The sequence below is a fragment of the Onychostoma macrolepis genome, chromosome 07, assembly GCF_012432095.1.
Source record: "Onychostoma macrolepis isolate SWU-2019 chromosome 07, ASM1243209v1, whole genome shotgun sequence".
Lineage (NCBI taxonomy): Eukaryota > Metazoa > Chordata > Actinopteri > Cypriniformes > Cyprinidae > Onychostoma > Onychostoma macrolepis.
This window is the reverse complement of record NC_081161.1, coordinates 38313195-38384042: the sequence shown is the minus strand read 5'-3', so window position 1 is coordinate 38384042 and position 70848 is coordinate 38313195. Positions and strand designations below refer to the sequence as shown.

General features: G+C 34.6%; 7 protein-coding genes and 1 pseudogene across 13 annotated transcripts in view; 4 read left to right on the top strand and 4 right to left on the bottom strand.

The window, feature by feature from the left end:
* Positions 1–20463: 20463 nt before the first annotated feature.
* Positions 20464–22414, top strand: LOC131543868 (uncharacterized; annotated as a pseudogene).
* Positions 22415–25749: 3335 nt separating this feature from the next.
* On the top strand, positions 25750–31598 carry LOC131544169 (uncharacterized). 2 transcript variants are annotated; one of them, XM_058782220.1, is made up of 7 exons: positions 25750–25816; positions 26159–26251; positions 26351–26698; positions 26796–27149; positions 27233–27343; positions 27434–27468; positions 31528–31598. In XM_058782220.1, exons 2-7 carry the CDS (start codon positions 26209–26211, stop codon positions 31534–31536), a joined length of 900 nt encoding a protein of 299 aa, XP_058638203.1. In that variant the 5' UTR covers positions 25750–25816; positions 26159–26208; the 3' UTR covers positions 31537–31598. The 2 variants fall into 2 exon arrangements, with proteins under 2 accessions (XP_058638203.1, XP_058638202.1); XM_058782219.1 differs by lacking the exon at positions 31528–31598 and adding an exon at positions 27594–31110.
* Positions 27256–33823, top strand: LOC131544168 (uncharacterized). Of its 4 annotated transcripts, XM_058782217.1 has the most exons (7): positions 27256–27343; positions 27434–27468; positions 31528–31603; positions 31771–32118; positions 32216–32575; positions 32661–32765; positions 32869–33823. In XM_058782217.1, exons 3-7 carry the CDS (start codon positions 31561–31563, stop codon positions 32961–32963), a joined length of 951 nt encoding a protein of 316 aa, XP_058638200.1. In that variant the 5' UTR covers positions 27256–27343; positions 27434–27468; positions 31528–31560; the 3' UTR covers positions 32964–33823. The 4 variants fall into 4 exon arrangements, with proteins under 4 accessions (XP_058638200.1, XP_058638198.1, XP_058638199.1 ...); XM_058782215.1 differs by lacking the exons at positions 27256–27343; positions 27434–27468 and having other exon boundaries at positions 31581–32118; positions 32873–32903; positions 33096–33823; XM_058782216.1 differs by lacking the exons at positions 27256–27343; positions 27434–27468 and having other exon boundaries at positions 31581–32118; positions 32869–32903; positions 33096–33823.
* Positions 33824–43617: 9794 nt separating this feature from the next.
* Positions 43618–47039, top strand: LOC131544166 (uncharacterized). The gene is made up of 8 exons (XM_058782213.1): positions 43618–43634; positions 43733–43814; positions 43930–44280; positions 44374–44715; positions 44783–44890; positions 44979–45001; positions 45202–45306; positions 46493–47039. Exons 1-8 carry the CDS (start codon positions 43632–43634, stop codon positions 46733–46735), a joined length of 1257 nt encoding a protein of 418 aa, XP_058638196.1. The 5' UTR covers positions 43618–43631; the 3' UTR covers positions 46736–47039.
* An 8754-nt stretch (positions 47040–55793) lies between these two features.
* On the bottom strand, positions 55794–58306 carry LOC131544423 (prostaglandin F2 receptor negative regulator-like). Of its 2 annotated transcripts, none has more exons than XM_058782604.1 (6): positions 57614–58306; positions 57164–57514; positions 56723–57073; positions 56425–56538; positions 56272–56342; positions 55794–56165 (listed from the first exon to the last, which is right to left on the bottom strand). In XM_058782604.1, the coding sequence occupies exons 1-6, from the start codon at positions 57657–57659 to the stop codon at positions 56085–56087; spliced, it is 1014 nt and encodes a 337-aa protein (XP_058638587.1). In that variant the 5' UTR covers positions 57660–58306; the 3' UTR covers positions 55794–56084. The 2 variants fall into 2 exon arrangements, with proteins under 2 accessions (XP_058638587.1, XP_058638588.1); XM_058782605.1 differs by having other exon boundaries at positions 56723–57067.
* A 111-nt stretch (positions 58307–58417) lies between these two features.
* On the bottom strand, positions 58418–61234 carry LOC131544407 (uncharacterized). Its single transcript, XM_058782578.1, is given in 8 exon segments — positions 58418–59522; positions 59631–59691; positions 59833–59944; positions 60302–60337; positions 60340–60362; positions 60364–60649; positions 60740–61090; positions 61189–61234. Coding segments are annotated over 8 exon segments (1032 nt in total). The 3' UTR covers positions 58418–59405.
* A 1389-nt stretch (positions 61235–62623) lies between these two features.
* Positions 62624–64841, bottom strand: LOC131544321 (uncharacterized). 2 transcript variants are annotated; one of them, XM_058782454.1, is made up of 6 exons: positions 64776–64841; positions 64324–64677; positions 63883–64233; positions 63412–63519; positions 63203–63267; positions 62624–63094 (listed from the first exon to the last, which is right to left on the bottom strand). In XM_058782454.1, exons 1-6 carry the CDS (start codon positions 64819–64821, stop codon positions 62978–62980), a joined length of 1041 nt encoding a protein of 346 aa, XP_058638437.1. In that variant the 5' UTR covers positions 64822–64841; the 3' UTR covers positions 62624–62977. The 2 variants fall into 2 exon arrangements, with proteins under 2 accessions (XP_058638437.1, XP_058638438.1); XM_058782455.1 differs by having other exon boundaries at positions 64324–64674.
* Positions 64842–69308: 4467 nt separating this feature from the next.
* The window catches only part of LOC131543867 (uncharacterized), a 1824-nt gene continuing 284 nt past the window's right edge, over positions 69309–70848 (bottom strand). The window contains exons 2-5 of the mRNA XM_058781682.1: positions 70463–70829; positions 70054–70161; positions 69796–69848; positions 69309–69662 (exon numbers count right to left, since the gene is read on the bottom strand). Coding sequence (XP_058637665.1) covers positions 69534–69662; positions 69796–69848; positions 70054–70161; positions 70463–70829 — 657 coding nt within the window. The 3' untranslated portion in view covers positions 69309–69533. The remainder of the gene's footprint in view (positions 69663–69795; positions 69849–70053; positions 70162–70462; positions 70830–70848) is intronic.

Sequence of the window (70848 nt, the reverse complement as noted above, 5' to 3'; positions counted from 1 at the left end):
TCAGTCATAATGGTTTCATAGTTTGAAAATCTGCGTGTTTGGCTGAACTCATAAACTGAGCCGCTTCAGACAAGCGTTCCAGCGCTTCAATGGACAAAACCACACACTGATGTAAAAATACGGTTTTGGCGAGTTACCTCATAAACACAGTCTTAAATCAGTTATAAAATCCCAAATGACCGTAAAGAGTTGGGAGAAAATTAGATATGTGTCACATCTGCGTCATGTGCATCAGGTGTTATTAAAGAAACAGCTCTGCTTTCAATGTGAAACCTGCTGCAGTCTGTGATTGATGTAAAGAAAAAGAGAAATCACTTGAATGCTCTAGTCGCTGATTAACTTTTGTAGCTTGAATAAAGAATAATTAATATAGCTTATGCATACAATTTATAGTTTATGTGAAGATTGTTTTAAGTTCACTTATAAAAAGTTATATTTTTCAAAGCCTATTAAATGTTAAAAATAACATAACATTTCAATACTGTAATATTAAATGGCTTTTAATTGAATGGCAGACAGCACTAATATTAACCTTTTATAGATGTTACTGTTGGTAATATTATTTAATTTTACTGCTGAATATGCATTTAAATTTAATTTCTAATTTTATAGGCCCCCAGAAAAACATCGGGACGGCCCCCCACCCCCTTGGCCCCCTTCAAATGTTCAATTCGATAATCCGGCCCTCAAATGAAGTTAATTGAATAGGCCTGGTCTAGTAGGCTTTGTTTTCAAGTGCGAAACTCATGGCATTCGCTGTTCTTCTGCTGGCGGTTATCAAACAGCGTTGCGTTACTGCGGGCGCCCCCTTCTGTATTGAGGGTGAATTGCCTGTATTCATCGTAAGGCCTCATGCACCGAACCGAGATGTCCGTACCCTGACGGTTCGGGACGAATACATGCACCGTGCCACCCCTACTCATTATAGATGCATTATCAGAGTAACCCTATTCGTTGTCACATCCTCTGCTTATACACTGTTTGTGCTAGAGCCTGTGGTTTGTGCTAAAACTGACCTTAAAAATGGATGAATGAATAAAAAAGATATTCTGGGCTACACAAAGTGCAAACTAACTACTGCAAATTAGCATTTGAATATGCTGCAAATTTAATTTTTTGGGCGAACTATTCCTTTAAGAAAGAAAATGTGACAAAATGTGAAATGTAACAAATATAATAATATGTCTCTGTCCATGGTGCTGAAAAAATGTTTCTTACAAGGTGCGTTGCAACAGAACACCTCCACCTGCCTTTGATCAGATAAATAAATTTTGTCCTGATTTGTAAATGATCACAAGTCTTCTTTTTTTATATAATAATAATATACAATAGCATTTGTGAAATTGTTGCACTACACTGTAGGCCTTTTATTTAATGCCACCAGTCTAAAACATGAGGTCAAACATTACTTGAATTGCAGTTTAGTTAGTCACTATCACACTTTAATCATAAGTGGCTAAATGGAAAGTTTCAACCGCAGTGGTGCGAGCACTGATCTCATTTTTTCCATTCTCGATCTTACAGTTTTTTTCTTTTTTGTTTGATGGCCTGGGCTCATAGTCCAAAACCACAAGTGTATAAAGTGTCATGCCGCTGCGTCTACCAACATCAGACAACAGAGAAAAAAAGTTTCTTACAGCACTCCAACAATTTTCATTGTCATTTTATATTGATAATAATTATGCACGCACCTAATGATTTTCATATTAATTTAGTGCTTTGTACATTTGTCACAATTTAAAATGTGGATTAAAATAAAAAGATTATTAAACATGAAAAATTATTGATATTTGTAAAACATAGTTTTCAACTTAACCTGTTAAATTAATTTATAAATAGTCATTTTTATATTTTTCATAAAAGCAGGTGCAATTGTACTTTTTTTGTGTGTTTTGTGACAAAAATATAAACACTGTTATATGGTTCATATGTAATGAAGTCATACTTTATATCTCAATATTGTGAATGGAAACAACAGACACACACCTGAAATAAACAACATATTGTATTTCTGCTCAGGTATCACACTTAAGCATAATATACCAATTACAGACTCAAGCTAATGACCAAAGAGTTTTTTTTTTTTTTTTCAAAATAAAAATTAATTTAATTGAACCCTTTTAATTTTCTATAATTTAATTTACTATAAAAGAATCAATCATATTCAGTAGTGATGTGTAGATTTGCATATAACAGTTATTGCTAATGTAGTGGTAAATAATAAAATGAAACAACATTAGTAAGTGTGTGTTAGTCTGCTGAAATTCACCTCACTGGGGCTTGTTCTACACTGAACTGCTACTTCCTGTCACTCCCTACAGGAAATGATTCTTTGTTTCCAACCCCCGCCACTGTATATGATGAGAGGCTGCTTTTGTTCAAACATGGCCATGCGGTTTGAAGTGTGGTCTGTCTACAATCGCTATGCTCCCATATCTCTAAAAAAACAAATAAGGTACATGCACCTTATTTAATGATTTACTAAAACATGATGTATTGACAGGCTTCATTTTGTTATTTAGCTAATAGCATACATATATATTTTACTTACAGCTATTGCACTCCTCATTATGGATTTCCTATTTATGTTGAATAAACATTATGTAAAACATAAAAATATATATATATATATATATTTTTGCCAATTTGCTGTTTATGTAGACCAACCACAACATTTCAAACGTTCATAAAAATTAATCATGATGCTTTGGCAGAAATGTCTCAACCTATCCACTGACATTTACCTTTAGTGAATGTTGTAAGACTTTCACAAGATTCATCAATGTAAGCGAGGCAATCTGAGTCTGCCATTAAGCTTCTACATTTGGATTCAATGTGATATAAAAATACACTGAATAGCAATTAACTAGTTTATTTATTTATTTACTTACTAGCAAATTATATTATTTGGGCTTTTTTGGACTGATTTAAGAAGATAATAAATAATGTACAACCATTTTGATGCATTTAATGGTATTTTTTCTCTTTGCAAAAAAAAAAAAGAATTCAAGGTCTATAAGAAGTGGGTTTATTAGCATTTTAAAATATTTTATAACATTGCAATATGATTTATTTTAGACAACCCTCTGTTTCTATACAGTGCATTTTATAGTCTGCTTTAATATAGTTTAGGGCAAGCCACACCCCCTTCAAATTAATAAAGCTGAATTTGATTCTTCTCAGTTGAGTCGATTTGTTTGGAACGTAAACATGAATTTGTCTGCAACACATCCTCTGATGCTTTTTTTAATAGGTAAATATACTTTTATGATGTTTGCTATATAGAATTTGAGACAATGAAACAGAATGACCATGTTTGCAATGATTGTAACGTTCACATAGTTCCTTCACAGTTTTAATGGGACAGTTCATCCATCGTCCTTTTGACTTCCACAGAAGATATTAAATATATAGGGAAATATATCATAGAAATTACTTTATTTTTAGTTATTTCAGACATGCAGTGTAAATGCAAAATGCAGCTTCCATTTGAATTTGAATCTATGTCTTTTTTTACTTTTTTCTTATGACATCATATTTCATTACTTTCAGGTGTCATCTTTGTAAAACGAGCATCTTTAACTTTCATGAAAACGGTGAAGAGGGGAACTAATGTCTCTCTTCTGTGTTCAAACATCTTGAAAGAGCCCAGTTATATAGCCTGGTTCAAGCACACAAACGATTCTCTGCCACTTTGCATTGCCACTCAATATGTGGGTGAAAAACCAGTGGACTCCATATATTTGAATGGCTTTAAGAAGAATCATGCAGAGATGTCAGTGAACAAAACATTTTCTTCCCTGAGGATTGTAAATGTGGACGTCTCCGACTCTGGAATTTTTTACTGTGGAAGTTTTTTGACAAACCACATGATGTTTCACAACAAAACAGAGTTAGTGGTGGTAAATGGTAATATTTATGTTTTTATTTGATCTGTTTAGATCATTTATTTATTCCAGCATTATTTTTATTTAGTATTATTGCTATTCACTTACTACTAACTATTTTGTATTCTTTTTTTCTTCTTTTTTTTAATCTTCATAGAGACTAGTCAGTCCAAAGTGGATACAACAAATGCGGACCGTGGTATGTGCCATGCATTTTAAACTAAATTCATCCCTTCTTAGTTAGTGGTGGTAAATGGTAATAGTTCAATCTTCACTCAGTCAGTATCTTTTATTAATTCCAAAATTTTTCATATTCAGCGTTCATTACATTTTTATTTCTAGCTTACAATGATCTTGTTCTCTTTGTTTTTTTCCCCCTTCTCTCTCTCTCTTTTTTTATTTTTATTTTTTGAATGGTTTTAACAGGGCCGACTGAAGAAACTTTGAGATTCTGTCATATCTATTATACACTGACACTGATTCTGAGTGGCTTTGTTTTGCTTCTCACTGTATTTGTGATTGTAGTCTCAATCAGACTGACGGCAAGAAACAAGCAGAAGGGCATGTTAACAAATTTATATACGCACCCTAAAATACACAATAAACCTTTAACCATTAGATCTAAACAAAACAAATTCTGCTCTGGGATGCTAATTAATGATTGATTTTCTTGTTTTTCTTAGATGCCCAGTCTCAGGGTCACAATGAAGAGACACCCCGTCACTTTCAAAAGGTACTAAAAAAAGAAGGTTAATAATTTTAAAATGTGTGTGTGTGTGTGTGTGTGTGTGTGCGCGCGTTTTTGTGACAAATGAGGACATTATATAATGGCATGGGTATGACATAGGTATTACAAGGAAAAGGTGACTCATGATGACTTTGCCCCATGTCCCCATTTTTCAAAACGCTTATAAATCATACAGAGTGAGGTTTTTTTTTTTTTTTTTTTATGAGAAAAATGCAAAGTTTCCTGTAAGGGGTAGGGTTAGGTGTAGGATTGGTGTAGGGCAATAGCAAATACAGTTTGTACAGTATAAAAACCATAACGCCTATGGGATGTCCCCACTTTTCACACAAAAAAACCTGTGTGTGTGTGTATGTATATATATTTATATATATATTTACCTCCAGGATCAAGATCCAGACATGCACTGGAAGTTGAACAGGAGACCAGTAAGAAGTATGAGTGATGTGGAGACACATATTGTTTATGCTGCCTTAAGATGATCTACAGATTATTACCAGATTCTTTTTTGTGGCGCACTAAAGACTGGTTAATGAATGATGAATGATGCAATACTGTATGCAAATATTTAATCAATCAATCGATTGATCAATCAATTAATCAATCAATCAGTCAGTCAGTTAATCAATCGATCGTTTCTGTTTTTGTTTTTTTTATATATATATTGTTACTGCTTCTAAAAGTAAAATACTGCATATTGTGTTTTTTTTTTTTTTTCATCGATAGCTTAAGGTAATTTATATCTAGAGAGGATGTACTTGAATGACATACTGTATAAATCACAACAGGTTTTATTAAGGTCTACCTGATGGCTTTAAATGTACCCTTTCATGGTCAGATGCTGCTACAGTTACAGCTTCTGTGCCATCTTTGCAGTGTAAAGACAGCATTAAATAAGCAAAATCTCAAGCTCTACCAGTGTCTGTGGACTGCAATTTTCATGCCATATGACTGATAGACTTAAATTCAAGACTGGGCTCTGGTTGGATCATTCCAGAAAATTAAACTCCAAACCAGTCATACAAGAAAAACAATCTTCACCCTCAAAGTAAATATGTGAGGTCTCTTCATTCTCCTCAATGTTGTATTAGGTGTCCATGTGCTCATGGCAAAAACAAACATACAAACAAACAAACAAACAAAAACATAACATTATGCTGTCATTATGTTGGCTTGTATTTGGTTTATGCATCTTAAATTGTACAGTGCTAGACATTCTCTGAGAAGTGAATCTGGGAGGAGTGGAATATATTGTTGAATTTCTGCCAGTAAAGACACATACTAGGTCTTATGTGTGTCAGTATGGAAAGACATCCCTGCAGGTGCTGATATGCTGTGTGATTCCAGTAAATTATTTTCTAATTGTATGGGAACTGATATGCATAGGACTTTTGTCTGCTCAAAAAAAAAAAAAAAAAAAAAAACTGACCTATGCCAGAGTTTAAACCTTAGTTAGTGTTGCATATTTATGTATATTGCATATTTATGATATGGTTACTTAATAATTATCTGACAATCTGCAAATTTAAAAGCAATATAGACCATTTATTTACTGGATAGTTTCAGGGTAGAGTCCAAAAACTCTTGTTAACTCTTAATCTCACTACTGGGATAAATAGTGATGGGGATTTTGATTCATTCAAATGAGTCGAGTCTTTTGAATCTGTTCACCAAAAATCTTTTAAATGTGTTCACAAAATATTTCAAACTACATTTACACCAGTAGGCAGCGACAAATGAGCATCTGTTGTGAAAAAGTCACTGAATCATTAAATCGATTTGTTAAAAAGTTCACGTCACAAAACAAATCCATGGCTTATTAGAATTCACTGACTCGTTCAGTATTAGTTTAGTGAGTCAAACCAATGATACTCTCCTCCCTCTTTTATGCAGTGGTGTTAAAAAATCAAACACTGACACTTTGAACTTTTCACTGGTTGTTTCAGAAAAAGGGGCAGAACAAAATTTCCTTAATAGAGTCTCTTCACAGACCAGTACGACAAAAACATGAGAAACACAATTCTAAATCATGTAAACTGTCAATTAGATCGACAGTGTGTTCAATGTGATTTGTTGTAGCATAATAAATAAAAGTTTTGTATGGTTTAAGAATTTTGTATTATGCACTTTTTATATTAAATACTATTAGAATTATTCAATAATATCACAAAAGAAAGTATCAATAATGGTTTGAAGGAAGCACAGTCACACCTCCCTTAGAGTTGACCTGACCTAGTTTTGGAAGATTCAAGGATTTAACAAAAGATTGAACACTATCTAAAAACACACTGCATATAGCCGTGCAGGAGTGCCATTAAAGTAGGCTTATGCACTCTAAATTGCCAATAATTTCAAAATGAGCATATTGGCTGATTAGTAGAAGTGTATGGACTGCGACAGTGTGAACTGGCTCATGTAAGCTAATTCCAAGGGATAATAACAGTAGGATGCTAATTTATCAGTTGGAGAAATAAAGCTTTTTTTATTCAAAATTATTTACTTTGCAAACTTTGACACACCAAGGACATCTGCTGGTCAAGCACATGTGATTGCAAATGGACAGGCTCAATGCACTGAATCATATAAATTTGTATAAAAGGGCAATCTACAATATCTTTAAATACACATTTCCAAATCTTTGAACATGCAACATATATTAATATGATTATAATTATTTCATACATTTTTGTAGTTTCAAACAGTTTGTGATCATACTAACCCAAAATTTGATGTATTTTGATGTCCACTTCTGTTCCCTAACACTAACCCTCACAGAAACGTTTTGCAAGTCATTCACTTAGCCTCTGCAATTACTAAATTACAACCCCAAATCCAAAAAGTTGGGACGTTTTGTAAAATGCAATAAGATCAAGAATCTGTGATGTGTTCATTCTCTTTAACTTTTATTTATTTATTTAAATTATAAAGAAAAGTTTTCCCAAGTTTTCACTGATAAGCTTTAAAGTATTTAGTAAATGTTAACACATTTTAATTTTAATGGCTGCAACACGTTTAAAACAACAGCGAAAGATTTATAGAATATCCAAATTAACCTTTTTTTGAAACAGTCCACAATATTCAGGTGTGGACCTGAATATTGTAATGGTAATTAGTGAGGGTATCAGATTTGGGTATAAAAGGAGCATCTCAGGCTTTGCAAGCAAAGCTGAATCATGGCTCATCACTTTGTGCCAAATTTCATGAGAGAAGTATCAAACAAATCAAAAATCACATTTCACAATGCAAAATCGCAAAGAATGTAGGTCTTTCACCAAATACCATACATAATATAGTGAAAATATTTAGGGAATTCAGAGAAATCTCAGTCTGTGTAGGATAAAGAAGGAAACCTCAGGTGAATGTGCAGGACCTTTGAGCCCTCAGATGGCATTGCATAAGAAACCGTCATGCTGCGGTGTTAAATATAGCCACACAGGCTCAGGAGTACTTCGGAAAACCTTGTCTTGTAAAAGTCTTGTATCAAGTGAGATTGGACAAAAAATTTGCTTGCAAAACTATATCAATTAGTATCCTAAATTCCCAAACAATTAAACATTTTAATTAAAAGGCAAGTTGATGTGACACTATGTTAAACATGCCTCTCTCCCAACTTTTTTAGATTGTGCTGTTGCCATCAAAATCAAAATGTATTTATATTTACAAAATAAAATTAAGTTGGCCAGTGAAAACATATATGAATGTAAATTAAAAATATATATATATTTTCTTACTTTAGTCAATTAAATAAAGGTTAAAGAGAATTAACAAATCACATACTCTTGATTTTATGGCATTTCACAATATGTCCCAACTTTTCTGGTATAGGGGTTGTGTATCTGGTTGAGGGAATTTACTCACACATCCAATTGTTTCTGATATCATGTTTGACTGCACGCTGCAAGACACAAAATGTTTGTTTGCATTAAAGGGGTCATGACATGACAAATCGAATGTGCCTTGATCTTTTGGCATATAAGATGCCTTTGCACCATTAAAACATCCTGCCAGTTTCATAGCTTAAGACTTCCTCCTCATTATAAACAAAGCATTTATTTAATCAAGCTCCAAAAAATGGCTTATTTTGATCTGAGAGGGCATGATGACATCACGAGGAACAAACATTTGCATAAACACTTCCTCCAGAGCAAGACATCGATGAATAGTCATCTAGTCATCTTCTCACCATAGGCCCCGCCCACTGGCATGCAGTGGCTTAATTGTTGACACTTAATTACATTTTGTATTGTAAACAAGGCCAGTCAATTTTTTTGTCATTTTTTTTAAATCGAATGACAGCATTAGATTTGTAAATGATCAATTTCCCTTTTAAGTAGATGCAGCAGGAGCTGCATGGCTATAAAATGGTTGCAGAGGGTTGTTACTAAAATGACTCTAGTCCAGTATGTGGTGGCAATGCACCTTTAAGTTGATTTAAGAGCTGGTTTGAAAAAGAAAAGAAGAAGAAGAAGATGAAGAAGAAGAAGACTGCATCCAAAAACTTAGGCAGCTGACTTGTTGCCTCGCTGCCCTGTCAGACAATGACTTACAGGCAGTGTTTGCACATGAAGGGACCTCACAAAACTGATTTTGGACAGACTTCAGAGGCAGCGTAACAGTTTGATAATTTACAGCAAAATATAGAGAGCTTTGGTGATAACTAAGCGAATATTTAATTACTGCAATAGTAATTTCTCGTTAGAAATTACATCAAAAGTGGAAAATGTACGGTAGCCGAGAGAGCTCAATGCGCTGCAACTTCAGAAAACACATGCAAATAGAAAAAGCACCAGCAAATTAAGAAAACATCTTCATTGAATTGACAGCAGGTGCTGCATTAATGCTAACAACACAAACAAATAAAGAAACACATTGAAAATGCTCACAACACAACCAAATAAAAATTTGTTTTTACTCTAGAGAAAATGAGTTTTAATTGAAAGCCATGAAATTTGAGCTTAGGGGCATATAAATGAGTGAATTTGTGTGGGACTGATAGTTAGGCGTTGGTCCCAGCAAGAGTAATGAAAGTGATTTGCCATTGATTTGATAAGGAAATCTTGATAAGGAGTGTCAGCTCCGGTCAGCTTTTGAATGAAAAAAACAAAACAAACACACAGAATAATAAAACATTTATTTTAGACCATTAGCAAATGTAAAGTAGCTTTCCCATTCATTTGTTTGACTGGTGCAAGTCCCACTCCCCAAATTGCCCCAAAATTAGTATTTCTGCAGTATTCTAAGATTAACAGGATTTAATCAAATTCATGCAAATCAACTCACTTGTGTCCATGATCCGATTCTGTTAAGTAAATATTGCACATGGCTCTTATACAATCACTTTAATGTCAAATCAGATGTATCCAGGTCAAAATAGGTTGCTGATAGTAATTTATTATACACATCAATTACCCTGAAAAGGCTGTTTTATTCTATATAAAGGTAGTCCAGTTACAGTGGCTTCCATGTGGAGACCACATGACCAAATACTCATTTTTTCTTGAATTTTCACTTTTTTTCTAAGCTGATTTATGGCTATATTCATTTGATAACTCAAAATGCAATGTACTGGACTGGTGGGGTTGGTGAGTATATTCTAGTCTGATAGGGTTGAAGTTAGCTTAGAAATTTTCTTTTGTTTTCATTATTGTTTAGGTGGAGGCTTTAAATAAGTCCTTCTGGGTTTTTGTTTCCTCTCCGTGCATATATATATATATACACACACACACACACACACGTTTGTTTTTGTGAAAAGTGGGGACATCCCATAGGCGTAATGGTTTTTATACTGTACAAACTGTATGTGCTATTGCCCTACACCAACCCTACACCTAAACCTACCCCTGCAGGAAACTGTCTGCATTTTTAGATTTAAAAAAAAAAACACCATTTAGTATGTTTTTTAAGCCTTTTGATTTACGGGGACATAGGCAGTGTCCTCATAAACCACCTTCAAATTGTAATACCTCTGTCATACCCATGCCATTATACAAATTTTGTCCCCATAAACCACAAAAACCAGTACACACACACACACACACACACACACACACACACACAGACATACATATATACACACTGTGTGTGTGTGTGTGTGTGTAAAAATTAGAAGGGGAGGATCTTTAAGGCAGAGTCAAGGACTGTGGTTGGTTCTAGGGAAAAATAAAAATAAAAACAAACATTTGCAAGTCTATCAATCTGGCTTTTAAAGCATCACACTAGCAGAAGCAACAACATATGTCGAGCAATATTATTATTATTACTTTTGCCCAGCATATGTTTTCATTATTGCCATTATTCTTTTTAATAAGACCTGATTTTTGTTGTTTTGTGTTTTTTAATTAAATATATTATTCGCAATCTATCTCATTTTTCTAACAAAAAAAAAACAAAAACAAAAAAATGGAGTTTGTAAACAGGATGCTTCTCACAGCACTGTTAGTAGGTAAGTATAAAAAAGTTTGTTTATTTTTGTTTCACATTTAAGTTTAAAAAAGAATATTAAACAACGCTTCCTTGCAATCCTTACATTGACTAGAACAACACTGATAAGTTTCAATGTATCTTTTTCAAGGATTTGCAAATCTTCCGTGGTGCTCTTCTCGTTATTACATCATCGATGAGTTCAAGAACTGGACTGAGGCTCAAGATTACTGCAGAAAATACTACTATGATTTAGCAACATTTGACAACAAGGAGGAACATGACCAAGTCGTTCAAACTCTGGTGAGCAGAGGTTACACTGGCGGTGTTTGGATAGGAATGTATGATGATCGCTACAGCTGGAGATGGTCCAATGGTGAAAAAAACACGACATACACCAACTGGGCAGTAAACAACCCAGACAGCTATCAATCAAAAGAGGCTTGTGCTGTTTTCAACAAAAGAGGAGATTGGGAGGATGCGTCATGTGAAAGTCCCTTTTTTTTCTTGTGTTACAATGGTAATTGAATGTGATTTTCTAACTTGACTAATGTATTTAAAAATAACTAAACAAATGGAATGTCTAAATGAACTGTATGCCCACAGCCACAACGAATACAACTGTTTTAATCCAAGAGAAGAAAAGTTGGAGTGACGCTTTAAGCTACTGCAGACTGTATCACACTGATTTGGCTAAAATAGAAAACCAAGATGAGAACACACAACTGAAGCTGCTGCTCAATAACCAGAATGTGGATAGAGCTTACATGGGTTTATACAGAGACACCTGGAAATGGTCAGATCAGAGTAGCTCTGTGTTCAGCGCTTGGAAATCCTCTGAACCCAATAATTTAAACGGAAATGAATTTTGTGCGCAACTGTTTGTGTTGAATGCACAATGGAATGACGTATCATGCTCATTTAAACTCAGATATGTCTGTGGCACTGGTAAGAAAACCTCTTTGTTTGCTGATGTGTGCATGATCTTAGCCCTCTATGTGACTAATTGTGAATTCACAGCTTGAAAAAAATAATTGACTTTATATTTTACATATATTTAGGAGTAAATTAATTTTCAAAAATTTGTTTTCTACATATGACCTTTGAACCCTTTTTTAGGGTTCCGTCATTTATAACTGACTTTGACCCATTAGGGTAAATTTGGGGGGGGGTGTTGTTGTGGATATGGTCTTTAAAACAGCTCTATTCATTTATACTGTTATCAGCACATGTTGAAGTAGATTCGTCTCTTGTCTCTGAGATAATATGCGCTGTTAATGCAGCGTTAGAAGTTTTTTTTACTTTCACTTTCTGTATGACTGAAGTTAAGACGTTCACCGGCATAACTATTGCGCAAAGTTTGCACGTTGCTTGTGTGATATCCATTGGCTCTCCTTCTACTGTATAAACTACATGAATACATGAAAGAGGAATCAATTCGGTATGCCGCACTGTCTGAAACACGTCTCTATGCTTGTGCGCGCTTCGGGTGTGTGCGAGTACAGCGCGCAAGTAACGAATTGAGTTCTGTTTCGTTTCTTCTTGTGGTTTTAAGTAGATTGAACGTGTAAATTGGCAAATTAATCTGCGAATCACATGCCGAACGGTGGGGTCTGGACCTGGTCCGTATATCACGGATCAACTGCGATCCGTTTAAGCCCTATGACAGATCAGAGCAATCTTCTATTTACTAATTTAACCATCGTCAAATTGCTAGTCGATATCAATCGCATACAACGAAAATAAAGAGTAATTAGAAAAATCATTTACGCACAATAAATAACAGACCGTCATATCTCATTTTCCCCAGAACTTTCTCGCGACCCGGTGGTTGGGGACCTCTGCTTTAGGGTCTTAATGAAAAGTCTATAACATACTTTGGTTAAAATTTCTTAATGGTAGTGTAAAAAACATACTGTAAACTTTAGCCGCATTTAGCCACAGAACTTGCTAACTAACACATTATTAGGAAAGGCGATTTGCAAAGATTCATAAAAGCTCTTACGCTCACACTTCTTCTGTAGGTGAAGCTGGATCACGAATGATTCGTGCGAACATAGACATCAAGGTAGATCGGGGGTGCATTCCCTTCAAAAATAAACTATGCTGAACTAAGCAAACGACTGCTATGTTCATTATTACATCCAACAACAAAACACCTCAATCGCTTAATTGGAGACATTCAGGGCCTTGTCAATCAACTATCGTGGGAGAGGTCTGTACAGAACTACATCGTTCTGCCAGGAATCTCAGAACAGCCTGATATGAGAAAGAGGATTTTAAAATAGGTATTAAAAAAAAAAAAAAAAACACTGGGTGGATGGGTACATACACTTCCAACACACATTTACGTTCAAACAACATGTAAAAGTTAATTTTGCCTCCGATGACCCCTTTAAAGGGCACCTATTATGCAAAATCCACTTTTACATTGTGTTTGGACGTAAATGTGTGGATGTTTCCACCCAACATCTGTGCTGTTGAGGACACAGTGGATTACTTTCATTTTTCAAGTTAATGCACCTCAAAATCTACCTAAATACGTTTACGTCAGCGCAAATCAGTTCACCCCAGACTCCTTTTGTGAATTTCATGTCGTTATAGTGTTTAGCAATTTAACTGTATTTGTGTTGTATTTTAATTGATCAGCGCCGCGCTTGTGAGATCCGTTCAGTAGCGCGGTCGTGTGGCTCGGTCCACTGAACTGTACCGATGACAGGTCAGCGTGGCGCGAGCTCTGTAACATCCCACTTTCAGTGCATTTGGCATTCTGGGGACACCTTAGCACATTATTACATCTTGTAAAAAGGGGCATAATAGGTGCCCTTAACACACATCAAATGCTTTTTCACTATTTGAAAAGAAGTGAAAAGGCCATACTCTTTCAAAAGACATTAAAAATCTTTATGAACATTCAATTTCTTCTTGCTATATTTGATTTGAAACACATGCTTAAAGGCTATTATACTGCCTGCCAATGCTGGTCAATAGTGCCAGCTACATAAAATATGCATCCCATAACAGGACATTGTCAGTTATGCATGATGATCAGATTGTTTGGTCTCTGAGTTATTGTTTTTATAAAAGAGCCTTGAGAGCATGTGACCTAACGTGTGTCTCCTTTACTACTTTGTTGCCAAAAATTTGAAACACATGGTAATTAAATTTAAATTTTACTGGTTGAAGGGGATGTCATATGATGTCACTAAAATTTTATTTTGTTGGGTGAACATTAATATCGTATTTTCATTACAGTTTTCTTAGCATCATTTATAAATGACGATGTCCCATAGAGGGTTAAGACATAGACAATTTACTGTTGCAAATGACTGATTTGAATATTTCAGTCCCTGTAGCAATGAAGATTCAAATACTGAGAATAAATATGCAGTCATCACTGAACCTTAACGTCACCATTTTACAACAGGTCAGTGTCAAATAATACACAGTGGTTTTGCAACAAGGGTAACCATGTTATTTTATATATGTTAAAGTAATGCAAATGCTTGAATGACACTTTAAAACATGTTTAACATGCTTGATGGCTCTGTTTGTCTTCAGTTGCAGCAAAAGCTGAGGGAACTGGGACTGCCGAGCGACACCAAACTATCGTGGAGGACACAACCTGATGGACAAATATTTCACACCCTGAAACAAGCAAACATGACAAACAACAAGCAATGTAAAACTGTAAAATAAATGTTTGTCAGAAGAATAGTTCAGAATGTGTTCAAATTAATTTGTAAGACTTGTTTTGTGTGTGGTGTAAGTAAAATAGCATAGTTCCTTACTGCATTGTTGTAATCAGTGAATTTTAATAGGACAGTATGAGACGATCTAAATTCACAAATTAACCATTGTAAATGTGAAATAAGCAATGTACATCATATCTAAATGTATAGTACATGTAATCAAATAAAGTAAAGTATCTGAAATTTACAGGGACAAGAGAGAAATGCATTATCAATAATAATTTAGAAATGGTTCAGTTAGAATGAATAAAAATGTAACGTCCATGTCACATTTTGTTTTGAGGGATGGGGTGAGGACTGCAAGCAGATAATGGGCTTTTATAAACAAGAATAACAACAAAAACACAAACACAACAAAAATTCCCTAATAAGGAAAAACACAAACACACTGGAACATTCAATGACAATCTGTGACAGGAAGAATAAACAGAAACAAATGCAGAGGTGGGGTAAATTAACTAATAATCAGATAACAAGAAGGGCAGAGTTAAGACAATACGACAGACCATATGGCACACAGAAACAAGCATAACAAAAGCAACTTGATCACACAAAACATGATGATATCAAAGTATGCAGCCAATGAAAAGCCTCACAAGCCACATGCTACACCAAACGCAGCAACACACGACATCACCACAGACGACATGAGATATTATTATGTCGTCACAGCCCTTGGAAGCATCACATCTTGTTGAGAGACCTCCATGAATGAACAACAGCAATTGACAGTGGTTGTTAGAAGTTGTTCCCAGTGGGAGAATCAAAGCAGCCACTGATAAGGAAATCTGTGAGTGTTTTCTGAGCACACCTGCGTTTGAATATTAGCTCTTTACAAATGATTCCATTTCCTGATTCATTCTGAAGAATTTACCTGCGGTCCCATGTAGTGTTGCTTGATTCACATGAAACATACAAATAAAATAAAAAAATACAATCATTGATTTTATGGTCAATTATGAGTGTAAAGTATAGCATTCCAGTTCATCTAAATGGAGTTGTTTTAACTAGTGCAGTTCTCACTCCCCAAATTACGCTGAAATTTATTTTTCTATAAATATATAAAGGCCTCATTCATTCATTCTTCAGAAATACACATTATTCAGAAAAACACAAGTATTAATTGTACTATATGTATTTACTAACAATAACAGGATTTCATTAAATTAATGCAAATCTACTCACGTGTGCATACAATTATAGTCTAACTGATTTTGCAAAGTAAATGTTTCACATGGCTCTTACATAATCAGTTTAATGTCAAATCAAAAGTATCCTTAGAAGGGGAGGATCCTCAAGGCAGAGTCAAGGGCTGTGGATGGTTCTAGAGGAAAAGAGAGCGTAAAAAACAGCACGTCAAGCTAATTATTACTATTGCTTGGCATACGTGTGTTCACAGTATTTTCAGGAGTAAATTTATGGTTGTGTATTTCTTCACTAAAAATTCACGTTCTTCATAATCCATCAGATTTGTCTAATAAACAAAGTAATGGAGTTTGTACACAGGATGCTTCTCACTGCACTGTTAGTAGTTTAAAGATTTATTTATGTGTATAGATAATATGTTTGACCACAAGCCTAAAAAACAAAATGATACAACAGCTATTTCCCATCCTCTAATCCGTTTTGACATGCAGCATAACAAAATGTTGTTTTTATCACTAATAAACAATTTTTCAAGAATTTTCACGTCTTACATGGTGCTTTTTTCCATCTTTATTACATCATTGATGAGTTCAAGAACTGGACTGAGGCTCAAGATTAGGCCTACTGCAGAAAATACTTTTAGCAATATTCAACAACTAGGAGGAACACGACTAAGTCGTGTGTAAGTCTCTGGTTAAGGGGAGGATTGTATAGTATGATGATCACTATAGCTGGAGATGGTCCAATGGTGAGAAAAAAAATGACATACACCAATGGGAAAAAAACAAACGACTTGGAGTGACGCTTTAAACTACTGCAGACTGCATCACACTGATTTGGCTACAATAGAAAACCAAGATGAAAATGCAAAACTGAAGCTGCTGCACAAAACTAATAATGTGACATCGGCTTACATTATACAGTGACACCTGGAAGTGGTCAGATAAGAGTAACTCCTTATTCAGGTTTTGGAAGCCCTCTGAACCTGATAATCTATTAGGAAATGGGTTTTGTGCAAAACTGTTTTAGCCAATGTGCAGTGGACTGATGTATCATGTTCATATAAACTCAAATTTGTCTGTATTACTGGTAAGAATATCTCTTTACTTTTAAGTGTGTGACCTTAGCATAAAGACAAAAAAAAAAAAGGGTTTTCTGTGGCAAATTACTAATTTGCATATTTCAATCCCTGTAGCAAAGAAGATTAAAGTAAATATGCAGTCAGCATTCATAATGTCAGTGCACTATTTTACAGCATGTCAGTGTCAAATAATATGCAAGTCATGTTATTTTATATGCTCTTTACATTTTACAATATTTTATAATAGTTGGGTCAAAGTTATGCAAATGCTTCAAAGACTAATGAAAACAAGGTTTTGATGACTATAAACTCAGATGGTTGATGGTTCTGTTTGTCTTCAGTTGCAGCAAAAGCTGAGGGAATTGGGACTGCCGAGTAACACCAAGCTGACATGGAGGACACAACCTGACGGACAAATATTTCACACCCTGAACACTCAAACATTTTCCTTGCTCTTCCAAGCTTTAGAATGGGAGTAGGCGGGTGTTTTTGTTCAACAGTCCAAAAGCAGTCAAATAAAGCACATGCATCCATAATAAAATGTGCCTCACACGGCTCCGGGGGGTGAATAAAGGCCTCCTGTAGCCAATCGATGCTTTTTGTAAGAAAAATATCAATATTTAAAATGTTATAAATACTTTCTTTCTCACTTCTGCTGACTGTCATACATGCAAGCCGTTCTGGCGGATGACGTAGGACGTACGCATGAGGGGTTGATATCAAGTGTTTATATTTACTGATTTGACAATAAATTACATTTTTAAAATCATTTAAAATGCTAAGCAACCATTAAAAATGTTTCCTTTTATTTTTAAACAATTAAGCTTTTGATTATTTGAAATGTTTTATTGAGAAGATTTTTATAGAATGATAGTTGCAATAGTTCACTAATTATTACAGAATATATATATATATATGATATAGTATATATAGTTTCACACATCACTTGTTGTGACTAAATAGATTTTGCTGCCTGCACCGCTAGACTGGTTCAGACCTATGTCAAAAATGTACACATGGAAGGGTTATTTTTTGACTCCTATGATGGAGGAAAGTGTTGTTGTTTTTTTTGTTTGTTTTTTGTTTTTTCTGACAATGGTGCATATGTGGTTTTGATTTAAAGAAAGGTGTGAAAACACAACGGTGGGTCAGTCCTGTGCTTGGAAAATGATCAAACCATGATGTGTGCAAACCATGCTTGCAAAAGTAGGAGCAAACAAACACTCTTATTTACTTATTATTTATTGTTACTTATTTATAACTTGTACATATTGTGTGTTAAATATAAACTCACATTTGCTACAGGTGGGTTGGGTAAATATGCACTATACATGATTTTTGGAAAATTATTTTTTGTTTAGGTAAAATGTCTTATATTGGTCCAAATTAATATTTCTAGTATTTCTAATATTTCTAATATTTCTAATATAATTAATTTAATATAATATAATATAATATAATATAATATAATATAATATAATATAATATAATATAATATAATATAATATAATATAATATAATATAATATAATATAATATAATAATAATTGTATTGTGTTTATGTCAGTACTAAAGTTAAATGTTTCTCCGCTGATGTTCACCACAGCAGTTCGCAGGCCGTACTGAGCAGCTTCTTCCTGTCAGACACTCTACAGGAAATGATGTCGTACACTGAGGCCTCTGACTGGAACTGTTTAGCAAAACATCTTCTCATCATTCAATCATTTGTCCATTGTTTTATATGGACAAATGATTCAGTTTAAGTATGACTGTGTTATAGCCCACAGTCCTTATCAGTCAAGGCAAGCATTTTTGCACTTTATTATCTTTTTTTTTTTTTATCACTTTAATGTTGTGATGTTGCAAATGCTTGTGGACGTTTGTGGTGAACATGTGGCTCAAACGGCCTCTAGCTTTCAGACTGAAGGTTCAATCAGTTCAAGCAGAGACCTCTGATGTGATACAATGGCTCTATCTTTAAACTCTTATGTTTTGTACATTTGTTGTTTCTGGGGTTCCGGTGCTTTACATGGAAAAATAATAATAGGACATTTAAAATGGACTTTTATGTGTCCTATATTTAAAACCCATTTTGCAGATATTATTTAACCTGTCTGCTGTATCACAAAGTCTGACTGTTATTCAATATAGTTACATTCCCAGCATCCAAATATGCCTAATTTCCTATAGTACACAAAACACAGTACATGTAGGTCAGACATGTTTTGAAAACAACATTCATTATGGCTGAGCATCAGTGATCAAAGAATGCTCACCAGCTTGCCATTGGTATCCTTTTTACTTGTTGCGGTGAATTTCCCAGAACAACAGTGTGTATTTAAAAATAGTTTGCCTCAATAAGCAATCTTTCCAACCACAACACTGAGCTCCCTTTCTACTCTTTGATCATACTCAACCTTTTCAGTCAAGACCCATTTTCAAGAGACCAAATTCACAGCTCTTTCCATCACATAGGTGTTATTTATTTTCTTTTATATCTACTAGCATTGCTACACAGAAGGTTGCTACTCAAAGTGACCTCTAGGCTCTCTAACAAGGTTTATTTAGTATTAATTTCTTTTTTTATTTACTTAAGGAAGGGACCATGTGATCCACATAGAAGAAATGACGAATGAAAAACAGAGCTGTCAGTCAATTTATCATATATCAGTATTTACCAGAGAAATCTCCCAAAAGAAGGTAATTCAAAGACATTAAAAGTGGCATTAAAGATCTAGCAATAGATGTTCAGCTGATACAGTATATGTTTTTTATTTCATTATTTATTTAGCATTACCATTATAGAAAAACTTTATTTAGTATGAGTGTTTTGAGAATTCAGTGTAAAAAAATCTACAAATAGAGAAATTAGCTCTACTACTCCCTTTGCTCCATACATACATACATATATGTATTTCTTACATATGTATGTATGTCTTTATGTAAGTATTTTTGTACACATACATACGCGCTCACACACTTAGAATCATGTAAAGTTGTTCTTTAGCATAGGTAAGTGTAGGCCTATATAAAGGCAAACCTCTTTGTGTTACTGTCTTTTAGTCTCACTATCAAGGAGGGACGTGACACCTGTCTGATGGTTTACATGGCACAACCCCATGATCTTTAATGATGCCTGTAAGTATACAGTTTTAAAACAGAGTTTTGTTTGTTTAAGAGAGTAGTAGTTTACTTAAAGTAACTTTTTAGTATGTCAAGCTTATTAACTAATGGACCACAGTAATGGATGTTTTGAAGTTTACTGACAGTGTCCTATAATGTCTTGGGTTGTTTGGTCAAATTAATTATTAATTATTTTATAGAAAATTAATATTATTATTATTATTATTATTTTATACATTTGGATATATGTTTTCTTCCCCCTCTCTTTCAGAGATTTTCATTTGGACCTGTTTGTAGCCACTTCTTTAAAATGCTTCATTTTTTCATCTTAATTCTTAACATTTCAAAGTGTAAGTATTTTGTGACTAAATTCATACTTATTTTTACTTTGCTAAATGATTGCTCTGAAAAGAAAGCAAGACTAAGTATCCTCTCACCTATTTCTGTTCATACTGATTTCATTCAGGCAGCTCAGATAATGCAGACGTTGGGGCTCAGAATCATCTGAAGATTGTTCAAGCTGGAGACAGTGTTAACTTCACCTGTATTTTTCAAAGAGATACAAGACCCAGCATCATTTGGGTTCAACAAAAAGTTGGAGAGAAACCCCTTCCAATCGTAAAAACATATCAGGGTTTACCTGGCGTATTTGAGAATGACTTTGACAAACATAACCGCTTTTTTTGCATCAAAAGATGATAGCAGTTTTAATCTGAGCATCACAAACACAGAAAAATCAGACACTGCAACGTACTACTGTGTTAAATATTCATACGACTTCAAATTTGATGAAGTCACGTATCTCATTGTTAAAGGTAAGATTAACAGTCACAGAATTTGTTACATGTTGTATATTTATGCTAAATGAATAACTGGATTTTTATTTATTTATTTTTTTTTTTAGGCAGAGAACTGAACATGCAGTCTGACCATGAGAGAGCTGTGACAGATCCAGTGCATCCAGAAGACTCTGCAGTGGCGCTGCAGTGCACTGTCCTCACTCAGAGCTGTGCAGGAGAACACAACATCTACTGGTTCAGACGTGAATCTGGAGAATCTCCTCCAGGAATTATATTCACTCAGGAGCGCAGGAACGCTCAATGTGAGAGGAGCTCTGATGTGAACTCTACTGCACACAAATGTATCTACAACCTGCCCAAGAGGAACCTCAGTCTCTCTGATGCTGGGATTTACTACTGCGCTGTGGCCGCATGTGGAGAGATACTGTTTGGAGATGCAAGAAAAGTTGACTTACCAGGTGCCCGATTAAGTTTCAATGAAAATAATTTCCTGAGACGGCTGTGATATATTTAGAAAAATATGCTTTATTTGTTTGCATTACTACAGACAAATGCTTTCAGATGTATTGAATTACAGTTGCATTGATTATAGCAACTTTATCTGTGATCGTGATTATCATTATGGGTGCACAGTTGTACAAGTACCAGCAAAAAGGTATGCATTATTTCATGTTAACATACCAATTTTAATATGGTGTTCAATGTCAGTGCAGCTGTAATATGTGCAAATACACATTGTTCCTTCAAGATGGGATGCACAACACTCGACACGGTCAATTGATGGTAAGCTAATTACCTTATTCTGAATCCAATGCAATACGAATATCTTGTCAATGAATTTAATCACTTATATAAATCTAAAAATTCCGCTAAATTGTATGTTTTAAAGCAATATATAAGACTGAATGTCTCATAATTACTGTTCTACCACAGGCTAATGACGCAGATGCTTTGAATTATGCAGCTTTGAGCCTTCAACAAAAGCCATCCACCTCTAGAAGACCCAGAGAAAGAAAATCGCAAGACAATGCAATATATACACATGTGAGACATCAATAAATTTACTTAAGTTGAAAAGTTAAGTCATTCTTAAAAGAAACATGACAGACAATTCTGTCATTAATTACTCACCCTCATGTCGTTCCAAACCTGTAAACCTGTCGTTCATCCTCGGAACATAAATTAAGATATTTTTAACACATTCCGAGAGCTCTCTGACCCTCCCATAGACAGCAAGGATCCTTACACGATTGTGTTCTAAGACCACCAGATTTTATAGGCTGTGAACTTACAATGATGAATGTTTAATTAAATGAACTAAACCTTAATCATTATTGATTTTTTTTTATTTTTTATTTATATCATTTGATCATAAATGTGTGCATTAAATAATGTTTGGTAGTTAGTGTTGCATTAGTGAATGCAATGTTTGGTTTTCCTTAGTATGCCACTCAGAGGTAAACTATTATGACACAAATCCAGTTACTCTGTAGAACTGAACTTTTGGCGTACACAGTACCTGTGATCATTTTTTCTAAACCTCAGGTTTTAAGTCAGAGCATCAGTGTTTGCTTTTACTGAATGTCTGACCATTACCTTAATTGCTGTATATGTATACATAAATATACAAAAATATCGGCACCCTTGGTAAATATGATCAAAGAAGGCTGTGAAAATGAATCTGCATTGTTAATCTTTTTGATCTTTTATTTAAAAAATTCACAAAAATCTAACCTTTCATTGGATAATAAAAATTAAATGGGGTGAAATATCATTATGAAATAAATGTTTTTCTCTTACACACATTGGCCACAATTAATGGCACCCTTTTATTCAATACTTTTTGAAACCTCCATTTGCCAGTTTAACAGCTCTAAATTGTCTCATTTTTTAAGCTCATTTTTTAGTTTCATCTGACCATAGAAGCCAGTCCCATTTGAAGTTCCAGTCGTGTCTGATAATTGAATATGCTGGAGTTTGTTTTTGGATGAGAGAGGAGAATTTTTCTTGAAACCCTCCCAAACAACATCTGCCTTTTTTTAAAGGTTTTCTGACCCCGAGACTCAACTATTTTCTGCAATTTTCCAGCTGTGGTCCTTGGAGAGTCTTTAGCCACTCAAACTCTCCTTCTCACCATGCATTAGGACGATATAGACACACGTCCTCTTCCAGGCAGTTTCGTAACATTTTATGTTTATTGTAAATTCTTAATTATTGCCCTGATGGTGGAAATGGGAATTTTCACTGCTCTAGCTCTTTTCTTAAACCCACTTCACTAATTTGTGAAGCTCAATTATCTTTTGCTACACATCAGAAATATATTCTTTAGTTTTTCTCATTGTGACGGATGATTAAGTGATTTTGGGCTTTGTTTTCCCTCCTATTTATATTTCTGTGAAACAGGAAGCCATGGCTGGATAATTTCATGTTCATAATCACCCTGGAGTGCTCAAAATTGTGAATATGAATGGGAATATACTTCAGAGATATTTTACTCATAAGAATTTCTAGGGGTGCCAATAATTGTTTCCAACGTGTATTTGAGAAAAACATTTATTTCATAATGATATTTCCCCCCATTTTAAATTCTTGTTATCCAATGAAAGGTTAGATTTTTGTGGGGGATTTTTTAATAAAAGATCAAAAGGATGAATAATGCAGATTAATTTTCACAGCCTTCTTTGATCATATTTACCAAGGGTGCCAATATTTTTGGCCATGACTGTACGTATACACATTAGGTATATATTGTTACATACATTACTGTTATATTGAAAAGGTCTAAAGTGTAAAAGGTCTAAAATAAGAACATTTTCAAAGTTTAAGTGAAAATTTGAGGGTGTACTCATCAAAATTGGAGGAAAGGTTAAGAAATTACAGCCCCTTAATAGTTCACCCTCATGTCGTTCCAAACCTGTAAACCGTTGTTCATCTTCGGAACACAAATTAAGATATTTTTGATGCATTCCGAGAGCTCTCTGACCCTCCCATAGACAGCAAGGCTCAGTAACAAGGAGATCGTTAATATAATCCATGTGACATCAGTGGTTCAACCGTAACTTTACAAAGCTCATGATCCAAAGCATACAACATCATCTGTGAAACATGGTGGAGCAGTGTGATGCATCAGCTGCATGGCTTCCAGTGGCTCTGGGTCACTGGTGTTTAGTGATGACGTGACAGAAGACAGAAGCAGCCGGATGAATTCTGAAGTGTATAGGGATATACTCACTCCCCAGATTCAGTCAAATGCAGCAAAGTTGATTGGACAGCGCTTCATAGTACAAATGGACAATGAGCCAAAACATACAGCAAAAACAATACAGGAGTTTTTGAAGGTAAAAAAATTGAATATTCTGCAATGGGCTGCAAAGGATTCTCAACAAAATATTAAAAATTAACATTTTATTTATGTTTATATTTATTTGTCGAATTAAATTTGAGCCCCTGAAAACAAGTATAAAAATGATTGTAATTCCTAAGCAGTTTATGTTTTGTTTTTGTTCAGCCCCTTGAATTAAAGCTGAAAGTCTGCACTTCAATTTCATCTTGATTGTTTAATTTGAATTCTATCCAGGTGGCATACATAGTCAAAATTATGAAAATTGTGTCAGTGTCCAAATATAAATGGACCTAACTGAAAAAAAAATAAAAAAATAAACAAATATATGGGGTAAATGGGGTAAAACTATCATGTGGATATTAAAATAAGTCTGTTAGATCTGCTGTACAGTTGGCAAAAAAAAAAAAGTGAAGTTGTTCAATATAACTAATTAAATATTATAAGTATTTCTCTCTAATAAATGGCTTTAGGACAATTTACAGTTATTCCACATGGTGTAAATTACTAACAATTTAACTGCTTACAACAGGCAGAGTAATTACTGAATTACATAAGCAAAGGTGTCTTAAATGAGTGAACAATTCAATATGATTTATTCATCAGGCAGCTCATGTGACCTTTATATTTTAGTACTTTTAGCCACTGTGCTCTATTTTTACCTCCCACTCTCATTCACAGCCCACAAACACCATTCTGAGCGGAAATAAATTTCACTGCTCATTTCCATTACATGCATTGTTATTTTTTCTAACACTAATTAAACAGTGAGTTAAACAATTGCCACAAAAAAAAAACTACATTTAATAGCACTTACATTTCACATGTAATTATGTAGGAGATGCTTCAATACTAAACAGACAAACAGTGAGTCATAGTAACTACCTGACATAAATAACCACTTTTAGGTTTTCAAGGTCAGGGTTTTACACTGGTACCGGCCTCAGTTCTGGTCATGAATTTCTGTTGTTGCATAACAGTTGTGCAGGATCGTCTAGCCGTGGTCAAAGTGTGAAAGCAGAAAGGAAGAAAAACATACACTTCAGTTATGTTCACAGCCAAAAAAAAGTTTCCACCTTATAGAACTTGTCAATGTTACAGTTACAGCCTTTTCTGATGATAAGCAACAAACATACATCTGTTTCCAAAATCATTGGGGTGATAAAATATGCCATGCACATGTTTAAATCAACATAACTACTTAGGTGTTTTAATAAATTCCTTTGTGTCAATAAATATTTGTCCAATTAGATGTTTCATTTATATTGCATTCAGGTGCAAATGTGTCAGTCTACTAGAGAACTTTAGATTTTCTGTTACTATGACCATGAACACAGCATTAAGATGAACATTATGGTGAATCAGCCAATAGAATCATGTAAAGGTTTTTTTCTTTCGTACAGGGAGCTACAGTATATAAAGGTGAGTCTCTGTGTGTCTTTCTCTTTTGGACTGTGTTGAGAAGGAAGATAAACCTGTCATAGACTCTACATGAAAACCAACCTTGATCATAAATGAAGTCTGTAAGTACAGATTTAAAACAGAGCTTTTCTCTCTCTCTCTCTCTCTTTTTTTTAGTTATTTACTTATGGATATAAATATTTTCAGTTTTTTAACCAGCTTTCCAAAGCAAAAATCTTACCACATATCCATGAATGACATGTGGTCCTGCAATAAAATGTATGTTTTAAAAAATGTTTCTAAACCACACAATGTAAAACTGTCTTGTCAGGTAACCTAAAAATTAATAACATCTAAAACAATTTTTATTTTACAAGTATAAAGCTAGCTTGGGTATGAGCAACGAATAATGTCCATTTCTTCTTTATTTATATAATTTATTTTTACCATTGTTAATTTTCTAGATGATTCACTCAAGGTTCTGAATCAACTGGTTTAGAACTATCTCCTAAAAATGATCAATCATTTTTTCATCCTTTTCCTTTACCTTTCAAAATGTGAGTAATTATATCTTTGTGCTGCACAATTAAGCAATTCAACAGCAAGCAACGCTAACCATTTTCTCATCCATGACATTTCATTTTGAATTTTTCTAGGCAGCTCAGAAAATACAGATGTCGTGGCTCAGAATCATCTGAAGATTGTTCAAGCTGGAGACAGCGTTAACTTCACCTGCATTTTGCAACAAGATATAAGAACCACTGTTGTTTGGGTCAAACAAAAAGCTGGAGAGAAACCCCTTCAAATCGCTTCATCATATCAAGCTTTAGCTGTTGAGTTTGAAAATGGCTTTGACAAACATAATCGCTTTTTTGTAGCAAAAGATGATAGCAGTTTTAATCTGAGCATCACAAATGCAAAAGAATCAGACACTGCAACATACTATTGTGTTAGATTTATATATCAGTTCAGTTTTGAGGAAGCCACTGATCTGATTGTTAAAGGTAAACAGAATGTTCACTTAAATATTACTGGTGCACATGTAGTACATTGTGTCTGGTCAAATTATCATCATGTCATTGTGGTGTATTTTCTTTTTAGGCAGAGAACTGAACATGCAGTCTGACCATGAGAGAGCTGTGACAGATCCAGTGCATCCAGAAGACTCTGCAGTGGCGCTGCAGTGCACTGTCCTCACTCAGAGCTGTGCAGGAGAACACAACGTCTACTGGTTCAGACGTGAATCTGGAGAATCTCCTCCAGGAATTATATTCACTCAGGAGCGCAGGAACGCTCAATGTGAGAGGAGCTCTGATGTGAACTCTACTGCACACAAATGTATGTACAACCTGCCCAAGAGGAACCTCAGTCTCTCTGATGCTGGGATTTACTACTGCGCTGTGGCCGCATGTGGAGAGATATTATTTGGAGATGCAAGAAAACCTGACATGCCAGGTGCCCATTTAAGTTACATAGTTTTCTCTGTCTGTTCATAGATTTACTGCTAACTTTTTAAATTACCTTAATTTTTAATTAAGGTTTTCAGACACCTTGGAGTATAATTGCCCTGGTTTTGGGAACTTTAAACTGTTTATCAGCGATTGTGATTATATTTCTGTGCACGCAGTTGTACAAGCAGCGACGAAAAGGTAGGAATTACTACATAAAATTTATTTAATATATAAGCAAATCAACATTCTTCAATGACAGTGCAGTTCCATTTCTTATTGTTTTTCAAGATGGGACTCAGAATATTCAGACTGGTCACTTAATGGTAAGCAGTTTAATATTTCATGTGCTTTTATACCATATGTTGCCTATGTAATTCAATATAAAAGCCCAGAGTTAGGCAATATATTTGACTAAACATGTAATTGACTGAAAACATAATTGTTTTAGGATGAAGACAGAGATGCTTTGAATTATGCTGCTTTGAGCTTTCAGCAAAGGTCCTGCACCCCTAGAAGACCCAGAGAAAAACATACAAGATAATTCAATATATGCACATGAGAAATTTTGCAATAAATAAATAGATAATAAATGATCTGTTGTTCACAAAAAAAAGTGTTTTAAATGATAAAAACCAACAGACATTTTAATCTCTTAATTACACTCAACTAAATTACCTGCATTGTAAAAAAAAAAAAAAAAAAGTTTTTTTTTTCCCCAAAGTTGTAAATAAAACAAAGATTATTGGAGTACTATAGTAGTAAAATACTATTTCAGTTTTCTACTTCAACACATTTAATTTAATGCAGTATTCACATTTACAGTTTCACATTTAATGTAGTGTGTTACTTGATGTTTGAATGAAATTTGATGAAATTTACTAGCAATTTCCTGAATTCAGTGAAAACTGTTTGTAGACAAAATACATAAATCAATGTAAGTTAAATTATTCTCTCAAATAAATTGAACTGATTGACGTAATTTTAAGCGACCCTTTTGGACCCTTGTTTGTTGGATTTCTGCATCAACATGTTTTATTAGATAGTTTTTTTTTTTTTACTAATGGAAGAGTCCGATCAGCACATGCTAACATACAGCATATCAGTTTTAGATTGACTGATTTGTTGAAAAGTCTGAAGTTGAAAAGTGGTAGAGAAGTTGAGATCCCTGTCCGTGGTACTGAAATGTGACAATTGTGACAATTTTTGCATTATTTTCTAGTCATGCAGATTCCTGCTTTAATAAGGTCGTTAGATTACACTGTACTACAAACAGATACTGATAACATTTAGTCATGACAACAACATTAATTAATAAGTCAATATATACTTCTCATGTGTCTAGAATGTAGCATAGCAATATTTTCACAGGAACATTAAACAGAATGTTAAAGAAAAATGTTTATTGACCTATAGGGTGCTACATACCCTTGTGGTCCGTTAATCCAAAATAAAATAGATAATTATCAACTTACATAAATAAATAATTAGTCATATCTGGGATAGCTTTAGTCCGCATCATGTTTTTAAAGTGAGTTACAAAAAGTGATTCTGCCCAATATTATTTATAATTGGCTCACGAGGCCCCTCTAGTGGACACCTGTGGCTAAACTCATAAAACCAAAATATGAGGCTGTGAGGCCTGTACTACAACAAACTAAAGGTATTCGAAAATCTCACATTCATGCAAAAATTTTAAATCCTAATGTTAAAATTCTACGCATAATGTCAGGTTTAAGAGTGTTTTTAAGGTATGTCTCTTATGGACTAGTCCCCTTTGACGACAACTAAAAACTGAAACATTTAAGGTTTCTGCTATTTCCATTTATTGTTTTCTTTTAACGCTTGCATTTTCCTAAATAAAAATACTTATATTTTATATTTATATTATAATTCATGTTTATATTACTTTAACAAGGTTAATAAAGCATGTTCGTTTAAATATACAGTATATTAAAATGGAAAATAACTTTGATTTGTGTCCTGTTAAATGCATGCATTGTAACTTGCAAGCCCAGCTGAGCACATAAGGTGTTTGTAGTGTTAAAATAAACTGTTACTATTTATACGATGTTTTTGTCATCAAGCAGTAATCATCGACAGGTAATTTAATCCTTTACTAATGCAAGGTAAAGTAATTACCGTTTGAGAAAGATGCATGTGTGGTTTTGATTCAGAGAGAGGTGTGAAACACATCAGTGGGTCAGTCTTGTGGTTGGAAAATGTTCAAACCACACTGTGCACAATTATGCATGCAAATGTCCACTCATACAGAAGCACAAAGGTGCACAAAAACATCTGAGCCCACAAACTAAACATCTCAGTGTATAGTGGGTTATTTAATAAATAGGCAAATTCTTGCAAGTACAATAGTTACAGTGTGCCCTCTACATATACATATTTAGATAATTCTTTGTCAGATCAAAATCTTTTATATTAATCTAACACTTGAAAAAAAATGGTGCATGTATATTATATATACCCTATCTATATATATTATATAAAATAATTTTCAATTTAGAATTTAGAATGCTTCAGAATTTCAATGTATTCAGTTCTGACAGTTATGTCTAAAGTTAAATGTTTCTCCGCTGATGTTCACCACAGCAGTTTTCATTCTGTACTGAGCAGCTTCTTCCTGTCAGTCACTCTACAGGAAATGATGTACTTTGTCTTTTCTCTTCTTACTGGTGCTCTAGTTGGTGTCACATGTTCTTACATGGGCATACACTGACTTTGTGGAGGAGTCTGTGCTTTGTAGTATTAATGGCTTAAAGCCCAGTGAACTGTATTCCACTGCATAACTAGGGTTGTTTGGGCCCCAGTGGAAAAACACTTGATGGGGCCTCCACCACCGCAACCACCTGCAGCTTAAACTCAGGAAATGTGCATTTTTCACATTGTAAGTTTGTGCTTACTGTCTCAACCAGGTATCTTTCACAAACTATGAAATGTTTAAGGTTCAATGTGTCTCCTTGGATCAAACTTTACCTATATCTTCAAAACAACCCCATTTTTGAAAGAGCAAGCACAACCTGCATTTCATTCTGAAATTTGAAATTTGTTTTGAAATATTGTTTGAAATTAGAAATATTTAAATTTTTCTCTGTCATATTTATATTAAAGTGTTAGTCTTAATGTAGTAATGTATACACGCTAATTGCTGTCAAGTGGCAATATATATATATAAACAACAATAACATTAAATAGTCCATAAGCTTTAGGCTCTTTATTGCAAGTCTTATAGCCATAATAGAGCTTTATGTGAGAACAGGTCAAAATTTAATTGATTAGCAATTAAATTAATTGACACAGCAAATCGTCCCCTCTTGTTTATATTTCTGTGTTCAGAAGGTGAAAGCAAACTATTCAGAGTACACTTATACAGACACACATAAGAAGTCATAGCAAATATTATTTTGCTTTTTTTTTCAGACAATATAAGAAAAATACAGTATTGAGTTTCCAAAATTGGAAAAATAATTTTTAAATGGATTTCTGCAGACAGAAAAGAGAAAGATGTACAGTATGTTGTGTTAGAATCCCCACTGTAGCTGTGTTTACTACTGTTTTGTTTAAATGTCAGAGTAATACAAAACAATGTATTGTATACTAGTTTTATTATTTTTTTAAAAAGCACAATAATTTTAACAGTCATCAGTCTGTCAAAAAGAGTCAAACATATAAAGGCCATTAAAAGGTTTGTTTGTGTGCTTTTGATAAAAGGACTGCTTGTGTTACATGTGGTGTGGTTTTTTTTTCTCCTGTATTTTTCACACTTCAGAGGTGCTCGTAGTGGGGCGTCAATCTTTTGAGTAGGTCAGTTACATAATAAAGAGATCATGTTGTGTATGTCTTTCATGTAGTTCATGCCACAGATATACTGCAACTTTAGTTTAGTTTAGTTGCATATTGAGCTGGTCCTTGTTTCTTTTCTTTTTTTACACCTGAATTCAATCTCTTCAAGTAAATGCAGCTCTGTTAATATATATATATATATATATATATATATATATATATATATATATATATAAGTGAAAGATAATTCGTTCAGTCAACCAGTACAAAGAAGAAGAAAAGACGATTTATTGAGGTAACCATCACTGTTTCTATATGATACAACAATGTGATCTTTCATTAATAAAAAACTGGAACTAGAGGTAAATTTTTTTTTTTTTTAAATGTTGATTATATTTGTTCTGACGATGATAACAAACACATTCACATAAACCTTGCTTTATTTTACAAAAATGCTGTAAAATAGAGTAAATTATAACAATTTAGTCATACATATTTTCTAAGGACTGTGAGACAAACTAGAATTTCATAATTTTATAATAACGCATAAAATATAATAATAATTATTTATGTTATTTTCCCTCTAGATGATTTAACCTGTTTGGAGTTGGTGTGACAAAATGATTCAACATTTTTTTATAATACTGCTTTACCTTTTCAAGTGTAAGTTACTATTTTATATTCTGTTAATCGTAGACCTGCACTTACACTAAATGAATAAAAAAAGCCAGACATCATGCTTGTTTTAAATGTGTTTAAACGAAAAATAAAATTAAAAATCTTCTGTACAACAACAATACTAATTATTTTCTTACACATTTCATTTCTAGGCAGAGCAGATAATTCAGACACTGTGTCTCAGAATCATCTGAAGATTGTTCAAGCTGGAGACAGCGTTACCTTCACCTGTATTTGTCCAAAAGAGACAAGAACCACTATTGTTTGGGTCAAACAAAAAGCTGGAGATAAACCCCTTTCAATTGCTTCATCATATCAAGCTTTAGATATTGTGTTTGAAAATGGCTTTGACAAACATAATCGCTTTTTTGTAGCAAAAGACGATAGCAGTTTTAATCTGAGCATCACAAATGCAAAAGAATCAGACACTGCAACATACTATTGTGTTAGATTTATATATCAGTTCATATTTGAGGAAGCCACTGATCTGATTGTTAAAGGTAAGCATAATGTTCACTTAAATATTACTGTGGCACATGTAGTACATTGTGTCTCGTCAAATTACCATCATGTTATTGTGGTTTATTTTCTTTTTAGGCAGAGAACTGAACATGCAGTCTGACCATGAGAGAGCTGTGACAGATCCAGTGCATCCAGAAGACTCTGCAGTGGCGCTGCAGTGCACTGTCCTCACTCAGAGCTGTGCAGGAGAACACAACGTCTACTGGTTCAGACGTGAATCTGGAGAATCTCCTCCAGGAATTATATTCACTCAGGAGCGCAGGAACGCTCAATGTGAGAGGAGCTCTGATGTGAACTCTACTGCACACAAATGTATGTACAACCTGCCCAAGAGGAACCTCAGTCTCTCTGATGCTGGGATTTACTACTGCGCTGTGGCTGCATGTGGAGAGATACTGTTTGGGGATGCAAGAAAACCTGATTTGCCAAGGCTAGGTATCCATTAAATTTGCTAACAAAAACAAAACAGTTGCATCACTAATATCTTTGAAATATGATGTTGTCTTTTTCATATCTACAGAAACACCATGGAGCACAATTGCCGTAGTTTTAGCATCTTCAAACTGTTTATCTGTGATTGTCATCATAATTCTGGGTGCACAGTTGCACAAGAACCAGCAGAAAGGTAATATTTACATGCTTCAACGCCCTCCAAGTCATAATAGTCAAATTAGTATCTATCCTTTTCAGCACAGTTGTAACATATGAATTCTTATTGTTCATTTAAGACAGAATCCCCCACATTGTGCTTGATAAATCAATGGTAAGCCCTCCTTTAACTTTTGCTTTCAGACTCAGCTTAATGTTGTGCCAATATACATAAAACATGGAAATGCTTAATGACTACATTACATTTTAATTACTTAAATTTTTCCAATTTATATTCCAATTAGTCAGTATGTCCATAATCAAAATATTCAAACAATGTAGCATTGTAACTGTGGTTCTGTTTCAGGCTGATGTCACCACTACTGTCAATTATACAATGTTTTACAAGCGTCTTTAACATTTAGAAGGATCTTGGAATAAAACTGGTATATGACAAGTGAGACAAGAGAAATTTGACTTTCACCTCATCTGTATGGGGATTAAAATGTATGCTCTGTGTTAACTCCTATATTCTAAATGTCCATGGTGGTACTTACAGCCTTATTTTGATTTTTAGTCAGTTCATATATAACTCTTTTATTTACTTAGCCATTAACTGTGAAAAAATCTTCCTAGGCAGTAGAGATGTAAAAGAGCATAACTGAATCCAAAGTTTTTGTAACATGACTTCAATTGGTCAGATTTTAAATGACACAGATGTTTCTTTTGCTGCCCTTGATATCTCACAATCCAGCGCCTGGCATTTCTAACAACTGGAATGGTTGAAATAATAAAATTTGTGAGTCCATTTCTTCCAAGCAAATTGGTTTTTTTTTCTGGAATGCAAAAATAAATAAATGAATAAATAATCCTAACACATCCCTTAGTTTGTATAAAAAATAAGACATGAATTTACATGTACATGTACAATGGAAGCCTGACTGTGAAAATCAGCATCAAGTCAAATGTTGCTGAGAGAGCTTAAGTTGTGCTGTATAAAACCTAAAACATTTTTAATAATGTTTTCTAATACTGGAAGGCTTTGTTATTTTCCCATTTTATATTGATCATGATCATGATTATATGCAAGTTATAAATTAAGAAAAAATGCTTTTATACTGAAATATTAATGTTTTGTGCTTAGAAATATAATTTGAATGCTTTTTGTTTCATGCTGAATATGTGATTTTTGAATAAAAATAATAAAAATGAAAACCTAGTGTATCTAATTTGTCTTAACAGAAGTCAGGATATCAATAAATTGACATTTAGTTATTTAGTAGACACTTTTATCCAAAGCGACTTATAAATGAGGGCAACAGAAGCAATCAAAACCAACAAAAGAGCAACAATATGCAAGCGCTATGACAAGTCTTGGTTAGCCTAACACACTACACATAGCAAGTGTTTTTTGTTTGTTTGTTTTTTTTATAAAGAAAACAAGTAGATAGAATAAAAAAAAAGAAAGCTAGTGTTAGACAGCAAAGAAATATGTACAGTATGTATCACAATATAACTGTGCTATTTCATAATAGATGAAAAATGTTATTTAACTCTAAAGAGTATATTTTAATGCACATGGGAAACTAAACCAAACAAATAAGTGCCCCCTCTAGAAGAGTTAGTAAAACACTAGCAAGGCCTATAGTGTATTTTATCTGAATTTTCAAACAGTATACTGCATTTTATTATTATCACAACAAAACATAATTATGAGTTGCTTGGTGTCTGGAACAAAATCTCTTATGGATATATATCCTGAGAGTTCTTTTGTTTTGAAAGTTATTATTTATATCCTGGGCTTTATTTTGTCTTCTATTCTAATGTTCTAATGTTAACATGCGTTAAATCATGGGTTCTCTCACACCTCATTCACCTCTTGACTGAATTTAAACTTCAATCAACAAAAATAAATAAATAAATAAATAAATAACACTGCAATAAATAATTAAACCCACAATAACAGAGTAAAGGTGATGACATGTTAAGACATTTAATGGATCAATATTTTTGTTTGTAAGTTTATATATTTTACCTCATCATTTGTCATAACTAAACTATATATTTTATTTTATCCTTTATTCTGTCAAAGGAAAGCAAAGTTTAGAGATTATCTGTTCAAAGTTGTTTCTGTGGTTTCAATTCAATGTGTGGTGCCAAAAAAAAAAAAAAAAAAAACATACAGAGGCCAGTCTGGGTAGGAAATGGCTTCAGCCATGTTGTGTATGTGTCATTCATACATGTGGATGCAAACAGAAATATATATGAATGAATGAATGAATGAATATCTTTATTGTCATTGTACAGGTACAACGAAATTGAATGCAATCATTTGGGTGCATAGTGTAACGAAAAAAAAAAAATCAATAATCTAATAAATAGTACAGGATCTGTGACACAACACATATATATAAAAAGTACTGAAACAGGTATCTGCTGACATTCACCTCAATACTTTACACTCTACAATAAGCGGTCTCTCATTTAACAGGAAATTATGCAATTTCAGTGACAGCAAGTCACATCCTCTCTTCATATGAACATAGTCTGAGTCTGTGGTTTAAGGTTTGATAGTGGCATAAACGAGGCCAAAAATCATCATTTGTTTTAGTTAGACCTACTGTATACCACTAATCGAAACACTGACTTTGCAACTTGAATTCAAGAAATATATTTTAGTCTCTTTAAATGAGCCAGTTGATAAATTGTAGAGTGTAAATATCTATTCAAATGTGGCATATAAAATAAAAACGAAAAATTGTATGTTTCTATCCCGGTTCACTGCTTTGCGGACGATTTGTCAAAAGATGTTTAGTTTGAATGTTTATTATTATTATTATTATTATTATTATTATTATTAAAGTGCTGAACTTCTGAATGAATATTTATTTCAAAGCCATTTCTTACAATCAAAATTATGCTTGCACAGACACTTTGTGTCTGCCTGTGTTTTCTGCATAAATATGAATATGTTAGGTCATGTTGTATTGCAGTGTAAAATTACTCATTATGTCTCTGTCCTTAGTGCTGAAATGACAAATCTGTGTCCCATAAACTTCTGACTTTAATGATGTTAAGGCCTAAACAAAAGCACACAGCACTGGTTCTCATGGTTAATGAATCAATGTATGAAATGTATGAGGACAAGAGAGACATGTATTTTTAATAATAATTTAAAAACTAATCAAATGTATCTTGTCCACTGCTACTGCACCAAACAAATGATCTGCTACATCAGGCCAATATTGTTGTTGTTTTTTTGTTGTTGTTGTTATTACATAGAACAGAGAAGAGTTTTCATGATACAAATCAAATAATCAAGCATTAACAGAGAGCAGAGAGAGTTAATTTTTGCATGTCTATAGTACATAACACTTTTTTTTTGGTAATGGATAGCTGGGTTTTAACATGTTGTGATTTCGATGCAGCAAGAGGTGTGAAAACAGAAAGTGAAAACAACAACAGTGACATACTCACTAACACTCAGATCTGACCCATCTGCCAACATTAATATGTAACAACAACAGCAATGTCATATTCCCTTAACTTCAAAAAGCAGACTTTGTAAAATATATATACTGTATATGAGCTGATTGGCTGCTGTCACAGATTTCAGCTCAGTGCAAACCCTTTCTCAAGTGACCAATCAACTCTTAGAGCACTGAATAAATAAGACAGAAGTGCATATGTGTCTCATTTGTCTGAAGCTGAGATAGAAGGAAACATGGTATAGACAGTTTATTGAACCACCTCTATTAATTATAGACATCTATTACTTAGACACGCTTCATCCAGGGGATTCTGTGAGTTTGCAGTGCAGCATCTTCACTGAGAATTGTGCACTCTGATGCTGGGATTTATTACTGTGCTGCAGCCGCATGTGGAGAGATACTGTTTGGAAAAGGAACTGAACTAAATTTTAGAGAAATAATACCAATGAACTGATTTACTATTAGCACTCAGAATTATGTCAGAATTACGCTACTTGTTCTTAGAGTTTTAAACGTCATGTTTTTTACTTTTGCTGTTTTTCTGGCCATAAAACTATGTCAGGATCCAAATAAAAGTAAGGTTTCTTTTTGCCACTCATACTGATAACACATACAAACACGTATGTATATGTGTTTATAAAAATGCATATGCATATATATTTGATTGCTTTTTAATGACTTTTTTTTTAATTCACCCACAATCCACAAATCTTGAGAGTCAAGTAAGTTCTTACTATTATGCTTGCGATTTCAAAAGGTTCAAATTTTGTAATTATTAATTAGAACTAGACGGTCAGTCTTATTAAGTGCACGATTATAATTAAGTGCCTTCTTAAGACTCAACTTTACATTTATGTGACATTTTATTCTCTAATCTTTGTTTCTTTTTCCTCATTATTGTAGAGTGAAGACATTCTGAGTTATGCGGCACACAGTTCTTTCATGGCAAATGAATCCAAAGTAACAATTACTGAAGAACATTCTCTTGTGACATACAGCATGTATACTAAAAACAACCTATAATCGCCAAAGGTCAATAGAAACAGCAGTTTTCAGTTCAAGCCTAAATGCTGCATAAGTTTATGGGGTAAAACATGCTTAAATTTTCAGTACTGCTTTGTAACAATGTACAATATACATGCCAGATTTGCAGCAATTCATGTTACATTGTCTTATTGTTTGTTTAATTTATGTAATTTCATTTTTAAAGGGGTCATATGATGTTGTTAAATAGAACATTAGTTTGTGTATTTGGTGTAATGCAATGTGTTTATGTGGTTTTAAGGTTCAAAAAACACATTATTTCCCACATACTGTACAATATTGTTGCTCCTCTATGCCCCGCCTTTCTGAAACGCGCCAATTTTTACAAAGCTCATTGTTCTGAGAAGCAAGGCGTGATCTGATTGGCCAGCTACCTAGTGCGTTGTGATTGGCCGAATACCTCAAGCGTGAGACGGAATGACACAAAAACAATAAAACCCATTATAAACTAGTATTTGTTGCATCCAGTGGGGACATAATTACTGATGATTATAATGACTTATTCTTTTTACGCGTCGTGTTGCATCGCCCCACGTAAACATTACCATGTCTGCATTTGTGATTGGAGAAACAACAAACAACAAGCACTACTCTACACAGCTCAAAACTCGCGTTTGAATAGTCAGTGGCAAATTCTTTAAATATGAAAACATACTTACAGGAAGTGAGTCAGAAGCGCCAGACTGTCCTTGCAAAGTTGGAATTGCCCCACTTTATGGAAACAGTCTTTGAGCATAGCTGGCAGGCTACTCCCAGGTTCAGGAAATAGTCCTCAGTAAAATGCGCTGCACACACTCGAATATTTGGGTTGAACTGTTCTGGAACAGTGTTGTAAATACAACTTAACCACTGATTTCTAGTTGTGTCCTCTTTTGGAAGCCCAAACAAAGCAGTTTCGCTTTCACAACGAAACACAGCGTCTCCAGTACATGGCGCCGGTAGCAGCAACAATACTACAGCGAGAATAAAAGTCCAGACTTCTTTCTTTGCATATATGTTTGGGCGGTGTTTTGCAAATCTCCCCACACCGTGACGTAGTCATGTGGGGGGCGTGTCTGAATGAGCCGTTTTAGGGGGGCGTGGTCGAGTCTTAAATTTTATAAAGAATATCTCTTTGGTTTTGAGACTTTAGTCTTTGCAACTTCAGGGATCTTATCTATGCACAAACAGCTTGTAACACAGAAAGGGAAACTTGAAATCGCATCATATGACCCCTTTAATATGTTATTTGAGGTTTACATATAGTGGCTGCATGTAGTTGTCATGTTGCTATCTATACAAAACAGAAATCCAACCACAGATGTTTGCTCTGTTTACTTACTTTATATTGGATTTTTGACACTTGATTGTATCTAAAATCAGATGATTTGTCTCAAAGTACATGCCAAAAAATCCTTTACTCTCAGTAAAAATGTAAGACATGATGTGTAATTTTCAAAGTAAGTTTATATAAATGGTGTTATATGAAAAACGATGCATGATCTGTGATATCTACATACATGTTTTAATCTTCCACCCAAAAATGTATCTTTTATTATTTCCGTATTTTTTATTAATTGCTGCATGTCTTTTTATTTTTATGCTTAATGTACATTCAGTGTCAATGACAATTTAACACCGCCATCCAAATAGATTTTTCATGCATCAAATATGCAATATGCATATTTCACTGAGAAAGTACTTTTATTTTTTCAAACCATTACAACTGACAACAAACGTTAAGTCATATTCTCTGATATATGCTATGTTATTAATACATATAGCAAACAAATTCAATTTACACAGTTAGCCTACCATGACTTTACTATGCATAATATTGGTCATCTGTAAAAACTCATAATCAGGACACTGGAGAAAACAAAAGGTTCATTTTACCATATTCCCGAGTTCTTTCCACGCTGTGAATGGAATATAACTGCTACTTCTATGACAAACGCTTCTCCGAGAAATAGTAGAGGCCTACAGAGACACTGAAGCATGGTATTGATTTGAAATACAGGCCCTTTTTATAATGTGAAACTCTCATTGACAGGCGATCTGACCAATCATAATGCAGAATCTGCCATTTTTGTCTGACAAACAAACCAGACAGGAGGTCAGTTGGTGGACTTGAACTTGAAAAATGGTGTGTATTGCTGTCTTTCAGCAGTTGAAACAAGATACCTTCTGATGCTCACTCATATTTATTTCTCACTATAACTAGTAAAGAGGAAGAGATGATCGTTCACGTGCCGCTTGAACCGACAGCGATCTGTCACAACACATTAAAGAGCCACAAAACAGTATTTATTGTTTGAATAAATTTTTTTTTTAAAAAGACAAAATTTGAAAGCTGAAACCTTGTTTAATACCAGAAGTAACCTGCTCTGTCTTGTCTGTCGGCACGTTGTCAGTTTCCTCTTTGATCCGCAATGTATTTTTTACTGCGTGGGAACATGATGTGTGAGAATGGCATGGCTTGTCGGACAAAGCAACGATAACTAAGGAGGGCGGGTTTTTGAGAAGGGTCAATATCTTGCTTGCAATCACGTGATTCTGATGACGCAGGAAATTCACAAGGAGGACAGGAAGAAAAAAAAAACAGAATGGAAAACATAGAGGAAATTCTGTATTGTAGTGGTTTAGACACTATTTCAAAAGAAAGATATAAACAGAAAATCAGCACATGTTGTACGGGACCCTTATATTATGAAGAGGACCAAATTTCTGCTGAACTGAAATATTTGCCTGCCATCGAGGTGGTAGATATAAGCAACCTTGTCCTCCAGACATCCTTCTACACAAAAATCAGATGAAAGCATACAAAAGTGTGGATGCATACAATTTTTTTGTTAGTGGTTGGGTCAAATACCAAGGTGCTCCACAATGACAATCGTTCGGTGTTTGCCCGTGTGAGTAGCATTTCTATTTTGTCCTGTCGATTAACCTACAAACAAAAATTCAACGCTGCTGTGTCTCTCGATGTTACAGTTGTTTACTTTAGTTTATAAGCTTAACCACTCTCAAAGGTCAGTTGAAACACCACTAAAGGCATGGATTATTGCAAAACAAGATGGAGAAGTCATTGCAGCTCATTGCACTTGCATGGGCTGTATTTTGTATAACTGTTAAGTGTAGTGTGCGGTGTTCAGCGTGCAGGTTTCACTCTCCCTGTACACTGTAAAAAGTGAAAGTTGACAACTTAAAAAAATTGAGGAAACCTGTTGCCTTAAAATTATTAAGTACATAATTTAAAAAAAAAAAAAGTTAAGTGAACTTGACAGTTCAATTAACTTATTTTTTTAATTATCATTCACTTAAAAATTAAGGCAACGGGTTTCCTCAATTTTTTTAAGTTAAGTCAACTTATCACTTTTTACAGTGTAGCGACTGTCACTACAAGGTGTGACGCTCCGCTCAGTATTCTGCTCTATGAATGTGCATTCCACTTATGTACCTTTCATGCTCAACGGAAAAGCAAAGTCTGCTCAAATAACGCACCGAAAGAAAATTTCTATGTATACTTGTTCTCATCTACACCATCACTGTAAAAAGTGATAAGTTGACTTAACTTAAAAAAATTGAGGAAACCCATTGCCTTAAAATTATTAATTAAATAATAATTTTAAAAAAAAGTTAAGTGAACTTGACAATTAACTTAACTTATTTTTTTTTTTTAATTATCATGTACTTAATAACATTAAGGCAACGGGTTTCCTCAATTTTTTTTAAGTTAAGTCAACTTATCACTTTTTACAGAGTAGATATGTATAGGTAGATTCCAGCGTGTGTTTCTATGGGCCGCTATACACAAGGCATCTGCCATATTCAGAGGGGAACCGTCAGGGCCCTCTGGGTCTTTAGAGAGGGCCTAAGCAATTTTAAAAACAATATTTACAGTTTTTAAATAAATGTTTTAAAATGACAAACTTTTAAATATTACTAATTTTATTTAAGCCATTCATACAGCTGTGCCAATAATAATAATATTAAAAACACTGCCTGTTTGTCATGAAGTGTCTGTTGCTAATTTGTTTTGTGAGCGCTGATGCTTTTGTGAGCACTATAGTTTAAAAACCTGTAAAACTGAGTTAATACATATTAAAAACATAAACCAATGCATTCTTATCTCTGAAAGTTTATCCAGATTCTTCAGGAGTTTATTTTTAGGTGGGTTTTACATCCAGAGGCTGCATAATGTTATAGCATCTTGAAACTCATTGATTGTTATTAGTGAGTGACGACATACAGACCGTTCCAAGATGGCCGGCGCATCGTCATGTCTGGAGCGGTTGTATCAAAGCCACTAGAAGGCAAGCCTGCAACCATGAGTTGAAAAAACGTAATGGCTAATGAGTGTTGCACAACTCTGACTGAAATTCAATGATGTCAAGGCTGTAATGTGATTGTTCATTAAGGCACACGTGATCCAAGTTAGCCGTTATGCTTTCTCCAGTAGTAAGTAAGACAGACCCTCTCATTTCCCTATAGTAAATTAATCTCTGGGTCGTATGTGGCATCTACCATATCAATGGTCTACACTGGACACAACCATTACAAATCACTTAAACTTTGTGTCAGTACATCTCAAATAGAATGCAGCATCAATTTACTATCATGTTTGATTTGTCATGTTGCGCTGCGCGCTGCATCCAGTGTAGACAGCATCACTGATTATAATGGATTCTATTGTATTTTGTCGCGCCGGTGTAGACACAATGTAACAGTGAAAGCAACCTGCTGACTAGAGCCTAAAAAATAAATAACATTGTTTTTGTTTTGTTTTTCTTTTCTCATTCTCATTTATTTCTATTTATTTACTTGTTTCTTGGTACTACAGTATGCAGTCAGTATATAAACAAATAATGCCGAAAAGTTCATCCAATCACAATTTATTCTTTGATGTAGGCTAAAGCATGAGTCTGAGCTCCGCCCCTTAGAAACTTTAGGGCTCTCTTTTCAGATTGACAGATTCATCAACCAATCAAATTGTTCAATTTGCACATGGTGGGTGTAGTTTTTCAGATATGTCATTGAAGATTCTACTTGGATGGATCTTGGATCTTGGTTCTAACCAAGAGGTGATTTATACACATTGTCTTTTGTTTGCTATTTGTTTGTTTGTGTGTATGTATGTATTGGACAGCAGTAATGTCCAGTATTAGATATTTATTTGTTTCTAGCTATTTTAAGATTTAATTTAGCCTACTTTTGTCATCATGTAGCACTAATTCATTTCTTAAGACAGTACAATAATCAATCAATATTAACATAAACTGTTTTAGACCACATACACAAAGTCTTTTGTGTAATGTATAACTTTTAAGGTATATTTAAGGAATAAGGAATATGTATTCATCTTTCATACACATATACTGTTCTTTTTTTACACACAGTAGCATAGATTTATAATATCAGACATTTATTGGTTTTAGGCCATAACATGAAAATAATTAGGCTATAAGCATATAAGTCCAAATTTCAATATCAGCGCATCACTAATGTTTGTGTCTGTCTGTGTGTTTGATAACAAACGGATCATGAAAGCATGTAAGTAATGTTAATACTTTGAACATTCCTTGAAAATGGACAAAATACATAATTCTTTCCCTATACACCATGAACTTACATAGTTAAGAGGTAGCAAAAAATCTATTGTGCATCATTCTAACATTAACTATGAACTGCAACAAAACTTACATAGAAAAAAAAAAAAGAAAAGGTACTGGTAATTTTCTGCCAGGACATTATCAGTTAAGTTTGCGGACATTTCCTTTAACCCAATTCAGTGTAATCCTTAAATAAAATAGGCCTAGAGGTAAAACATCTGTGAAAATATCAATCTGGAAAAATTCCTTCATATTAACACCATACATGGGCCCTATTTTTACAGACTTTTCTTGGAGTGTGCAAATATGGACCATGCATGTATAGCCTACATGAATGAACCATGTATTCATCAATCCAGAATAGTTAAACTTGTTCATGCACTTGCCATCTACCAACTCTCTTGATTCAAACTATTTTCAAAATTGTTATTTAAAAATGTCATATCTTGAATGCTCGAATGCATATCTTGATTGTTTGGTCACATGCTTTGGAACATCTTATTTCCTGCTTTTTCCTCTGTCCAACCACATAATGTACTTTTAGTAGCAATAAAACAACATATTAACCAGACAGATTTGAGAGAAGACAGCTTTTGTTAACTAAACAGTACTTTTTATAATATTCGTCTTACTAAATGAGAGATGTTTTGGAGCAATGGAAAAATGGTTGGGTTAAAAAAAATTCTAGCCATTTTGATGTGGTAAGGGGTGTGAAAGCATAAAAGTTAAGGTGAAAGTGCATATGTGCATCAGTTGTCTGGAGCAGAGGCCGATGGACACATGGTAAGGCCACAGTCTATAGTCTAATCTATAATCTACTTCTTTTGCATGTGTTAATGGATTTATAGTGTGTTCCTCATTCCTTTTTTTTTTTTAATCAGAGGAATACAAAGCACAAGGATTATTTTGGAAGACAACAGATCATGAAATATTACTTAATTGTTTTGCTTGCCTCAACAATAGGTAAATAAACCTATATGTGATTTTAAATATTTAACAAAAAATTTTTTACAACCTATTTAATACTATGTAAAACCTTCTACTCAAAAAGGTACCTGTTGTGTGCTTCATTTTGCAGTCTGCTCTTCTGATGTGGATGTTGTTCAGGAGGATAATGTAAAAATAGTTCGAGCTGGAGTGGATGTGAACCTTACTTGCACATTTTCAAAGCTTTTGCAATCAACAAAAGCATGGTTTAAACAGACGGCTGATGGAAAATCTTTACAAATTGTATCTATATATTTAAATCAACAACCCAGTTGGAATGAGGACTTTGAGAAGACAAATCGTTTTAAAGTTATTAAAGGAGACGATCATTTTAATCTGACCATTTTAAAGATAAAGCCTCCAGACTCAGCAACATATTTCTGTGTAGTCGCCGCACATTACATCATTGGAATGGGTGCAGGAACCAGATTACTTGTCAGAGGTAAATTTTCCTGTTTGTTATTGTAGCTTTGTTTGGTTTGTGGTGTCCGATTTTTTGTCCTTACTATTTGTCTCTCTTATGTCCCTTTTAAAGATGCAGCCATAGGCAGAAACATAACTCTTCAGCAGTCTTTGATAGACACGCTTCATCCAGGAGATTCTGTGAGTTTGCAGTGCAGCATCTTCACTGAGAGTTGTTCTGGAGAACACAGTGTCTACTGGTTCAGACAAAGCTCGGGTGAATCTCAAGGAGTGCTTTACACCAAAGGAGAGAGAAATGGTCAGTGTGAGAACAGCACAGAGACGCGAACACAGAGCTGTGTCTACAATCTCTTCAAGAGCAACATCAGTCTCTCTGATGCTGGGATTTACTACTGTGCTGTGGCCACATGTGGAGAGATACTGTTTGGAAAAGGAACTGAACTAAATTTTCAAGGTAAAAATAGTTGAAAAGATTCTGGGGGATTGGGGACTCTAAGAAATTAAAGTTGTCTTTGTTTCAGAAAATGTTGACATGAGCCCAACCCTTCTTGCTCTTGGATTTTCAAACATCATATTTTTGGCTCTTGTTGTTTTTCTGGGAATAAAATTATACAGGGGTCAGAATAAAAGTAAGTATTTTTGTATAAAATTGTCAGACTAAAAATAACACATGATGGCCATTTATAATAACAAGAGTGTTTCTTACATTTTCCAAAGTGCCTGCATCTCAAGAGAGTCAAGTAAGTGCATAATTGTATTCTTAAATGTATTTTTAGATCTTAAATGTAGAAGCAGTGACTCCTAGTTTTATCAATTAGTACTTTTTAAAAGTTTTTTAATGAAAAGTTTAAAATATAAAAACATTAGGATTTTTGTGTATTTTATGACATCTCACATGTCCTTTTCCTCTCATAATTGGAGTTTCTTTTCTCTCTTAAAGAATGAAGACACACTGAATTATGCAGCCATTAGTTTTGGTCAGAAAACTCTGAACACTAGAAGAGCCAAAGCAAAGATCAGTCAGGACCAGTCTCTGTACGCACAGGTCAGATCACACCAGTGACATTCAGAGCTTTAGAGGAACATCTTCTACAGTGTAGAAACGTTTCCATCATTATATTATAACAACATATTTACATCATCCATGTAAATTTGTCTGAAAAATTTATCAGAGTAATTTCTACTCCATTTTAGTTTAGATTGATTTTCTTTATCTGAAATTGATTCAAAGAACAGTCTGAGAATGTACAGTGCAATGCATTTATCACTGCTGAGTCTGACACAGCACTATGATTTTTGTTTGAATTTGGCAGTGTACAGGGCAAATATTTTCTAAAAGACATTTGTGTTAAAGTTGAATCTATAATGCTTCCAAGGATCATGTCTAGAGTTTTCCATGAAATAAATGTTAAAGTGGCATGCTAGTGTTGTTAGTTCAAATAACAGTAGTTAACAATGTCATCAAAATATGGATTGCAAGACAATCGCTATAGGTGACCAAATTTAAATGTCTTTAAATCTTTAAATACTGTGCTATTTAGGCTTAGTCCTGTATATTGTTATATATATATATATATATATATATATATATGAATTTGTTTAACTTAGTAATGATAAGAATAATTATGGGAAAGATAGGTAGTGTCTGTTTGTGTGCCCATGTTTTTGTGGATCCATGCATGTTATTAGACTGTGTGCTATTCTTTTTGGGCATCTTTGGAACTACATGTTATGGTATGTTCCATTTTACAAACACCTCATGAATCTTGCGTGTGTATGCTTCATTTGCATCTTCTAAATGATAATAAATGTATATGTGCATGTTATGTGCATTGTTCATGTGTCAATGTTCTTGTGCATTGTCATATTGCAGGCTATGTTTGCAATTCACAAGAATTAACACTGAGGATTACGACAAACTAACTGTGGTAATAGCATGGTTTGTTTGTTTACTTTTCTATTTACTTACTTACTCAAATGATAGGTTCCTGGTGTTGTAAAATATAGTTTTTCTTGTTTTACCCAAGCTTAAAGTAATATGTTGGTTGTTAAATATAGAACTGTAATATAGATGGTAAAAATGCTACATTTTTATTTCAATCCGTGTTAATTTTGACCACGAACAATGTGCTAAGTATTTAAGCGCGTGCAGCACAGTAAAAATAGACTGTGAAAAAAATAGCCGTGCCGCATTTGTTTGCACTGAATGCTCTGACCTGTTAACTTCTTAGGCACAGAAAAGAACGCACTGCAAATGGAGTAAGTGTGAAACACATCTCTTACGTGTGAGCACAGCCCATCCTGCTTCCGGTGCAAACGGAGAAGGCCTATGTCTGAAACTTCTTCTTCTTCTTCTTTTGGTCTTATGGCGGGTTGCGAACCAACTTCAAAGGTGCATACCGCCACCTACTGTGATGGAGTGTGAAGAGAATTATCTAATTTCTATATCCTATAATATAACCCACAATTCTTGATGAATTTTTTGACTACATTTATTTGTTTCCTTGAATTTGGACTATCATTTAATATATTCGTTATACTGAATTCCCGGCACCCTACTGCCTGAAGATCTTCCTTAAGAATCCTCCTTTCTTTTTCATATGCTTTACATTCCTTAAAAACATGTTCTACCGTCTCATCTAACAAACAAACCTCACATAAACCTGTGTTGTGCTTCCCTATAATGTGTAAAGTGTAATTTAAATTTGAATGTCCTGTTCGTAAATGTGTAAAAATAATTTGTTCTCTTCTACTTAAATTGAAACTTATTTTGCTTTTCTTTACCGTTTTTTGAATCCTATAAAATACCGCCCCTTATGACATGTATCCCATTCTGTCTGCCATTTCCTATTGCACGCTTCTAAAATTAACTGTTTACCTTCTGCTCTACTGAGTGATATGTTTATGTTTGGCTCTTCCATTTTAATGATTCTTTTGCCACTTTGTCTGCTTCCTCATTCCCTTGAATTCCCACGTGCGCTGGTACCCACATAAATCGAATTATAATTCTCATTTGTTTTAAACTGTACAACCTGGTCATGATTTCTATTAAAATGTCAGTCCTATTTGTTTCGAAGGATTGTAGACTCTTAAGAACAGCCATTGAATCAGAGCATATTATTACTTTATCAGGTCTAACTTCATACACCCATTCAAGTGCCATTAAAATCGCTATCATCTCACCCGTATATATTGATGTACCATTTGTTATCCTTCCAGCCTTTTTCACCTCAAACTCTGTAACATAGAAGGCAGCCCCTGTCCTGCCATTATCTACATTCTTTGATCCATCTGTGTATATTTGAAGAAATGAATAATGTGTGTTTTTGATATATTCACTTACATATGTAATTAAACTAACAGCTTCACTCATTTCCCTTCTATTCTCGTGTAATTGTGTATCTATTTCAGGTTGTGCTATTAACCAAGGTGGAATTGGGGACATCATCACTACTGGAGCAAATGACATCAAGTCTAAACCACCTTCAGTAACCCACCCTTTATTTTCCAAGCAAACCCTTTACCGGTTACATTTAAAATTTCCCAGCAGTCATTCAGGACTTCCTTACAGGATGATTATCCCTTTGTCCCTGAAGATTTATCCAGTATGCCATAGCTAATTTCTGTCTTCTTATATATAATGGCATTTGTGATGTTTCTACTTGCAATACTGCAATTGGCGTGGTTTTAACTGCTCCTATAATAAGTCTTAATGCCTTAGCTTGCATGACATCTAGTTTCTTTAGCAACGTTGATGATGCTGACTCATAAACAATGCATCCATAATCTAGTGTTGATCGCATAAGACCTACATAAATGCCCTTTAATGACTGTTTGTCAGCCCCCCAGTCTTGTCCTGCTACTGCCCTCATTAGGTTTAAAACTTTAACACATTTTTTTAATATATACTCTATTTGATCCTTCCAGGTTAATTTATCATCAAACCACATTCCTAAATACTTAAATTTTGACACTTTCTCTAAAGAAGCCCCATATAATTTTAACCTTTTCTCCCCTTTAATTTTCTTCCTTGTAAATATCTGATAACATGTTTTAGATATTGAAAATTTGAATCCCCATTCGACAGACCACTTTTCAACTATTTCTATGGCTTCCTGAATTTTACATTACATTTACATTTTACATTTAGTCATTTAGCAGACGCTTTTATCCAAAGCGACTTACAATTGGGGAATACATCGAGCGATTAATCTTGAAGAGGCAATCAGACATACGAAGTGCTTGCAACACCAAGTCTCAGACATTGTTCAAATAAATACAAACTACCAAAGGAAGGAATAAGTAAAGATAATTTTTTTTTTTTTTTTTTTTTTAAGTTTAGGATGAAGTCAAGTGCTGTCGAAAGAGATGAGTTTTCAGTTGTTGCTTGAAGATTGACAGGGATCCAGCATTCCGGATAGAGGTGGGAAGATCGTTCCACCAGCCAGGAATGGTGAATGAGAATGATCTAGAGAGTGATTTTGCGCCTCTCTGTGATGGTATCACGAGGCGTCGCTCACTAGCAGATCTCAGATTTCTGGAGGGGATGTAGTTTGTTAATAGAGAGTGCAAGTAAACGGGTGCTGAGCCAGTGGTTGTTCTATATGCAAGCATCAGTGTCTTGAACTTGATGCGAGCCGTGATTGGTAGCCAGTGCAGGAGATAAAGAGAGGTGTAACATGGGCTCTTTTGGGCTCGTTGAAGACCAGTCGTGCCGCTGCATTCTGAATCATTTGTAGAGGTTTGACTGTATTAGACGGAAGTCCAGCCAGAAGAGCATTGCAATAGTCCAGCCTAGAAATGACAAGGGCCTGGACAAGAAGTTGTGCAGCATGCTCTGTCAGAAAGGGCCTGATCTTTCTGATGTTATATAGTGCAAACCTGCAAGATCGAGCAGTTTTGTAATGTGGTCTTTGAAGGTCAGCTGATCATCAAAGATTACACCAAGATTTCTGACCGAAGTTGATGGGGTTATTGTTGATGAACCTAACTGGATCGTGAAGTCATGCTGTAGAGTCGGAGTGGCAGGGAGGACAAGAAGCTCAGTCTTTGCCAGGTTGAGCTGCAGGTGATGTTCTTTCATCCATGCCGAGATGTCCGCCAGGCAACCTGAGATCCTTGCAGTTACCGTTGGATCATCTGGTTGAAAAGAGAGGTAGAGCTGTGTGTCATCAGCGTAGCAATGGTATGAGAATCCATGTGCCTGTATGATGGGACCCAGTGATGTAGTGTATGTGGAGAAGAGGAGGGTTCAAGAACTGATCCCTGAGGAACCCCAGTGACCAGTGTATGTGCTTTGGATACCTCACCTCCCAGGCCACCCTGAAAGACCTACCAGTGAGATAGGATTCAAACCAGCGAAGTGGAATGCCAGAGATGCCCAGTGATGAGAGGGTGGACAGGAGTATCTGATGATTGACAGTGTCAAAAGCGGCAGATAGGTCCAGCAGAATGAGGACTGATGATTTGGAATGGGCTTTTGCAATTCGCAGGGCTTCAGTGACCGAGAGAAGCGCAGTCTCAGTTGAATGGCCCCTCCTGAAACCTGACTGTTTAGCATCCAGTTTGTCGTTCTGTGAAAGAAACAGTGAGACTTGGTTGAAGACAACTCGTTCAAGTGTTTTCGCTATGAACGGAAGGAGAGAGACAGGTCTGTAGTTTTCTATAAGAGAAGTGTTTAATGTAGGTTTTTTGAGCAGTGGGGTTACCCGAGCCTGCTTGAACGCAATGGGAAGTTACCTGTGAGTAGGGATGTGTTGATGATGTGTGTGAGTGCAGGTAAGAGTGTGGGTGAGATTGCTTGGAGAAGGTGTGAGGGATTGGGTCAAGAGGACATGTTGTAGGATGGTTGGAGAGGAGAAGCTTGGATACTTCAGCTTCAGTGAGTGGACAGAAAGAAAAGATGGGAGTTTTAGCAGTGGATGTGGTAGGGTGAGGGTCCTGTGTGCGTGGAGGTGAAAACTGACCACTGATTGATCTAGTTTTGTCTGTAAAGAAAGTGGCAAAGTCATCAGCTGTAATAGAGGTGGAGGGAGGAGGTGGAGGGGGACAGAGGAGGGAATTAAATGTTCTGAAGAGATTACGCATGTCTGGAGCGCTGTCGATCTTGTTGCGGAAATGTGAGGATTTGGCAGTGTGGACTTTAGCAGAGAAGGATGTGAGCATAGACTGGTACCTACTGAGGTCCGACAGATCGTTTGATTTGCGCCATTTTCTCTCTGCCGCTCTGAGTGTAGTCCGATGTTCACGAAGAACCTCGGATAACCAGGGGTTGGAAGGAGCAGCCCGTGCGGGCCTAGAGGAGAGAGGACAAATGTCGTCTAGACAAGAGGTTAAGGTAGAGCATAAAGTCTCAGTAGCTGCGTTTACATCCAGAGATGAGAAATGGGTGGGTGAAGGAAGAGAGGAGGATACCACAGAGGAAAGATGGGAAGGAGAAAGGGAGCGCAGGTTTCGTCTAAAAGTAACTGGTAGGGGTTGGTGGCACAGGAGAAGCAAAGTGTAATGTAAATGTAATGAAGAAATGGTCCAAGTATGTAGCGGTTGTACCAGAATGTTATCTGCAGTACAATTGCGTGTGTAAATTAAGTCAAGTTGGTTGCCTGATTTGTGCGTGCTAGTAGTGGTAAGGCGTTTGAGATCAAACGAAGCTAGGAGTGCATGGAAGTCTGTAGCATAAGGCTTGTCTAGGTGAATGTTGAAATCACCAAAGACTAGGAGTGGAGTGCCATCCTCCATGAAAGAGGACAGCAGCCCGTCCAGCTCCTCTAGGAAGGTGGCTAGAATTTGGCTAGGGGGACGGTAAATGACCACGATCTGGAGTTTTATCGGAGCTGATACAGTAATGGCATGAGATTCAAATGAGTTGTAATTGCATAGGGAAGAGCGGGTTGAGTATTTCCAATTGTTAGAAATGAGCAGACCAGTGCCTCCACCCCGGCCAACTTGCCGGGGGGTGTGAGAGAAAGAGAGATTAGTAGAGAGAGCAGCTGGGGTTGCTGAGTCTTCTGGACGAATCCAGGTCTCAGTCAAGCCCAAGATGCTGAGCGTGGATTTTAAAGAAAAGCAGAAATGAAGTCAGCTTTGTTGACAGCTGACTGACAATTCCAGAGACCCACAGAGAAGGAAAGAGGTGTAGTGAAGGAGGTAGAGATAAGGCGCAGGTTAGCAGGATTACGTTGCCGTCTGCGTGGGACGTTAGAGCGTGGTTGAGAGAGAACCGGAATAGTTTGGAAACACATGATAGAGGTGGCAGGAAAGAGGATGGAAACGGAAAGTGTGTAAGAGAAGGGGGAAAAAAAGAAAAGATACTTAAGTGTGTCGCTCGGTGTCGTTGCTCGGTTAAAGTCGCGCAGGAAAAGTCGATGGTCTTTACCCTCGTCGGTCTTCACACGAGGAGGCTGAACGCTTCGCTGATGCTTCCGCCAGCGCCGGACCTCTGATAAATACAGCCTTAACACACTACCGTGAAAACAGCTGTGGCCGGCTTCTGATTGGCCCAGCCAATAGCCTTGTGCAAATAACTCAAGACGAAACTAACACTTCGCTTGCAAGGAGCACTGAAAATGATCCAGGTTCCTTCTTAGCCGAGGTGCAAATTATTATAATTAACAGAAAGTGCAATCAAACAACGAAACCTCAACGAAAATGCAGAATAGAAATAGAAGGGAAACGAAAGTATTCCTTCCCAACAGCAAGTAAATAATTTTATCTATATTAAAAGATATATTCCTTCCTCTTTTCCACATAATTCCATCATCTGCATATAATCCAGTGCTAATTCCTGGTGCCACATTTCCAAAAATATCATTTATCATAATATTAAATAATATAGGGCTAATTACACTTCCCTGAGGTGTTCCATTTTCCACACTTTTGATCTGAGATACTTCACCACCAACTTGAACTTGAATTGTTCTATCAAATAAAAAACTTAAAACCCAATTAAACATTCTTCCTTCTATTCCAATTCTCTTCATTTTAATAAGTAACCCCTCTTTCCATAACATGTCATATGCTTTTTCCATATCAAAGTAAACTGCCACTAATCCTTCTTTAACTGCTATAGCTTTTTTTATATCCGTTTCCAGCTTTACTAAAGCATCTACTGTTGATCGACCTTTCCTAAAACCATATTGATTAGGTGCCAATACTCCTTACTCTCAAGTATATAATTTAATCTATTTACAATCATTTTTTCCATTAATTTACATAAATTTGATGTAAGTGCAATTGGCCTGTAATTCCCTGCTATCGATGCATCTTTACCTGGTTTAGCTATAGGAATTATTATTGCATGTTTCCATGACTTCGGCATTCTTCCTTCTATCCATATCTTATTATATAATTCCAATAATACTTTAAGTATTTTATCATTTGCATATTTAATCATAATATAATAAATTCCATCTTGTCCAGGTGCTGATTGTTTTATTTTGTGTACTACTCTTTTAAGTTCCCATATTTTAAAGTCAGTATCTAATGCTCCTTCGCCATCAGGTCGTTTATTACAAATGTCTTGATGTTGATTTAAAATTTCCTGTCTTTTTATTCTGTAACTCTCATCAAGATTTTCTTTACTATGCGCTTTCTGAAAAGTTTTGACTAATAATTCTGCCTTATCCTTTTCTGTAACAGCTGTCCTTCCTTCTCCTGAAAGTACTGGCATATTTCTGGTTTTATATATTCCACTCATTTTCTTTAACATATTCCATACCTCTCCTAATTCAGTTTCCTTCCCTATAGAACTACAATAATCTCTCCAGTATTTCTTTTTTACCTGTTTAATTGTTTTCCTTGCCTTTGCTCTTTCCCTTTGATATTCTATTACTGCTTCTGGTGTCAGTGTCATTTTCAGCACTTTAAATGCTTTATTTCTGTTTTAATTGATTTACTACATTCCTCGTTCCACCATGGAACAGCTTTTTCTTCCCATTTCCTTCAACCTTTGGTATACTTCCTTCTGCTGCTTTGACTAAAATCAAACTTAACTTTTTTGTACCCTTATCAATATCATCCTCTGTACTATAGCTCCTTAATTCTGACTCACATATTCTATTATACTTTTCCCAGTCAGCTTTCTCAAATTTCCATCTATATTGTTTTATCATCATACTCCTTTGCATTTCCAAACCCACTGCAAATTATTGGGAAGTGATCACTCCCAATTGATGACTTCTCTACCACCTCCCATTGACATTTTACTGCTATTGATGCTGAAACCATTGTTAAATCTACGCATGATTTTATTTGTTTCCTGATGTCAAACCTCGTCCCACTGCCATCATTTAAGCAAACCAACAGATTATCTTCCATATATTCTTCTACCACTGTGCCATTTTTATCTGATTTTAAACTTCCCCATACCACACTATGTGCATTAAAATCCCCACACCATATCCCTATCCCTTCTTCTTTACTCCAAATGTTATTCAGCTCCACTAAAGATATTTGTTCACATGGATTATAATAATTTATTACTGTTACTTTTCCTAATACTGTCCACAATTCCACCTTAATACATTCATATTGTGTTTCTACCTTTACTTCCCTACATGCCACCCCATTTTTAATAAATATAGCACATCCTCCACCTGTTGTTCTTGATCTGTCTTTCCTAATGGATAAGTACCCTGGAATAACGAAGTCTAAGTGCGATTTAAGCCATGTCTCCTGGATACATATTACATCAGGAAGGTCTGTCATTTCATGTACAACCTTCTTAAGTTCTTGCCCATTCGCAGTCAGACTCCTGGCATTCCATTGTACTATCTTAAATGTCATATGTTAAGTCTTTGTCTGTCTGGGGTTTCCTGAAGGCTTGCATTATTCTCAGCTTGTCCTAGTAGATATTGAATTTTCTCAACTGTTACCTCTGTTATTCCCAGCTGACGAGCCGCTGCAGATATGATGATTTTCAATTTCTCTGTTCTTTTGTTTGTTTGTGCTGTACAGTTGATGACTTCAGCAATAAATGCAATGAAACTTACTTTGCTAATCATAAGCATACTCGCATCAACATTTATTTTATACCTTTCTGTATCCTTGTTTGGGGTTTCAGTTGCCTTAGATCTCTCATAACTTATCCTATTTCCTTGTTCATCTTGAACCTTCTTTACTGCTTGTGCATATGAAACATTGTACTCTGATTTGTACTTCATTGCTTCCACAGCTTGTTTTTGTGCTAGACATCCTAAATATGCTGCACTGTGTGGACCTCCACAGTTGCAACATTTAGGCTCAACTAGATCCCCACATTCTCCATAACCATGTTCGCCTCCACATTTACAACAGCGTTTCTTTCCTTGCATACTTCTGCTACATGGCCTAATCTTTGACAATTGAAACATCTCAATGCAGGTTTTATAAAAGGCCTAACTGGATAGCACACATATCCCATTTTAACATTTTCTGGAAGCAATTTCCCATTCACTGTTATCATCACCGTTGTACTTAGTTCTCTTTTCCGTTTCTGTTAGACGTCAATCTCTTCACATCACTTACTTTTTCGTTCATTAACTGGTTTCTTAATATCTCATCTGTTAAAGATATTGGAACTCCAGTAATCACCCCTTTAATGCCCTTCATCTCGCCAGGCACATGACATTTAACTCCTTGTCCTCCTAACTCCTTCATTTTAGTCACCACATCTTGTTGTTTTTTGTTCATACACATCACAATTATCCGATTGTTGGTTAAGTATCTGGCTGATTTAATTTCCCCAATGGTTTTCCTAAGTACCTTTGTTAATCGCATTGGATTACTCATTTCACCCATTGTCTCAAACGTCAAGATAACTTTGTACTCATCCTCCTTCCTTATCGTTTTACTCCTTCCTTCTCCTCCTCCGGCGACCTCCTCAGAGTCTGAGCCTCTGTCTTTACGTTTCTGAGACATCTGTTCAGCCCGAGACCAGTCACCAATATTCATGCTATTAGACTCATCTTCTTCATCTAAACTACCCCCTTCATTCTCTTCATTCACACCACAGCTGTCGCTTATTCCTCCATGTTGTCTTTCCTTTGCAGCGTGTGCAGAGCTACACTCCACTCTTCCTGCTCTCGTCGCCATCCACTTTCGAGCCCTCAAACTCAAAAAAATGTCTGAAACTTGCTGTCCCAATGCGAATTAAACTCATGGTCTCTACTCCCACCTAGTGGTGTGTTGCTATCCTGCCCCTGCTTTCGAACTATTTTGCTGTCGTTGTTGTTTTTAATTAATTAATTTTATTTATATATTTATTTAATCTGGTCACACCAAAACAGGAGTGAAGTCTTGTGGCCATAGTTTGAACCATCTGTAATCTGTAAGGCACCTAACAACCAACTGCTCCCTGGGCTCCGCAACAAAAAATAGCAGCCCACTGCTCCGGGAGTGTGTTCATGGTGTGTGTGTGTGTGTGTGTGTGTGTGTTTTTGTTTGTTTGTTTGTTTTTTACTCTAATAATAAAGAAAATGCAAAGGCATCCGGGCTTTAACATCAGAAAGGCATTCAACAAGAGAGTCGAGGAATGTCAAAAAAAAAAAGTGTCAATGTAAATGGTAATAGCCATTACTGTTTATATGAACAAAGCAGATGAAAATGATTATACATCATGTAATTACTGCAATACAACATTGTGGAAGATATTTAGAGGTTTTTCAGTCATTACAATATATACAGTACAGTCCATTAACAACTACTTAAACAGAATTTATTCTGTTTATCAAAAATAATTGGCAGAATTACTCAAAATTATGTTTTTAATGATTAATATAAGCTAATATACAACAGTGTTTTGCCATGGTCTTGATTTGTCAAACTCAAATAAACCTGAATGTGTCCTTAAAGCTGGTATTTCTTTTCACTCTTTGAGCATTTGACGATGGCGGCTGAAGACCAAAAGTTCACTTCCTCTTCCTTGTACTGCAAGATCAAAGATCATTCCAGACAATATCATTTCTATTTCCACATGATGATTATAGTGATAATCATAAGTGGTTTTAAATCTGAAGAGTTTAATTTGACAAACCTCAGTTATTGACACGTCATCATCAGTAGTCTGGATTTGCTTATATTTGCTTTCTGTTGCATTAATAGACTCTGTAATAAATGAGACAATGGTCAGCCCTCACAGGAGTTAAACAGCAATAGAAGCAAGAGATGATTTCAAACAAACACTTACCATTTCTCCTCATGCAACACAGAAGGATATTGATGGTAATATTTGATGTCAGGAGCACCGTAAGGACAATTACAAAGAGTGAGTGTGTGTTCTGGATGATGAAGTTGTCTAAATCTTGAGGAACAATATTTGATCAAGGAATGCATACACAGGTATTCAGAATGAACAAAATGGAAGTGTTTTCATGCAAAGAAGTTTAGAATTTAGCACTGTACGACTGAAAAGTTCCGAGCAACAAACACAAAGAGTTGTCTTGGCTAACCAAAGGTGGCAGATATGTTGAAATGCTCACACTTACCAGGATTGTGTTTAGAAACATTTCCAAATAAAGCCTCCCCACATGTGGCCAGTGCACAGTAAATTCCCGTTTGTGAGGAACTGAACTTTTTCTTTGGGAGGTTGTACCCACAGGTTGGTGAAAGACAGTCAGCTTCAGAGCTCCTCACACATCCATTACTTGTGTTTCCATGAACATAAATGAATCCTGGAGGAGATTCTTCTGATCCATGTTTGAACCAGTAGAGACGATTTTCACCTCCACCGCTCACTAACTCATTTTGAATTGAACATTGTAGAGGCACATTTACCTCTGATTTAACAAGTTCAGTCTTGGGCAACTTTAGACTCGTGGGTTTGTTGATTTCTGCTCCTAGAATGGATGATGTTTTGCATAAATAGCTGTTTTTCCCCCATCATCATTATAAACACTTTAACATGAAGGTGACATGCACTGACTCACCTTTAATAACCAGACGAGTGCCATTTCCAAAGTTAATTATATTAGAGAAAGAGAAAGCACAATAGTACGTGCCTGAATCTGATTGTAAGGCATTCACAATTGTCAGATTATAACTGTCACTCCCTCTTACAGCATCAAAATGATTGCTGTTAAATTCATCATGAAATTGGCTTTTTGGTGAAAGGAGAAGTGAGGAAGCAATGAGACGTGGTTCTTCTCCAGTGACTTGCTTGTACCACGATACCATACTTATTTGTTTTGTTTTAATAAAGCAGGATAAAACCACAGGACCTCCTTCATGAACTGATACAACTGGGTGCAGTTGTATAATGTCTCCATATAGTCCCACGACTGTAAAATAATTAACATCACACATCAAACAACTAAAAAGAAATAATCTGAAACAATATCAGAACATTTTTAAATAGAATTATTGAAATATACACTTACACCCTTGAGTTAAGAGTAACACCATCACACAAAGTTGTTTACCCATTTTCTTCTTCAGGCTAGAGGGAGAAGCTTAACAAAATGTAGGTAACATGACATACAGTACAGTTTGACGTACGGCACTGTCACATGATTCTGTTCAGTTAGCGCTATCAGCCATTTCCTGGGCCTGACACAGTTCTAAATACACCACACTTTAAACCACAGATTAGAATCATGCAGTATGCTAAAATACAAATAAACATATGATATATGCATTCTTTTCTGGGTAAGACATTCTTGTTTTTCAAACCCATTCAAAAGAATATGTACAGAGTGGTTATGTGAGTATTTTACACTTACCATTGAATTCATTTCAATAAACAACCTTCACAGAGAGCTTCCTTAGCCTAGGCCTCGTACAGTGACTGGTTTATTTAATAGAAGATAACGATTCAATGTCAAATAGTTATTATGTACAATGTCAATATGATGCAGAGTCTGTGTTATCTGTTAATATCAGCTCTGTTTTTCGAGAGTTTATAGAAGTTGCCCTTTAGCCTATCTTGTGTTGGATCATATCTGTCATGATGGCCTCAATTTTTCACCATCTAGCCACTGTATTCACCCGTTTTCTCAAATTTACACCTTGGATTTGTGAAAAATACACTTCAAATTCTTACAATATCAATGTTCCCGAAATCAGAGAGTTTATATTGTATTGATCTCTGTCTAGATACTACAAATCTGGCTACAGAATAGATACCTGCAAACCTTGGAATGTAACCAAGGTCACGTAGCTGCTCTGAATATATAGCCTCTGCTGTCACCTGCTGGTTTTTCGGTGTTGGTTCATGATCAGCTAGTTTAGATGTTTAATTAGATCATTTACTTTTCTAATTTTGAAAGCTGATTAGGACGGTTTCTTCTCGAAAAATAAATTGATATGTACTAACACAGTCTTTTACTGATTTTTAATAGGTAAGGCCACTCAGGACTATACATAGACACTTTAATCTGAACAAGCATGTGTGAGAACGTAATGAGTGTTTTTTGCCTTAGTCAGCACAATGGGACTAAAGGTCGTCCTTAAGTAGAATGTTCCCTTTTTGTTTCTGAATATATATATACAATCATCAAAAATATATACATTTACTTGTATTAATTATTGATTGTGCAACAAAACTTTTGTTTTTTTTTGGGAGAGAAAAAATTCTGAAATTAGATTTTTTTTTTTTTCATTCAAACATCAATATAAATATAATGGCAGTGAGGAAGGAGGGGGATTTTTTTTTTTTTTTTTTGAATACTTGCAGCAATAGTAAAATACGGCACCATATTTAAAAATTATTGTACCATGACATTGTTATTTCAATGTCTTTTTTTTGAAAACTGTGTTGAGGAGCGTGGCTTTATGTTGTTTGTTGCTACAGTAATTTGTGAGAAATTTGTACTATATCTTTATTTTCCTGAGCAAGCATTTCTCTCTTTTTTACATTTACGGGTTTACACACATATAGCATATGTACAATATTAAATATGTACAAAAATACATGATTTCTGGACCATAGAGGGTCATTGGAAAGTAAGAGCAGATCATATGAAAATTGTTTAACAGATATTTATGATTAAATTGTCTGTACTTTGTATAGTGTGCTTTTGCAGTTTTATGTCGCTACGCTAATGCAGAAAAATCTAAATGAATTTGATTTACTTAAGTAAGAATACTTTGTTGTGAATAAAATGTAAGCAAACGCGTGTTGACAGAGCAATACAAACAAAATACTGCAAATATGGTAGTATAAAGTAGTTTTCAGCTTTGCTGTTGGCATGCTAAACCAGAATATAGTGTGTCCTCATTATGGCTCTTCTTCTTCACTCTTGAGTGTTTGGTGGAGATTTGTACAGTAGCGTAAGTCATTTCCCTGTTCTAAAAGAAAAAAAAAAAGGTTTATTAAAGATTTATTAAACAGTGTATCCTATTACTCTTTATGGATGCTTTATCAATGGCTTTAATTCTATTTCTTTTTAAAATTACCTTATTCATTGACACATCATCATTATCATCCTCATCAGTAGTCTGTATCTGCTGAGATTTTCTCCTGTTTTTAATAGAGATGTAACAGTTTGAGAATTCATCTTTAAAAAGAGGATGGCCATTGCTCATACATGGCTTAAAAATAAACTAATATTACAGTATATTTGATCAAGAAAAAATAAAATTACATTCATGTAAATGCTTACCACTTTTCCTCAGACAACAAAGTAGAATATTGATGGTAAAACTTATCGCCAGTAGTGCTGCAAGGCCAGTTTTAATGTAAAATAGTATATTCTGAATCTCAAAGTTGTCTAAAAAAAAAAAAAGAAAAGATGAATAAATGACACGTATTTTGGAAAATTATAAAATGAATAAATAAATAAAATGCCATCTCCAAAATAAATAAATATATATATATAATTTTTTCCCCCATGATTAGTCACATTGTCAATATTGTATTAAAATTTTAATAGGTGACCTGAATTTATATTACATTTGTATTTATATTCAGCATTGTAGAAGTATATACATTTAAAAGTGACCTGAATTTATAATATTTGCTCTTTTTTGCAAGACAGTATTGTCTGCCGTACAACTCTACCAAAATGTATTTTGAAAAGCTCTTTCCAAATACATGTACAAAGACATAATAAAATGCTCACACTTACCAGGATTGTGTTTAGAAACATTTCCAAATAAAGCCTCCCACATGTGGCCAGTGCACAGTAAATTCCGTTTGTGAGGAACTGAACTTTTCTTTGGGAGGTTGTACCCACAGGTTGGTGAAAGACAGTCAGCTTCAGAGCTCCTCACACATCCATCACTTGTGTTTCCATGAACATAAATTAATCCTGGAGGAGATTCTTCTGATCCATGTTTGAACCAGTAGAGACGATTTTCACCTCCACCGCTCACTAACTCATTTTGAATTGAACATTGTAGAGGCACATTTACCTCTGATTTAACAAGTTCAGTCTTGGGCAACTTTAGACTCGTGGGTTTGTTGATTTCTGCTCCTAGAATGGATGATGTTTTGCATAAATAGCTGTTTTTCCCCCATCATCATTATAAACACTTTAACATGAAGGTGACATGCACTGACTCACCTTTAATAACCAGACGAGTGCCATTTCCAAAGTTAATTATATTAGAGAAAGAGAAAGCACAATAGTACGTGCCTGAATCTGATTGTAAGGCATTCCCAATTGTCAGATTATAACTGTCACTCCCTCTTACAGCATCAAAATGATTGCTGTTAAATTCATCATGAAATTGGCTTTTTGGTGAAAGGAGAAGTGAGGAAGCAATGAGACGTGGTTCTTCTCCAGTGACTTGCTTGTACCACGATACCATACTTATTTGTTTTGTTTTAATAAAGCAGGATAAAACCACAGGACCTCCTTCATGAACTGATACAACTGGGTGCAGTTGTATAATGTCTCCATATAGTCCCACGACTGTAAAATAATTAACATCACACATCAAACAACTAAAAGAAATAATCTGAAACAATATCAGAACATTTTTAAATAGAATTATTGAAATATACACTTACACCCTTGAGTTAAGAGTAACACCATCACACAAAGTTGTTTACCCATTTTCTTCTTCAGGCTAGAGGAGAAGCTTAACAAAATGTAGGTAACATGACATACAGTACAGTTTGACGACGGCACTGTCACATGATTCTGTTCAGTTAGCGCTATCAGCCATTTCCTGGGCCTGACACAGTTCTAAATACACCACACTTTAAACCACAGATTAGAATCATGCAGTATGCTAAAATACAAATAAACATATGATATATGCATTCTTTTCTGGGTAAGACATTCTTGTTTTTCAAACCCATTCAAAAGAATATGTACAGAGTGGTTATGTGAGTATTTTACACTTACCATTGAATTCATTTCAATAAACAACCTTCACAGAGAGCTTCCTTAGCCTAGGCCTCGTACAGTGACTGGTTTATTTAATAGAAGATAACGATTCAATGTCAAATAGTTATTATGTACAATGTCAATATGATGCAGAGTCTGTGTTATCTGTTAATATCAGCTCTGTTTTTCGAGAGTTTATAGAAGTTGCCCTTTAGCCTATCTTGTGTTGGATCATATCTGTCATGATGGCCTCAATTTTTCACCATCTAGCCACTGTATTCACCCGTTTTCTCAAATTTACACCTTGGATTTGTGAAAAATACACTTCAAATTCTTACAATATCAATGTTCCCGAAATCAGAGAGTTTATATTGTATTGATCTCTGTCTAGATACTACAAATCTGGCTACAGAATAGATACCTGCAAACCTTGGAATGTAACCAAGGTCACGTAGCCCCTTGCTCTGAATATATAGCCTCTGCTGTCACCTGCTGGTTTTTCGGTGTTGGTTCATGATCAGCTAGTTTAGATGTTTAATTAGATCATTTACTTTTCTAATTTTGAAAGCTGATTAGGACGGTTTCTTCTCGAAAAATAAATTGATATGTACTAACACAGTCTTTTACTGATTTTTAATAGGTAAGGCCACTCAGGACTATACATAGACACTTTAATCTGAACAAGCATGTGTGAGAACGTAATGAGTGTTTTTTGCCTTAGTCAGCACAATGGGACTAAAGGTCGTCCTTAAGTAGAATGTTCCCTTTTTGTTTCTGAATATATATATACAATCATCAAAAATATATACATTTACTTGTATTAATTATTGATTGTGCAACAAAACTTTTGTTTTTTGGGAGAGAAAAATTCTGAAATTAGATTTTTTATTTTTCATTCAAACATCAATATAAATATAATGGCAGTGAGGAAGGAGGGGATTTTTATTTTTTTTTATTTTTGAATACTTGCAGCAATAGTAAAATACGGCACCATATTTAAAATTATTGTACCATGACATTGTTATTTCAATGTCTTTTTTTTGAAAACTGTGTTGAGGAGCGTGGCTTTATGTTGTTTGTTGCTACAGTAATTTGTGAGAAATTGTACTATATCTTTATTTTCCTGAGCAAGCATTTCTCTCTTTTTTACATTTACGGGTTTACACACATATAGCATATGTACAATATTAAATATGTACAAAAATACATGATTTCTGGACCATAGAGGGTCATTGGAAAGTAAGAGCAGATCATATGAAAATTGTTTAACAAATATTTATGATTAAATTGTCTGTACTTTGTATAGTGTGCTTTTGCAGTTTTATGTCGCTACGCTAATGCAGAAAAATCTAAATGAATTTGATTTACTTAAGTAAGAATACTTTGTTGTGAATAAAATGTAAGCAAACGCGTGTTGACAGAGCAATACAAACAAAATACTGCAAATATGGTAGTAGAAAGTAGTTTTCAGCTTTGCTGTTGGCATGCTAAACCAGAATATAGTGTGTCCTCATTATGGCTCTTCTTCTTCACTCTTGAGTGTTTGGTGGAGATTTGTACAGTAGCGTAAGTCATTTCCCTGTTCTAAAAGAAAGAAAAAAAGATGTATTAAAGATTTATTAAACAGTGTATCCTATTACTCTTTATGGATGCTTTATCAATGGCTTTAATTCTATTTCTTTTTAAAATTACCTTATTCATTGACACATCATCATTATCATCCTCATCAGTAGTCTGTATCTGCTGAGATTTTCTCCCTGTTTTTAATAGAGATGTAACAGTTTGAGAATTCATCTTTAAAAAAAGAGGATGGCCATTGCTCATACATGGCTTAAAAATAAACTAATATTACAGTATATTTGATCAAGAAAAAATAAAATTACATTCATGTAAATGCTTACCACTTTTCCTCAGACAACAAAGTAGAATATTGATGGTAAAACTTATCGCCAGTAGTGCTGCAAGGCCAGTTTTAATGTAAAATAGTATATTCTGAATCTCAAAGTTGTCTAAAAAAAAAAAAAAAAAAAGAAAAGATGAATAAATGACACGTATTTTGGAAAATTATAAAATGAATAAATAAATAAAATGCCATCTCCAAAATAAATAAATATATATATATAATTTTTTCCCCCATGATTAGTCACATTGTCAATATTGTATTAAAATTTTAATAGGTGACCTGAATTTATATTACATTTGTATTTATATTCAGCATTGTAGAAGTATATACATTTAAAAGTGACCTGAATTTATAATATTTGCTCTTTTTTGCAAGACAGTATTGTCTGCCGTACAACTCTACCAAAATGTATTTTGAAAAGCTCTTTCCAAATACATGTACAAAGACATAATAAAATGCTCACACTTACCAGGATTGTGTTTAGAAACATTTCCAAATAAAGCCTCCCCACATGTGGCCAGTGCACAGTAAATTCCCGTTTGTGAGGAACTGAACTTTTTCTTTGGGAGGTTGTACCCACAGGTTGGTGAAAGACAGTCAGCTTCAGAGCTCCTCACACATCCATCACTTGTGTTTCCATGAACATAAATTAATCCTGGAGGAGATTCTTCTGATCCATGTTTGAACCAGTAGAGACGATTTTCACCTCCACCGCTCACTAACTCATTTTGAATTGAACATTGTAGAGGCACATTTACCTCTGATTTAACAAGTTCAGTCTTGGGCAACTTTAGACTCGTGGGTTTGTTGATTTCTGCTCCTAGAATGGATGATGTTTTGCATAAATAGCTGTTTTTCCCCCATCATCATTATAAACACTTTAACATGAAGGTGACATGCACTGACTCACCTTTAATAACCAGACGAGTGCCATTTCCAAAGTTAATTACATTAGAGAAAGAGAAAGCACAATAGTACGTGCCTGAATCTGATTGTAAGGCATTCACAATAGTCAGATTATAACTGTCAGTCCCTCTTACAGCATCAAAATGATTGTTGTTAAATTCATCATGAAATTGGCTTTTTGGTGAACGGAGAAGTGAGGAAGCAATGAGACGTGGTTCTTCTCCAGTGACTTGCTTGTACCACGATACCATACTTATTTGTTTTGTTTTAATGAAGCAGGACAAAACCACATTATCTCCTTCATATACTGATACAACTGGGTGCTGTTGTATAATGTCTCCATATATTGCCTTAACTGCTAAAAGATTGCAAACAATGCTTAAATACAGATGATCCTTATAAAAGCATTACCATTATTTGTTAAATTTATGTCAATATTGTTGAAATGACACTTACATATTTCATACAAGAGGAAGATCATCACACAAACTTTTCTTTCCATTTTATCGTCATCCAGATCATTCTGTGCTCAGGCTAAAAAAAAGTATCTCACACAGAGTTAACTGTTATATACACTTATACCTTAAGATCACATGGTTCTGTTAGGCAGCAAATCATCACCCATTTCCTGAACTTGACACAGTTTTTTATGCAGCGCTTCCAACCCACACAAATTATTTCTGTAGGCAAAAAAGATTGATCCATGTAGAATATTCCTGGACGAAGTATTCACCTTTTCTGCATTTTATTTTTATTTTGTTTTCAGCCTAAAATTATTAAAAAGCATAAATTAAAATGATTTTTTATTTTCATTTCATTTTCCAGTATCCACATTTGACTATTAAATATAGTTTCAAGTACTATATGGACAAATAATGTTAAATTGGGCAACATTTAATTGTCATCCTCTAACAAATGTTTATTATTTTTTGAATATTAATAGTTTGATTCAGGCCATATGCAAATTAAAATGCACTGCAACCTTTGACACAGAAAATCCCTGTCCGTGGTCCTGAAATTACACACCTCTTGGATGTTGTGCTGATTTGTGAGCACAAAAAAAGCAATATCATATTTTGATGCACCATATTTAGTGTTATAATTAATAAATGAAATGTGATATTATTATAATGCACATAACATTTCATATGATCATCTTTGATTAGTTTCCATGAATGGGCCAATGTTGATATTACCTTCATCACCTTCTCTTCATTCTGCAGTTGTACTAATCACTAATAAACACAATTTGTATTTGTATTTTTAAATACAGTATATTACATTTTTCTGTTGTATTATATTTTTAAATATTTAATGAGTCTGTGGTTTAAATCTATTTTATTATTTAACTTAGCTATTAATGAACCACAACTTAAAGGTGAAGTATGTGATTTTTTCAATGTTAAAGTACTTTTTTAAATACTTGTAGCATAATAAATATGTTTAAATCTCTTATAACAGTTCATGTTGAGACAACGTTAAGCAACTTTAACTTAAAGTAACATTAAGCTATTAGTAGGTTATTTTGAAACACTGGCCCTCTATGGTGCTATCAAAACTTTACTGTGTTTTGTGAGCATTATGTTGTAGCTCGACACAGCAATGTTGACTTAACCCGATGGTGTGAATTTAAGGTGGGACTACCTGTTTGTCTGAACACGAAACCGCCTGAGAGTTATTTTTGCAATTTGGTAATTATATATTGTACTTCATCTTTAAATTAAACCCTTTACGCATATGCAAATTTGTGTAATTCATGTCTATTTTTGGCATGCCATAGGCAGACACATCACATGTTGATCTAAACTATAATTTACACAAACAATGACCTGATAATCATGCACATCAGAAGTTGAGGTTAGTGTGTATGAGCAGGCTAAATTGTGTTTTTGAAAACTGTAAAGCTTTGTTTTACTAGAGCAGTGTCCTATGAGAACAAATGTAACACTTTAAATCAAAGGTCTTTGTAGTTCAGTCTCAGGCGTGATGCATTAAGTCTAAGAAGGTGTAAATGCATGTGACTGCTTTTGACACCTTTTTTTTTTAGCAACATCAGTCGCTGTGGAAACTTTTGACCACTAAGATCGAGATCTACTGAAGGCTGAAGGGTGCTTGATCTTTCCGTTCTGTTTTCACTTTCATGCACTGACCACAAACACAACACTGAGACCGACAGTCTACACTGTGGCCTCATAAATGAGGTTGCTGATCTGTCTGCTCTGTTTTACATTGTAATGCTAAGTAACACATAATATCAATAATAAGTAATGATAATAATAATAAAAATAAAATGTAACATCCTTACGCATTTGTCAGATGTTATAAATGCATACATATATATTAACTATAATATATATTATATTTAATGCACTTAATACATATATTACCTCTTTGAAGATAGTTTAAAGAAACATACACCGATCAAAATATTATATTTAGAAATGTACATATATTTAATGTAAAGTAACTTTCAGTGTCAATGGTGTGATAAAATAGAAACTGTCTTGTCTTTTTTTCCATTACTAAGCAGAAGCTATTTCTATTGAAGCAGCAAAAAATATTAACAAAACAACCACAAAATATCAAGCTCTTACAATCAATTTTATATCTGTTTTGTAATATTCTAACTTGGATGGTGTTAGTTTGCTCTTCTTGCTCAGTTCTTCCTGTTTTTCAGCAGCAGGGGGAGCAGAATAAGTATAAGTGAAAAAAAAAATGTTAACATTTGCCTTAACATTTAATTGATGAACTATGATGAAATGTATGCACTGTACATATTTTATTATGTACTTATTTAACTCTTGTGCTGTGCTAGAAATCCTTTACTTAAGTTGGTTTTCTGTTCACACAGCTTGTATGTCATTTTATCTTGGATTCAATCTTTTTGCCAGCTTCTTTTCTTTTAATTTCTTTTAATTAGCAATTGTATTTCTTTTCGAAACTGATTGGTCATATAGGCTTCATTGATCTGATCTTATGCACATCAGTTTTTGAGTAAAAATAAGCATCATTCGTGAATAATCTTCGCAAAATTCACTTAAAAACTCAGATCACTGAGGCCTACGACCAATTTTTGTGCTAACTTGTGCTAATTAAAAGAAAACAAGCTGATAAAAAGATTGAGTTCAATATTTTTTGATAATATTGCAAAATGAAAGATTTACATGCAATTTGTTGTAGGCCGGTAAATTGTACTGAGAACAATAACAAGCAAAGTCTTAGTCCAATGTTATAACTTTAACTAGTATTTTCAAGAAAAAGACAATGCTCTCTGGGTCAAAATGACCAGAACACAACATATGAGGGGTAAACAACTCAAATACATAATTTGTGGTTTAACTTATACAAAGGAAATATATGTACACACTGGGGGCACACATGAAGGAATGACTTTAGTGATATGTAACAAGTAAAACTGTACAGTAAGATCTCAGAGACTTCTTGTAATTCTTGTTTTGTTTTTTGTTTTTAAGTAGGGTGGGCTATTTGTGTTTTTGGTAATGGAAAGGGATGTGAAGACAAAGGTTGGCGTAAGTATGTTTTGTGGTTTTGATGCAGCAAGTGTTGTGAAAGAAAAATAAATGGGTCTTGAGTTGTGGGTGGAAACAACGTAAACCATGATGCATGTTCATGCTCACGCTGAGAGAAAAGGTGTTGATCCATTTTTACTTGTTTATTTTTTAGGAGTTTTATTTTTATCTTTTATGAATGTATGTATGTATGTGTGTGTTTATTTCACAGGGACAATTCAAAATAACATTACTGCAGCAGTTGCTCTATATACTTCTAGTACAGAAATAAGAAATATAACAACCAACAAACAATCTAAAATGCAACACACAGTAATACAATATATGTGGCCCTGGATCACAAAACCAGTCTTAAGTAGCACGGTTATGTTTGTAGCAATAGCCAAAAATATACTGTATGGCTCAAAATTATCGATTTTTCTTTTATGCCAAAAATCATTAGGATATTAAGGAAAGATCATGTTCCGTGAAGATATTTTGTAAATTTCCTACTATAAATCTATTAAAACTTGATTTTTGATTAGTAATATGCATTGCTAAGAACTTCATTTGGACAACTTTAAAGGCGATTTTCTCAATATTTTTATTTATTCCAGATTTTCAAATAGTTGTATCTCGGCCAAATATTGTCCTACAAACCATACATCGATGGAAAGCTTATTTATTCAGCTTTTAGATGATGTTTAAATCTCACTTTCTAAAAATTGACCCTTATGACTGGTTTTGTGGTCCACGGACACATATGTGTAAAAAATTACAAATAACCAATTGTGTAAAATAATTGTACCCTAAATAAAATAATTATCACAAGATTTATTTTGTTTAAGACAAAATGATTCTGGATTAATCAAATTATGTATTTTGATCAAAGTTGTAAGCATACAATACAAGAGAAAAAGCTGATCCGCTGATGTTCACCTCAGCAGTTTCTACTCCACACTAAGCAGTTTCTTCCTGTCACTCACTCAGCAGGATATGATGTCATTCACTCACTCAGCCCCTCTTTTAGTTGGACTCACGTGTTTAACCTGACCAGATTTCATTAGATTTATCTTACTTTTCTTCTGGACTTTAATGAATTGAAGAGATTTTCCAAGTGGGAGTCATGTTTTCTTCTGTCTCTGACTTTAATCATGAGAAGAGCTTGTGCCACAGAGTGAGGAGGGAGAGAGTGGGCTGAGTAGTTGTAAAATAGGCCAAAGTTACTGCAGACAGTCTTATGCACGTTGAATGGGAGACGACTGTCTAAAGCTCTCTTGTTTAGTTTGGGCAATTGATTGTGGTTTGTGGTGTCCATCTTATCAAACATTAATCAGATTCTGTCACCATTCACATTCAAAATAAATAAAATCTAGCACAAATTTGTGTTTTTATCACTAATCATGTTGTAATGGTACCCAAAAATTAAATACACAGAGCATGGGGGTCTGTTTCTGTTTTTAATAAGACAAACATGGCATATTGCTCAAATGACACTTTATTCACATACAGTACAACATCAACACTAAAGCACATTAAGCATGAGACAGATGTCTGTGGTGATTTACAAAATAAAGAGACTGATTGTAAACATTTAAGTTTCATATTTATTCAGAACATAACATAATAACAAATATGATTTATTACATGATTTTCAAAGTGATTCTGGTTAGCAAACAATATTAGCAACTATGTATATACAGTATTACAATATAGAGTTTTTTAATTTCAGTCCAGAGTATTCTGTATGTCTTTGCCTCTCCTCTCGCTGCTGTCTTGTGCTTTGGTTTGTGAATTTTAAGGCAGCATAATTCAAATCAGAGGTCATGTGGTACTAAAATAAAAATAAAAATATATATATATATACTTAATAAACATTTCCATTAAGTGCTGCACATCTTCTAAGCCACCTTTGTCTAAATACTTGACTTTTAATATATATTTTTATCTGTCCGTGTAATACAAACCTGTATACTTGACGCTATATTATCTGTAGCATAAACTTGCTGAGATGTGTTGCCTGTTATAAGATAAAATATTAGATGATTTTTAGTACTTAAAACTGACATTGATAGTTTAATGTGCAGGTTAAAAGGAATTGTGTTCATTTTATTTCATAAATATTGCATGAATGATCTGAATAATACAAAATACTGCATATTTTTCATCTTAATGTATTTTATATGATGTATTATTTACATAAATACATTAGAGTCAGCTGTTACCTTTCGTCTTTTTCATGCAAAGTAGAATATTACTGATGAAGCTTATGGTCAGCAGTGCTGCAAGGCCAGTTAGAATGTAGATCTTCATGTGTTGGACGTTATGTTCATCTGAAAAAGTAATAAAATGAATGCACCACATGCTGTGTCCTGGAACTGCATGCAGCATGTAATTAAAGAAGCATGTGATTTGCATCAACAATGATGCGTTTCATTTCAATAACGTTTTATGCACACTACAGTATTCTGTGTTACATTACAGTGCAACATGTCAAAAATAGACAGGTTTTGTCTTAGCATTGTTCAATAGCTCTCTAAAATGACATGGAATTAACTCATGCTGAGTCATTGCCCATGAAATGGCTGCTTAGGATGTATATAGCTTATTATAAATTGTATTCAACACACTTACCGTCAGAAGCCAGATTAATTCCATGTCCAAATAAAATTTCCCGACATGTGACCACAGCACAGTAGTACGTCCCAGCATCAGAAGGCTTGATGTTTCTCATAGTGAGACTGTAAGTACAGCTCTTGGTAGGAGAAACTGTGACTGAGCTGTTTTTACAGCTTCCTTGAGTGTAAATGATTCCTGAATGGGATTTTCCTGAACCATGTCTGAACCAGTAGACTTTCTGCTCACCTCCACAACTCTCTTGTTCGTTTTGGATTGCACATTGTAGAGTCACATTTCCATCTGATGATGGTCTTCCAGGATGAGGCTGCTGCAGAATATGAATCTTGTTGGATTTAGAACCTGTTGAAGGAATGCTATGAATCTAAGACTGTAAAATTGTA

What these genes read in the sequence shown, in the direction of transcription:
- LOC131544166 (XM_058782213.1), top strand. An exon ending in AACTGAACTAAATTTTCAAG is followed by an intron (nt 44,716 to 44,782) that starts GTAAAAATAGTT and finishes TCTTTGTTTCAG; the next exon opens with AAAATGTTGACATGAGCCCA. An exon ending in ACCAGTCTCTGTACGCACAG is followed by an intron (nt 45,307 to 46,492) that starts GTCAGATCACAC and finishes TTAACTTCTTAG; the next exon opens with GCACAGAAAAGAACGCACTG.
- LOC131544423 (XM_058782604.1), bottom strand. Translation starts at nt 57,659, where the DNA reads ATGGGTAAACAACTTTGTGTGATGGTGTTACTCTTAACTCAAGGGT. An exon ending in GTTACTCTTAACTCAAGGGT is followed by an intron (nt 57,515 to 57,613) that starts GTAAGTGTATAT and finishes ATTATTTTACAG; the next exon opens with TCGTGGGACTATATGGAGAC. An exon ending in TGTTTCTAAACACAATCCTG is followed by an intron (nt 56,539 to 56,722) that starts GTAAGTGTGAGC and finishes TTGTTCCTCAAG; the next exon opens with ATTTAGACAACTTCATCATC.
- LOC131544321 (XM_058782454.1), bottom strand. Translation starts at nt 64,821, where the DNA reads ATGGAAAGAAAAGTTTGTGTGATGATCTTCCTCTTGTATGAAATAT. An exon ending in CTTCCTCTTGTATGAAATAT is followed by an intron (nt 64,678 to 64,775) that starts GTAAGTGTCATT and finishes GCAATCTTTTAG; the next exon opens with CAGTTAAGGCAATATATGGA. An exon ending in TGTTTCTAAACACAATCCTG is followed by an intron (nt 63,520 to 63,882) that starts GTAAGTGTGAGC and finishes TTTTTTTTTTAG; the next exon opens with ACAACTTTGAGATTCAGAAT.
- LOC131544169 (XM_058782219.1), top strand. Translation starts at nt 26,209, where the DNA reads ATGATCAATCATTTTTTCATCCTTTTCCTTTACCTTTCAAAAT. An exon ending in AAGAAAACCTGACATGCCAG is followed by an intron (nt 27,150 to 27,232) that starts GTGCCCATTTAA and finishes TTTTTAATTAAG; the next exon opens with GTTTTCAGACACCTTGGAGT. An exon ending in TTCAGACTGGTCACTTAATG is followed by an intron (nt 27,469 to 27,593) that starts GTAAGCAGTTTA and finishes TAATTGTTTTAG; the next exon opens with GATGAAGACAGAGATGCTTT.
- LOC131544168 (XM_058782214.1), top strand. Translation starts at nt 31,677, where the DNA reads ATGCTTGTTTTAAATGTGTTTAAACGAAAAATAAAATTAAAAATCTTC. An exon ending in CACTGATCTGATTGTTAAAG is followed by an intron (nt 32,119 to 32,215) that starts GTAAGCATAATG and finishes TTTTCTTTTTAG; the next exon opens with GCAGAGAACTGAACATGCAG. An exon ending in GCACAAGAACCAGCAGAAAG is followed by an intron (nt 32,766 to 32,868) that starts GTAATATTTACA and finishes TGTTCATTTAAG; the next exon opens with ACAGAATCCCCCACATTGTG.